We start from the raw sequence: 71639 nt of genomic DNA, 5'->3' as shown, positions 1-71639 counted from the left end.
TAAGCTATAGTGTCAAAAACCTCTATCCCAGGCCCGGCCAAAATAAGGAGATACCAAGACCCTCTAGTTTAGGCCTCACCCCACATCTCATCTATCAAGAAAGACATCCCCCTACACCACTAAGCGGTAGTTTAAGGAAACACCTAACTAAGAACAAGCAGGAGGTAACAACGAAAACACCCCCTGTAATCCCAAAAAACAAACATGTCCCCGAAGGGAACAAAGGAGAGTCAAATTCCTATCCAAGTAGCCACTGTAGTGCCTTTGCAGGTGGAGATGGTAAAATCTTACTGCAAGTAACATCAGGTGGAGAGAGCATTCCAAGCTTCAGACCAACCTCTGAGGTAGTGCACTACTGAGGCTGGAATCAGCAAGTGGACAGCCATGGGCTGGAGCTGCAGGAAAGGAGAAAAGAGACTGGAAGGACATCGTTGAAGCCAGCCATAAGTAGAAAGACTATAAGATACTAGCAGGGCAGAGGAGGATGGTAGTAAGGTACCAGCCGATCCAACTGCAAGTTGGGGAGAGAAGAGCAGGCTAGTAATCCAAACTGCTATCAGAATCGTGTTCGTGTCTGTGCTAAGCGGTCTCCAAAAACAGGAGAGTGGAGAAGTTGACCAAGACCTGCTGAGGAGATCCAAGGGAATTAATCTAAATTCTCTCCTAGGGACTGTAGTCTCAGTCATCTGCCAAAAGAAAAACCAAGAAAGCTGACCATACCAAAGCTAAGCAAACTGTACTAAGCAAGGGCACAGAATGGGCAGAATAGAATACCCAAAGGCACAACAATGGTAACAGGAGGTACTAGAGAGGGTAGACTCCAATAGTAGACACTAAAGAGGATGCTTAAAGGTAGAAGTGATGGCTAGCACCTCCAGTGGGGAGGGTGCTAGGTGGGGAAAAGTGGTGATAGTAGTCTTTGATGTAGAGCTGTTTCCGATTAGGAAGTAAATTTCAGAGATTGTGGTTGTAACGGAGATGGAGAATATATCTAATAGCTGGAAGGAACTCATATATTTATATCCCACATCAGTTTTCACAGCCACTATATCTAATGCTCATACTAACTAAATACCTCTGTACTAAACTTAGTAACTGTCAGTCTTATCTTTTGAGTACGAACACTCATAGACTCTGAGAATAACTTCTTACATGATCATCAGGTCTTGAATTAACTTCGTCTTCCTGAGTATGTCCTAGACTCCGCCAGTCGAAAGCTAATGATACCTTTGCCATATGGACATTGCCTAGATTATACTGCTCCATTGTAAACACTCTAGCTGTACCTCTGTGTTGGAGTGATCAGTTCTAATCGGCAGACACTGGTGACCAATACAGAGGCTAGACTGTGTCATCTTCCCATAGTTGGTAGGCTTAGTACTCCATCGCTTCTTTGATAAGCCCAGCGAGAAAGTCCTACACCTACATCTTATGTGATTTTAGTCCGTCTTCATCTGACTGGACTTCTAATAGCCCCTTTACTGTCAGGAATGTGGAGGAATACTCCCTTTCACTTTGTTGCTAGTTATCTCCTATCCTATCCATATTTTCGCCAAAATGTCCTGTCACCCGTAGACCATTTTCTATAAGGTCTAGCTATTAAGCATATAATCTCATGTGATGTTGACCGATTCACTGGATTCCTGATGCATGGCTTTCACAGAGGTCCCTTCTCATATATCCTGCAAACAGCATCCTGTCAGACAGACAGTAGCGATGTATTTGGTGTTCTGGTAAGGCTGCCAATTTCCTGTCCTCAGGTGCGGGGACGCAACTCTCCCCGGGGCCGGTGACGACACGCAGTCTGCACACCGGGGCCAGAGGGGGGTATTGCAACCGGATTTTGCTTCGCGAAAAATGAGGGTCTGTGCGCAACCGCGAGGAGGTCTGTGCACTGCTGTGGCATATGCCTAATAGAGAGACAAAAAATACAAAAATATAAATGAAGCTATTAAAAATGATAATAACAGGGCTTAAGCATATGGTACAATTGGGAAAAATCAATGAATACTAGCAGTAAAATACTAACTATACTCAAATAAGAATAAACATGTATTTTACTACTAAGATATAATACTTTTGATTAAAAATAACAATTAACTATAATAATATTATTAAGTTATAATGGAGAATATAAATAATATTAGACAAAAAATAGTTGTCTTGAGTTACAATAAAAGAATCAAGCCACAAAAGTAATGTTAAGCCATAAAAGTGACATTGAGCTGTCAAGTGACATTGAGCAGTAAGGCACTCGGGAGAAGTGCCTAAGGTTGTAAACAAGCGAGTAGCCTGGGTTGTGGCACAATGACTTGATATGGGAATCTTGCAAGTGTTCACGTAGATATGACAGGATGGTTTAGATTGGAAAATGCTGTTGTCTGTGACCTCTATTATGTTTCGACATGGTGTCAAAATTGTAATGCTGTTTTGTGGTGTAGTTGCTTATTACACTAGTCTAACACACTGGTGGTTCCCGGTTTGAGCCTGGATAAAATCAATTCTTTTTCCTTATTTTCCCTCCCTCTCCTTGTATCGGTCATCGCTTTTGCCCTGCACTACGAGTGCTGCCGATTAATATATTGGTCACATGAATTAAACTAGCATGTTGCAACTAGATTTTCCTCAACACTACAACTGACCATTTCCATGTTTCCATGATAGTTTTAATGAAATTCAATGAAAATAAACGCAGAATAAAAAATAAAATAAGTATAATAACACAAGGAGCAGGAAAAAAAAAGAAAAAACAGACTTCATATATGGAAGTTGTTGTTACCCTTATTTTAAATAACAAGTTCAAGCTTATTATGAAGATCCAAGCAATACTGATTGATCAAATCAATAGGTATCTTTTACCACTCTTGTAATAGTACTGTCACGAATGTGGCTTGGCACGGAAAATTTTTTCATATAACTCATGATTATGAGTCATAGGTATGTTATTGTTTTACATATATGACCGATTTGGGTCACATAATTTAGTATGTTATGATTTGTAATGTTTCACACATGACTCGAATATAAGTTATGGGATGTGCGCCTAGTGAGTATGTCTTACGAGTATGCCTTGCAGGTATGCCTTACATATATGATTTATGTTTTGCACATGACCTTACTATGAGGTCATGGGTTTTGAGTGTGTGACCACTTTGGTCACATGATTGGTTTGTTATGATTTGGTTTTGTGTATGTGACCACTTTTGGTCACATGATTATAGGCGGGAAGAACACTATATCAGGAGGTCGATACGGCTAAGGAGGATAGGTTCTTCACGCTTTGTTCTAAGTACTTTTCCTACTTCTTGCACTCCATGCCGGAAGTGAGCGCACCAATACTTTACCTTATTTCGCTCGCGATAAATACTTCATCTGCGGTTACTTGTTTGTGTTTTTCGTTTTGGGCGATCGGTTAGAAGTAGTTGTTCTCACTTAGAAGATACTTCAGTGTGAGATATCCGTGGCCTGGTCCCAGTAATCACTGAGTATAGTTTGGGCGAGGATGGCATCTTTGACAGCCTCCTCCTCCACGGATTCTCCCCCCCCTTCAAGGATGTCATCTCCTGTTTGGTTCAACTCCAACCCCTCCTCCTCGCTTGAGACAGCCCGTGCAGCCCTGTCTCTTGCGCCTGCAAGCGAGGCTGACCATGGCCTCATCCCTACGACTATACGGTCATGTGTTGCACCCAAAGGAAACTTTAATTTCTTACAGTTTCACCACTGTCACGGGTATCGGAATGCGGTGAACCCACAGTTTGATAATTTTATTCGGCAAATGGTTGCTGACGTGACCGTTGGCACGATGAAAGAAGTGGAGGTTTTGGTGAGAGGTTTCCTGATCAGGAGAGGCTATTCAGCCACGTGTGGCTTGGACAAAGACACTACCACAGGGCTCTTCATTCGGTTCAACTCAGACTGTAGCTCGGAATACTCTCCAGCCCCTGCACCTTCCCCTCCCCAAGATTTTCAGGCTATAGTCCCTGAATCCTCCGTCCCCCCCGCCAAGGACAACTCAACTACCACCGCGGTTGAGGCCAGCTCTTGGTCCATTACCCCTCCCCTCGCTAGAGCTGTCCAAAGTAAGATGTCCAGCTTCTTCCGCCAGGCCCACAATGCTGGGACCAGCTCCTCAACTCCCTCCTTCCAGGCAGGAATGTCTTCAGGCGAAAGGGCTCCTTATGAAACCCCGAAGTTCAAACTGGACGACCCTGATGATGAGGATTATAGCTCTCCTGCCTCTGGAACACGCCGCCGGACACGGTCGGCGTCTCCCACTAAGCGATCTGCTGCTCCTCTCCTTGGTCCCCAATTTTTAAGGTCTATCAATGTTGATGAGGGACGGAAAAAACAGATTGTCCCCGCTCTTCCTGGCCTACCCTTAGGCGTTCACCAGGGGCGCCTGGCCATCCCTCCGCCTGTGGTGCTCCCATCGACAATCGAGGCCACACCTCTTTCTCCGTCCCCACTGATGACTGAGGATGTCCTGCCCACCTCTGGGGTGATGGTTAGAGACACCTCTATGAGCCTAGGCAATGGACGCAACACGGAAGCGACTGGTTTGGGTGACAGCTTACACGCCCCTTCACTAGCTATGGGATCATCACCTCCGCCTATTATTAAACGATGGGTATCACCTCCCAGAGGCCAACAGGAGGGTCCCTTAGAAACTTCCAGTGGCAATTCAACCCTATTGGAAGTTCAGCTCCCAGAAACCCAACCAGAGGACGCTGACACTATAGTGGCCCAGGCGGACTCGATCATGGCAGGTGTCGGTGGGATGCTAGATGCTGGTAGGACTCCCTCTCCTGGACCCCGCTCAGGTAGTGTAATCGGGTCCATGCTGGAAGGCCTGGAGGATATCCAGTCTGGCAATACTCAACCTCTCCTCTCCTCGGAGTCCGGGTCAATTGAAGATGACACAATACAGAACGTGCGAACTTGGATGAACAGTGGCCCCACCTTTGACGATGAAGGTCCAAGGAATGGAATAAACTACTGGAGTCGAGTTCATGTCTTAGAACGGGCAGTTAAGGCACTGACTGATATTGTTGGCAGGCAAGGGGAGGAAATTGAAGCCCTTCAGGTAAAGTTGTCCCCCCGCTGCTGCCCCCCTACTGCTGCACCTCACAGTACCCCTGTTGTCTCTTCGGAGCCAGCCCTACCATCCCCTGCCCCTACGAGAAAGGAGGGTCCTACAAGGGCTCCTACTGCTAAAGCCTCTTTTACGGAGGTAGTAAGACGAATGGTATACATGTCTAAGCCCCCCGCTAGCCCACAGGAACAGGTACGTCCTGCCCAGCCCGCATCAGCAACCTCATCCCACCAGTCCAGCAGCAGCGGCAGCTCCTCCAGTAAGGGGGAGGTAGTCTTGCGCGTAGCCCGTGGAGGTAAAGGCAAGTCTGTTTGTTACTGGGAAGAGGAGGAGGGGAAGGAGGAAGAGAAAAGGAATGAACGAAGGAAACGTGACAAGCGCCTGAGTGGTGCTGCTAGAAGGAGAAGAAAGGCTGCCAGAGGATCTGGTGAAGAAAGGGAAGCAGCGACCACGGCTAAGACTCAGAGGAAGGCTGATAAACAGGAATCGGCTCCGAAGGTTGCGACATCTGTTACTACAGCGGCTCAATCCGGGCCAGCAGCCCTGGTCAGCATCAAAGTAGCTGCGGCTCAGACACGACAGGAATACCGACGGGTACCAATGGGGCCCCCAGACCCACTAAACTCAGTACCACCACCACCGCGCTCATCGCCAACCCCAAATGCCAGAGAGAGGCACATCACCATGCGCTTCGCCACTCGGAAGAAGGTTACCCTGCCAGAGGGTGTCGATATTGAGGCAATCTGAAATCAGATCAATACGACCTTTTCCAATCAGGGAAAGATTCGGAGAAATGGTCCTTATATTCACGCAGGACATGTCCAGCTGGAAATTGGGTGCATCTTCCTGACCTTGGCGGCACACTCCATGACAGAGCTAGGCAACAGGTTGGATAAGGCCAGGCTCGATCTGCTTAGGGAATTGTTACTCCCGGAGTTCGAATTCCAGAGGAACCTGGAAAAGGTGAAGATTTTTGTCTCTGGTATTCCACTTGCTGATACCAGACAGGGGTCGATTTGGAGGGTGGAAGGATGGACTGGAAGCGCGGCTTTTGATGGCATTCGTACTGACTTGGAACAATCCAATACTGGCGTAGTTACTGTGTCCAGGCCCGATATTATAGGGTTCATACACGCCATGAGGCAGGCCAATGCTACAAGTTGCGGCATCCGCTTCATGGTGGAGAATAATGAGGCCATCAAGGAAAGATTGGCAGAGGGAAAGATTTGATTACAAGGAGGTACCCGCAATGTCAGAGTGTTTGAAGAGCATCACCCCCTTAAGGGGTGTGGTAGGTGCCTGGAAACTGGCCATTTCGAAGCAACATGTGGCTGCCCCCCTCGGTGCCGATTCTGCTTCCGAGAACATTTTTCTCGAGAACATATATGCAGCAAGCTGGCTTGTTCTGGAGGAGTGGGTCAGGCCTGTGGACATACCAGGAGACAGTGTTGGTTGTGCGACCGGATGGACCACTTCACAGGATATGAGTGATGCCCAGGTATCAAATCGTCATCCCCGACTCCACCTTCCTCGCCTGCTGGACAAGGAACAGCCACACCAACAAGACCCGTGAAGGAACCTGTCAAAAAACTGGAACAGCAGGGTAAGAGGGTAGAAAGGAATAGGAGGAGAAGAAGCTGCAGCCGTGGAAGGTCCCCGACACCCAGGCTGGTCGAGATCAGCAGTGATGAGGAAGAGGAGACTCCCCACTGTAAGTCGGAAAAGGCCAAGGGTAAGGAACCGGAATGGCCTTCCCCCTCCCCGGCACATGGAATTTTAAAAACTAGGGCTGGCACCACCACCAAACCCCGAGATGAGGAAACGAGTTGGGTTGCCCAGGATCCGGATACCGGCTCCACCTATGCCTCTGGCCCTTGTGGCCCGAGTAGATCAGTCGAGGCCCCCTTTTAATGCTTATTACGACAATGGCATTAAATGTGGGGAGGAGTAGTAGGAATAGGGCGCTGGCATTTGATTTGTTTTCTTTTGTTGATTTGTTGTTTATTATTGAACTGCCTATTGATCGGGAGGTACAATATGTACCAGTAGATGTTGATGGGTGGGATTTGTTTTCGTTTGTTAAAGGGTCAGGTGTTGAGGTATTTGTTCGGTCCCACATTTGTGGGCTGTTTGAGGTGGTGAGACATGGGGAAGGCAGTACTCAGATTGGGTATTGGGAAAAAGGGGCAAGGAAGGTACTCGCTGGAGTTTACTTTCGACCTGGCTATACCAAGGACCAGTTTATCCGATGGTTGGATGAGTTAGGGGAACCTGACATTGCGTTTGGGGACTTCAACGCCAGACATCAAGACTGGGACCCCAATGCAGACCATAACAATACAGGAGGATGGTGGCTGAAGCAGTGGCTCACAGCCCCGGCCCGTGATATGATTATGGTACCGCCGACAGTGCCGACCTTTCGAGATATTTCCAGAATCAACCTTTGCCTACACCGGGCACCGTATGTCCGACATTGATACATGGACGCCGCTGGCTGTGAGCATAGTGCTCAAGCCCTTAAGCTGAAGGTGGACCTTCCTGATAACATTATGCGTCGGAGGCCAGCTTGGAAGAAAGTAGTCTGGGAAAATGTTGGGAAGCAGCTAGATACCCTTAAAGAGGTGGGAGATGAGAGGTTGTGGGAAGGGGTGAGGCATGTGGTGGACGCGCTCCCGCGGGCCTCAGTTGGCAGAGGTCAGTGTGAATGCTTGACACCGGAGTTGGAAACGATGAGGCTGGACGTGGCTCAGCTAAGGCAATACTCCAAGTGCAAGGCGGAACGGACGGAGGACAACAAGCTAGTCAGGAGTGTATACCAGGCCTGCCTATTGAGGGCCAGGTTCGAACACATCTGGACCAAGATAGCTGAGAGTCAGGACCCGGACATTTTTCAGTTAGCACGAAGATTGGAAGCCAAGTGAACACTTCCCTCCATGGACCGACCAGATAGGTCCTACACCACGACACATTCCAACATCAGCGACCTGATAGCACAACAGCTATCCCCTGGCGATCCTGCTCCCTGAAAAGACTCCATGATTGATATGGACACTGCTCAGGAAATGGAGATCGTCCTTGCTAGGTCCCCTACGAACACGGGTCAAGGCGAGGATGACATCGGATACCCTTTCATACGGTTCTGGAAGCGGAGGGATACAACAACTTTGTGATGCTTGGTTGACTACGGGCTGCATCACAATATTCCGGATTGTCATCAAGCAGAGGTAGTACTCATACCGAAGATTGACAAACCCAGATACGATGTCATCAAGTCATGGAGAATGATACACCTCCTCCTGACACCTGCAAATGTTGCAGAATGCGTGGTCCTACTGAGACTGGCCTTGTGTCTTGACCTGGGGGAGACACAGTTTGGTTCTCGCCGGAAGAGGGGAGTTCACGACACCATGGCGGTGGTCTTTGAATTCCTCCGGCATAATGAGGGCTATAAATGGCTGATTTTGTCCATGGACATTGAAGGAGGTTTTGATAACATTGATATTGACCTCCTGTCAGACTTCCTGGTTGCCCGGCGGTGTCCGACGAACCTGTGTCAGTGGGTACGAAGATGGACTTCCTGTCGGTCGATTCGTTTCCGTTTTAATGGATGCATCTCTAAGGCCTACTATGTCAGCAAAGGGGTGCCTCAGGGCTTGCCTCTCTCTCCTTTTCTCTTTGGGGCCTAGGTGGTGGATATATTCACACCGCGAATGCGTTACTCCCCTGGGGTCTGACAATTGGTGATCTCATACGTTGATGACAGGGTCATCATGATGGCCGCAGATTCCTATAACGCTGCCAGGTACCATGCAGGAGAAATTTTTGCAGACTGCGATCGTATAGCAAGGGCTAGGGGGATGGGGTTTAGTGCCCATAAGACCCAGTGAATTGGGTTTGGGGACAGGGCATGGGGAGGAATGGAATTGTTGGGAGAAATGGTTATGGCTTCTGAGGATTTGTAGGTTCTTGGGTATAGGTTTAATGTATTTCTTAACTTTTCTTCTCATGTAAAGTATTGGTTGGAAAGGGGGTTGGGTGTTAGGAGAAGGATTTCGGTGTTAGGGAGGAGGTTTGGGAGTGTTGGCGGGCTAGGGGCATGGGAGACTTACCACTTAGTGCAGGCAGCCTACCTTCTGACCGTGTATTACGGGTTTGAATTTGTAACCGACCACGGGTCATATGTGAAACAGATTCAGGTCCACATCAACGACTGCCTCCAATCGGTTTTCCGGACCCCTATGAAGCTGGCAAACAATATACTGCTGGCTGAGTTCGGAACACCACCTGTTGCCATCCAAGGAAGGTATCTGCAGCGAAGGTGCTACAGCCGATTTATCAACTACCGGTACTGTGATCAGCACCCGTGGTTCGGTGAGATATGGCTCTATTGGAAGCAGGAAGGGATGGTGGCACGGCGGCAGAACTCGGACAAGGAACTCACTTGCCGCCCCACGACTGCGATTGGGAAAGGCAAGGCGGTGATGGCTGCACACCACCGTTTACTGTATACGGATCTTTGCAAGACCTCGGATGTGGTCATATACAGGGATGGGTCCAAGTCCTCTGAAGGGGCTGGTGTGGCATGGGCAGTATTGGAGAAAGGGGTCCTGACCTGTGTCAACGGGTGCTCGGTTCCCCGGTCTTGGAGCATTGTTGAATGCGAGCTGTTTGTGGTTGTCTGTACACTTCAACATGTGCAAGGAATGGCCAAGAGGTGCCCAGTCCATGTGTTTCTGGACTGCATTCCAGCCCTCATCCTGGTAGACAATATGTTTTCGGAAGGGGATTCGGCTGAACTGTGGGAAGTTATGGCACCACTGCTTAACGCGTTTAGCCATGTCAGCATTAGCTGAGTTCTGGGACACATGGGCATCGACGGTAATGAGAGGGTAGACCAGAGAGCTAAGGGTTGCGTGGGTTGTCCATTGCACCCTCTATGCTGGGAAGGGGTTAGTTTTGGGATCGGGCATGCAGCCTTGGCCCATGAGTTGCATAAAGAAGAGTGGGGTTCCTAGTATGACAGGGAGGGACATGGGTATTATGCTCGTGAAGCTAGGACACCTCGGCATCTTCGTGGTCTTACCTACATGGATTCCTACGTGTTACTGAGAATTCACAGTGGGACGGGCTTGGTCGGACATGACAGCTGTGGAGGAAAGGATGACAGACACTACTAGACTGAGTGCCCCCGCTATGCGATAGGACGCCCGGCTGACGAGGACTTGTACAAGGATTCGGCGATATTGCGGTAGAGGTCCTGGTGGGTGAGTCACAGGTGGTTAGGACTAGGGATTCCCAGGCATGTTAAGGCGGTAGACGGGGAGTTGGTAGTGGCAGGCAACTCTTTTGACGGCACGCTGATGGTGGAAAAAAGTGGTCGGTTGGTGATGGTAGGGGATCCCACGACTTGCACCCGGTGTAAGAAGAAACACGATGGCAGTGGATGCGTACTGCCGGGACTGGTAACCATGCCAAAGAAGTGGTTCGTTTTGCCCAACCAGCAACGTTTCAACTGTCCTTGTTGTGGGACCGCGATCTCCCCGACAGCTCCGCAGAAGCGAGTCACCTTCGCTGAACACTTTGAGAAAAAGCCCCGCTGTTTACAGACATATCATGATCGGCTTTGGCATTCTCGGCACCAGCAATAGGACGAGCTGGACCTCGCGACTCGGACGTCGGTGGTTTTACAGTAGGCTAAGACAAAGGGGTTGTTAAAAGAAGAGTGCTGTTTATTTTGTGGGATGGTTCTGGCCAAGGGGTACTTGGACCTGGGACTACATTACAAGAGGACGGAAGGATGTTGGGATAGACTGTATGTTTCTTTTGTCGAGTACGTGGGACAGATTGTGCTGGAGGCAGATAGGGGTGAGGGTATGAGACGGTGGCTGGGTAGTGAGGTGGGAAGACGCATTAATCCGGGGAAGCACTAGTTGCTGCGAGCGGCCGTGAGCCCACTTAGGTAATGATTTTTGGATTTATGTCTGGGGGGAGCGATTGCAAGGCGGAATGGTCTACGGTAGTGTATTTTAGATAGTTTGTTTTTATGGGGCGTGGGGGAGACTGGTCATATGCCGGTGTCGGCGGTACTAGTATAAATAAAATTAGATTGAATTCTTAGTACTTTTCCTACTTATTACTTTAACGAATATAAAACACCTTTACGATCTTTATCTCTATTGCAACGTTATCATTATGCCAAGGAAGGTTCTTCACGAAGAAGAGTTAGAGAAAGCTTACGATAGGTGTTCCCAGTAGAAGACAAAGGTCTTGTACTATCAGTAACGTAGGCAGAGGCCTAGTGCTATCATAAGACTAAGGAAAGAAATAGAAGAAGAAGAGAAGTATTGTTCACCATTGCCAAGAACTAACTATCCAAGGAGGGATCATTACATTATAAAGCGTCACCTAGTGCAACGTCAAACGATATAAGAGGACATCCTTCAACCCAGATAGGGAAGGAGATATTGACATCGATGATCAAAACCTTAACTTTGGAGGATTTAGTGATGCCCTAGATCACGTTTCAACAGAACCCTCAAGGGCACCAAGCCTAGTAATCCCAGAGAAGGGATCACCAGTCAATAGCTCTCCTGCAGAAATCCCATGACCCGAGAGAATGTCGGGTTCAGCTGTACCTGTACTACCAGCCCCAGCCGCTCTCGCACCAGGCACTAGCATACTTGAAATGACTGAGAATCAGTTTCAGGAATTTCTGGCAGCAACACAAAATACAGGATAAGGGAATATCCAACAACTGAAAGCGAAAGTACCTGACATGTACGAAGGAGCCAAAGATAAGCTACGAATATTCCTGGCACAATGCAAAGGGTGTTTTGCCATCAACGGATATGGAGAACACAAATCTCGATTAAATCAAGATTCCCTATGTGGAATCTCTACTAAGGGGACTCGCAGGACAATGGATCATACCCTTCCAAGATGGAAGGAAGCAGAGGGAATGGATCACATACGAGGAATTTAAAGCGATACTGTTCAAACAATTCAGGAATCCCAACGCTAAGGAGACAGCAAGACGAAAGATAGAGAAACTCCAATAAGGAAAACAGACCTTCTCGGTATACTGGAACGAATGCCAACTATTGGAATATGAGGTGGAGCTTGATGCTACTACTCTCTATATCATCCTCTTAAGAAACTGCTGTGAGAGACTCCGAGAAGCATGGGGAATCTCAGACTCGCACTACACAACAGCAGAATGATTTGCAAAATAGGAGATCAATAAGGAAAGCAAACTAAACATGGTTCAAAACAACTCGGAAAATACTATAGTATACAGGGTAGCCCAATCATCCAGAAACGTAGATGAAACCTTCAAACTACCGGTAGCTCGAGGTGAAAGCAGAGCATTACCACTAGGAGAACCAATAGAGTTGGACAAATCAAGGGCAGAACTTGCTCTAAACCTGTCAAAGGAAGAATACGCTAGAAGAATAAATGGGAACCTCTGCTTGATGTGTGGAAAAGTAGGATATCGGATACAAGAATGCAGAAGCAGACGAGACAGTGGATATCAAGGGACCAGGACTGCGGGAAACAATCCCTTCCAAACTCAAAGGAGGAGCAACATTCATGAAATAATCACCGAAGATTCACCGGCGGAAAACGATGAGTCTTCTCAGTAAACGGTAGTTTGGGAGACCCAAGATGTAGAATAGGAAAACCTATCAAATTAGCGAACCACTATACAGCACTACACACGCAAAGAGAAGAAGATGGAGATTATGTGATGATTAAAACAAAGATATACAACGAAAAATACGAAGAAACAACGATATATGCAATGCTCAACTCAGGAGCGACCAAAGATTTTATCGACAAGGAAATCTGCAACAAATATGGTCTCCACACCAAGAAAGCCAAGAAAGTAAGACTAGTCTACCTAGTGGATGGAAAGCCAAGTACCATGGACCCTATAATTCATATGGTGGAAGTACCTATGGACATTGACAGTCATAGAGAAATGGTAACCTTCCAGGTAGCAAATCTCAAAAACCATTAGACAGTCCTAGGGATGCCATGGTTACAAAGACATAACTCGACAATCGACTGGAATAAGAATAAGATGACTTTCACAACCAAACTATGTGCAACACAATGTCTCAATAGTTCACCTGTGGTCTATTCAACACTGGTAAGAGAAGTGGAAGAAGAAACTTGGCACGCAAAGTTCGCTGAGATACGGCATGACAAGAGATTCCAGATACAAAAACTGGACCAACGGGCAAAAGTGCCTACCAAGGGTTCCAAAGAAGCAGCAGAACACGACCTGAATGCCAACAAAGGAATCAAGATACCTGCCAACGGACAGGTAATAATAGCAACAGGAATAGCCATCGGACTACCAGAAGGTACCTATCAGTAGATAGCACCCCGAAGTAGTTTAACAGTCAAATATCAACTCATGACTATGGCGGGTGTGATTGACGCCAACTATACAGGTGAAATCAAAGTGGTTTTGGCCAACCTGACTCAAGATGACTACAAAGTCCAGAAAGGCAATCGAATCACACAGTTGATTATCAAAAAAATCAACAAAGAGAATCTACATGAAATAGATCAACTGGAAGAAAGCACAAGGGGAGACAGGGGATTTAGAAGCACAGACCAAAACCAGCCTGATACAACAAAAAGAATTGAGATCAAAGAAATCACGGCACAAGCCTTCGGATGGTACTATTGAAGAGGAGATACAACAGGAATTCTCAAATGGACATACAAGGATAAAAAAGCAGTCCTTGTAAAAATCAACATCAGTACAGAACTAGTAATCCAAGACAAGAAATACCAAAGCAAAAAAAGAATGAAAGAATTTGTTCCAAAAGAATATTATCAGTTCACGAATCTATTCCAAGAAGAAAAAGCTATGGGGCTACCTCCCTGAAGACCCAGAATCGACTATGAAATTCAGCTGGACAAGGACAAGAAAACAGGAAAAACAAAAGAAATTCTCTACAAGAAGTTATACCCACTAGGAGAAGCGGAGCTTGAAGAACTTAGAAAGTACATCGAGTAAAACCTAAAGCGAGGATAGATCAGAGACTTCTTTGCATCAGCAGGATCTCCAATACTATTTACTAAAAAGAAAGATGGAAAAATAAGACTCTGTGTAGACTACAGAGCCCTCAATTCGATTACCAAAAAAGACCAATATCCACTACCCTTAATCGGAGAGGCACTGAATAGACTATGGTCAGCAAAATACTTCACCAAACTCGACATCAAGGATGCATACCACAATATATGCATCAAAGCAGGAGACGAATGGAAGACTACATTCGTCTCAAGATACGAGATGTTTGAATACTTGGTTATGCCTTTCGGGCTAACCAATATACCGGCTTTATTCCCAAGATGAATCAACAATGTACTTAATAAGTACCTCAACATATGTTGCATTATATACTTAGATGATGTACTCATCTACTTGGAAAACATGTAACACCATCAGAAGGATGTCAGAAATATTATGGCCATAATACAAGGATCAGGAATGAAGATCAAACCAACGAAATTCGAATTCCATAAAGAAGAAACCAAATACCTCGGATTTATCATCAATCGGAGTGGGGTCAAGGTCGACACTGTCAAAACAGCAGCAATATGGGATTGAGCCAAACCAAACAACAAAACAGATGTTCAATGCTTTATGGGATTCTGCAACTTTTATCGAAGGTTCATAGAAGGGTTTAGCAGACTTGCAAAACCACTCTATAACCTAACCAAGAAAGACAAGAAATGGGAATGGGGGGAAACAGAACAAAAGGCATACGATACCATCTAGACACATCTGACATCAGTACCAATACTAGTACACTTCGACCCAAACCAAAGAACAATGATTGAAACGGATACCTCAAAATATGTGTGTTCAGGCATACTATCGCAACAATGTGAAGACAGAAAATGGAGGCCAGTGTCTTATCAATCCAAGACAATAACCCCTGCAGAGTGCAACTACAACGTTGCAAACAAAGAACTATTAGCAATAGTTTAAGCATTAAAGGAATGGAGAAGATACCTTCTGAACAATAGCTATCCAGTCCGAGTTCTAACTGACAACAAGAATTTGGTCCTGTTCATGACTATGAAGGAATTGAACGACCACCAGATAAGGTGGATGGAATACCTCAGCAAATACAACTTCAAAATCAAATACCGACCAGGTACAGAGAGTGGGAAGCCAGATGCTCTCACAAGAATTGCAAGCGACAAACTACAAACAAAAGAAGACGAGAAGATCAAACAAAAAACAGGAATGTTATTACCGAAAACCTACTTCGAGGCAATAGAGGTTATCCAATTCACATCAAAAGACGAAAAGGAAACCGAGAAGGCAAATTAAGGAGACAAGACAATTCAGGCAATAAGAAAAGCATTTGAGGAAGGAAAAAAGGAGATGGAAGGAATCGCTCTGGGTTTATGCCAATGAAAGAATAGAAACATGTATTACGACGGAAAACAATAGATTCCGGAAGAAGAACAGATAAGAACAGACATCATATGACAATACCACGATATCCGAATGGCAGGACATGGAGGAACAGTGAAAACCACAGAATTCATCATGAGGTCATTCTATTGGCCAGGACTACATGAAGATGTCAAAAGATATGTCAAGATTTACGACGTATGCTAAAGGACAAAAATGGCTAAACACACACCATATGGATTACTGAAATCGAAGAAAGTTCCTGAATGACCATGGGAAGCAATCACTGTAGATTTCATCACAGACATACTGTTATCAGAAAGATGTGATAGCATCCTGGTCGTGGTAGATCATCTGACCAAAATGAGTCATTTCACTCCAGTCAGAAAAGATATGGACACGAGGGATTTTATACAAACATTCTTCCAAGAAGTCTTCCAACTCCACAGCCTCCCAAAGAATATCATTACCGACTAAGGAACATTGTTCACATCAGGACTGTGGAAAAAAGTAACCAGAGAAATAGGGATACAAAACAGGCTAAACACAGTATTCCACCCACAAACAGACGAACAAATGGAACTGGTAAAGGCAATACTCGAACAATAGTTACTGGCCTACATTAATTACCAACAAGATGATTAGTACAAACTATTATCAATAGCTGAATTTGCATAAAACAATGAAAAACAAGAAACAATTGGCACAACACCCTTCTTGACGAATTACGGACAACATCCACAAAGTCAGGCCACATATCATACGATTAATAGTATAATACTGGATAAGACAGATATGGGAAAACTACACAAGACATTACAATACGAAATGAGTCAAGCACAACAACAGCAAAAAGAACAATACGATAAACACCGAAGACTGGATCCGAACATACTAGCGGGAGATATGGTATGGCTAATACCACGCAATATCCATACGATACGACTATTAAAGAAATTGGACAAGAAAATCGGGCCATTCAAGATACTGGAAAGAGCGGACAGCTGAGCTTATAAACTCGATCTTCTCCACTCAATGCGAATACATAATACATCCTACATCTCTCTCCTCGAATTACACAACGACAATAAGTTTCCCTCACCAACAATTATGCCTCCTCCTCCAACTGAACTCAACGGAGAACCAGAATACGAACTCAACGAGATAGTCAATTGTCGCTTCTTCTACGGAAATCTACAATACCAAGCCAAGTGGACTGATTACTCACCAGAACACGATAAAACTTGGTACTCCGCACACAACTTCGAACATGCACAACATGACATCTCAACCTTCCACCAGCGATACCCAGGCAAGCCCGGCCCAGGTGACGATCACATTCAACTAAGATAAAGGCGAGGGAAAGGCTCCCGCGCCATTGCAACCACATGAGGGCTGGGGTAATAGCCCCCGCCAAACTACACCAACCAGTCCCAAATACTCATTCATAGGGCCAACTGACAAAGAACTCAGGGAAAGGGAAAAGCAAGCACAGTATAACGCCATGTTATGGACAGTATACTATGATGATGGATGTCCCATACACTACAGGGACAAGGAAGGCTCAGGGTTGTTCTCAAGAGAATACAAAAAGTATGGTCCGCGCCTGGATCATGCTCTAAAGTACTGGAAACAGTGCTTCATCAACACATGCAAAATGCACAGGATGAAGAAAGTCACTGTGGGATAATACACGCAGAAGGATAGAACAAAGAAAGAGTTAGAAGGAAAGGATACCACGATATGGTAGAGGGCTAGGGCCTCGAGAATGAGGCCCAGGGAGGAGGGAGCCCAAAATTCATCTACGGAAACGGAACCGAATACCAGAAAACTACATAGGCAAATCTGAGGACTCTGAGAACAACTAGGCCAAGCCGAGGCCACAATTTCGGCAAAAGATAAAATAATCGTAGAGTTGAAGCAGCTGAACGATGTCCAGTGGCGCACAATCAAGATAGCAAACCTCACTTTGGAAACGATGAGGGTAAGATGGCGGAAAGCAGATGACAGGCTCAGTAGGTTGCGGAGGTCCATGCGTTCGGCAGGACGGGAACTATTGACACCTGAGGATAAAGGCTGATAGAACTCAGGCTTAGGGGGAGAGGAGCTAATATCACGAATGTGGCCTGGCGCAGAAAAGGTTTTCACATGACTCATGATTATGAGTTATAGGTATGTTGTTGTTTTATGAATATGACCGATTTGGGTCATATGATTTAGAATGTTATGATTTGTAATGTTTCACACATGACTTGAATATGAGTCATGGGATGTGCGCCTGTCAATTATGCCTTGCAAGTATGCCTTGCAGGTATGCCTTGCACATATGATTTATGTTTTGCACATGACCTTACTATGAGGTTATGGGTTTCGAGCATGTGACCACTTTGGTCACATGATTGGTTTGTTATAATTTGGTTTTGCGCATGTGACCACTTTTGGTCACATGATTATGGGCGGGAAGAACACTATTTAAGGAGGTCGATATGGCCAAGGAGGATAGGTTCTTCACGCTTTGTTCTAAGTACTTTTCCTCGTCCTTGCCATCGCTTCGTCCTGAGCATTTCTTTCACCCTCATGATTGGCCTTGATGCCTCAGATTCAGGGGGAGATATCTGAGTTCACTCAGTTGTTCCTGGGGTCTTTGGTGTTGAGGTCTGTTAGGTGTTGCATGGCAGATAACTTGTTTGCATCTCGTTTCGTTAGGTTGGTTATCTCACGATGCTAGCACTTCGGGCACTTCATCACGGTCGCATACGAGCCCCTTTCGGTAAAATGTCTACGGCTTCCTGTCTATCGTCTACTCACAGGTTTCACGTTCGATTGGGGGGATTGAACATTGTATTTGGGCGGATCACCCGTGTCGTTCTTTGGGCCAGCTCATGTCATTTGTTGGGATTTAACGGAGTCGTTAGTTCTCACGATACAAAACGCCCTTGGGTTAGACTGATGACCTTCCCAAGTATCAACTCATCGTACCGGCTGCATCATTCCTCAGGTAGTAGGGCGGTACCCGCCCAGCCCCTCTTCATTATGTTTTCGTTTCTACGGTCAGAATCCTACAATGTTGTTTATCGCCATTCCCTTGGAGTTTTTGTCCTTGTGGCATTTATGGTGATTCAGTCAGGCGTCTCCTCCTCGCATTTGTGGGGATGGCTTTGACCCTGAAAACTCTTACCCCCTGGTGTGGTTATTGTTGCTGCCTGGGGTGGTGTGGGATGATTGGCTGCCAAGCACTCGCATTGTCTGTGCGTTTAGGTGGTTCAGTTGTGGTCTGTGGTTGGCAGCTTCACCAATTGCAAGTAGGGCCTACCTTCTGTTTGTCTGCTTCTGTTCGCTCGCCCTCCTCCTTCTTGTCGCCTCGGTTGGGGATGCCTCTTGCCTATTGTTCGGTCCGTGCCTGTTGCTGGGCCTGCGGGGCTGACTTTGGCTGGCCCTGCTTACCTTTTTTCCGACTCGGTTGCACTTCGGTTCGGCTGAGTTGGATGGCGTGGCTGGTGCTGGTGCCTTCGGGTATTGGTGCTGCCTCTTTTGTGGCTTCCAGCTTTGGCTGGTGGGCTTATCTCGGCTGTATGGAGTCGGGGGTTGTGGCTCAGTTGGCGTAGCCAAGACCAGTGGCTGCCTGATGGGGTGGGGTATAGCTGTCCTGTGGCTGTCGGATGGTTGATCTGTCTGAGGGGCTGAGAGGGCTGGATGGGCTCTGTGGCGCCTGGTGTGTGGGGCTTGGGGGGGGCTGATTGGGGGGGAGAGGCCCCTGCGAGCACTGGTCGGGCATGCATCAGGTTGGGCAATGTCTAATTAAGTGTTTCCAGCCTGATGGGGCTATTGGGTGAAGCTGCTGAGTGCTGTAAAGCTCCTCGATGACCCAGATGGTTAATGGCCACCTGTGCAGATAGTGGGTTGCGACCACCTGGTTGGACTTGTTTGGCTCTTGCATGCTGGGGTTTTGTGGGGTTTGTTTGGTTTCTTTGGTTTGGCAATGGGCATGGCTGGCAGGGGCAGGGCACCACAGGTGGGAGATAGGCCCCACTGGCCATTTAGGTCTGTCACCACCTCTATATATTTCCTTTGTTTATGATTTTGTTTTGGGAGACAGGCAGCGGGTACAGGTCCTCCTCACCATTACGCTCTTCGGAGGCACTTGGCAAAGTGGGTTCATAGGATCGATGGCCTGGTATGCGGATGCGAGAGGTGGATATGTGGGTCACCTCCTCTCTGCTATTGTGTCCCCTGTTCTTTATATTTGTTTTGGTTTTGTTGGTTTTCTATTGTGGAGGAGGTTTTGCAGGATGGTGTTTAGGCCGGGTGGTAGTGATTTTATGTTTGTTGGACAAGGAACCTGATTGGGTTGGTCTTTTGCTCGGCTTCGGCTACCCTTAGTACTGGTTGGCTTCATACCAGAGGGGCTACAGACTTGGACCGGGGTGGGCGCTGGGTTGTTTGATGGTCTTGTAATTACTTTCCGTGCAGGCATGACTCGGGAATGGCAGGTGCGTGACCGTAGACTTAGTTAGCCTAGGATTAGTGGTATACCAGTTAGCGGTATCCCTGTACCAGCGGGGGCTCGTCATATGCCAGTGTTGGTGGTACGAGTTTAAATAAAATTAGATTCACTTCTAGGTACTTTTCCTCCTTCTTTCACTCCGTGTCGAAAGTGAGCATAACCAATACTTTACCTTACTTCGCTCGCGATAAATACCTCATCACTGTTACTTGTTTGTGTTTTTCATTTCGGGCGGTTGGTTAGAAGTAGTTGTTCTCACTTAGAAAATACTTCAGTGTGAGATATCCGTGGCCTGGTCCCAGTAATCACTGAGTATAGTTTGGGTGAAGATGGCATCTTCGATAGCCTCCTCATCCACGGATTCTCCCCCCCCTTTGAGGATATCATCCCCTGTTCGGTTCGACTCCAACACCTCCTCCTCGCTTGAGACAGCCCATGTGGCCTTGTCTCTTGCCCCCACTACTGAGGCTGATGGTGGCCTTATCCCCACAACTACATGGTCATATGTCACACCCAAAGGAAACTTTAATTTCCTACAGTTTCGCCACTGTCAAGGGTGTCCGAATGTGCTAATCCTGCAGTTTGATAACTTGGTTCAGCAAATGGTCGCCGACACGACCATTGCCACGATGAAAGCGGTGGAGGTTTTGGTGAAGGGTTTCCTTATTGGGTGAGGCTGTTCAGCCACATGTGGCTTGGACTAGGACACTACCACAGGACTCTTCGTTCAGTTCAACTCCGACTATGGCTCGGAATACTCTCCAGCCCAAGCACCCTCCCCACCCAAAGACTCTCAAGCCATGGTGCCTGAATCCCCTGTACTACCGACCAAGAGTGCGACGACAGTAGAGGCAAGTTCATGGTCTACTACCCCTCTTCTCGCTAGGGCCGTCCAAAGCAAGATGCCCAGTTTCCTCCACCAGGCACCTGTACATAAGGCTTGCTCATCAACCCCTTCCTTTCTGGCTGGAATGTCATCTGGAGAAAGGGCTCTTTACGAGACCCTGAAGTTCAGATTAGATGACCCAGAGGATGAGGACTACAACTCCCCTGCTGCAGTAATGCGATGCTCTGCGCGGTCAGTGTCCCCCGCTAAACGATCCGCTGCTCCAGTTCTAGGACCACAATTTTTGAGGGCCATCAATGTTAATGATGGCCGGAAAAAACAGATCGTTCCTGCCCTGCTGGACCTGGCCCTTGACGTGCACCACGGACGCCTGGCCATTCCCCCACCTGTGAGTCTCTCTTCAAACATTGAGGATACAACACATGCCCCATCTCCGCTGGGAATCGAAGACGTCCTGCCTACCTCTGAGGTGTTGGCTCAGGACACTCCCATGGATTTGGAAGAGGGGCGCAACTCTGAAGCAACTGGACTGGGCGACAGCATCCATGCCCCCTCTCTGGCAATGGTATCGTCACCACCAGCCTTGAGTAAAGAATGGGCTTTGCCTAAAGGACAGCTGTTAAGCTCTCGGGAGGTCTCCCATGACACCCAGACACTGTTAGAGGTTCACCTTTTTGACACCCAACCTGAGGAAGCTGATGCCACTGTGGCTCATGTAGACTCAATCATGGCGGGAGTTTGCGAAATGTTGGAGGCAGGTAGGACTCCATCTCCTGGACCCCGCTTGAGTAGCATAATTGGATCCATGTTGGAAGGGCTGGAGAACATCCACTCTGGCAACACTCAGCCACTTCTCTCCTCGGAGTCCTGATCAATTAAGGACGATACAATACACGATATCTGGACCTGGATGAACACTGGCGCCGCGTTTGGTAATAAAGGACTAGAGGGCGGAGTGAATTACTGGAGCCGAGTACACCTGCTAGAATGGGCGGTGAAAGTGCTGACAGATATTGTTGGCAAGTAAGGAGAAGAGATAGAAACCCTAGGAGGTAAGTTGTCCCCCCACTACCAATCTTCTTCAGTAATGTCCGGCAATAACCCGTCTACATTGTTGGGAACTATACCACCCCATGCCCCTGTTGAGAGAACAGAGGCTGCTACAGCAGCTCCTACTACTAAAGCCTCCTTCACAGACGTAGTGAAACGAATGGCATACGTGCCCAAGCCTCCCACCGCTCAGAAGGAGTAGGTACCTTCCACCCGCCCCACATCAGCAGCCTCCTCCCATCAGTCTAGCAGTGGGAGCTCCTCTAGTGAAGGGGGGGTGACTCTATGTGTGGCTCATGGAGGAGAGGGCAAATCAGTACACTGGAAAAGAGAGGATGAGGAGGAAGTAGAAAAGGGAAAGGGTAGGAAAAGAGGTAGGCGCCTGAGCAGTGCTGCTAGAAGGAGAAGAAAGAATGCCAGTGGATCCTGTCGTGGAAAGGAGATGGCAACCCCGGCCAAGACGCAGGGGAAGAACACTGACAGACAGGAACCGGCCCCCATTGCTGAAGCACCCACTACTCTGCCAGCTCAATCAGGGCCTGCAGCCATGGCCAGCATCAGGGTGACCGCAGCCCCGATGCTGCAAGAGTACCGACCGGTCACACAGTGACCTCCCGACTCATGCAACTCGGTACCGGTGCCACCACAGTCGTCACCGACCCCAGATGCCCGCGGAAGACATATCACTATGCAATTCGCTACCCACAAACAAGTAGCCCTACCTGAAGGGTTGGGCATCGAGGCAATTCAGAACCGAATCAAAATGACCTTCTCAAACCAGGGAAAGATTCAAGGCAGTACCTCAAATATCCATGCCGGGCACGTCAGGCCTGAGATTGGTTGTATCTTTTTGACCCTGGCAGGACATTCTGTTACAGAATTAGGCAACCGGCTCGACAAGGCTAGGCTTGACCTACTTAGAGAATTGTCGCTCCCGGAGTTTGAGTTTCAGAAAAACTTGGAGAAGGTGAAGATCTTTGTTTCTGGGGTCCAGCTTGCTGACACAGGACGGGGGTCAATATGGAGAGTTGAGGGATGGACCGGAAGTCCAGCTTTTGATGGCCTCCGCACTGAACTGGAGCAATCCAATACTGGTGTAGTAACGGTGTCCAGGCTAGATATTATGGGATCCATCCACGCCATAAGGCAGGCTAATGCTACGACATGTGGTATCCGTTTTGTGGTCGAAAGAAACGAGGCCATTAGGGAGAGGTTAGCCGAGGGAAAGATTTGGTTGAGAGGAGAACCCCACAACATTCGGGTGTTTGAAGAACACAGACCCTTAAAGGTTTGTGGTAAGTGCCTAGAGACTGGCCACTTTGAGGCCACATGTGGTCGCCCACCCCGCTGTCGATTCTGTTTTGGAGTACACTTCTCCCGGGAACATATGTGCAGCAAGCTTGGATGCCCAGGAGGTGTGGGCCAAGCCTGTGGACACACTAGAAGACAATACTGGCTCTGTGACCGGATGGACCATTTCACTGAATACGAGCAGTGCCCAGGAGTCAGGTCATCACCCCCAGCTCCTTTCTTCCTCAAGTCCAGAAAAAGAGGCTGCCCCGCCAACAGAACCTGCCAAGAAATCAGAACACCAGGGAAGTCAGACGGGAAGGTCCCGGAGATGACGTCGCAGTCGTGGAAGATCCCTAACACCACTACTGGTTGAGATCAGCAGTGACGAGGAAGATGAAGAGTCCTGTCAGAAGTCGGATAATGCTAAAGGTAAGGAACCTGAACGCCCCTCCCCTTCCCCCTCGCCGGCGCGCGGGATTTTGAAAACCACTGCCACCTCCAAACCCCACCGGGAAGATACCTTTTGGACCGCCCAGGACTAGGATAGTGGTGTCCCCTACGCCTCTGGCCCTTGCTGCCCGAGTGGATCAGTTGAAGCCCTCTTTTAATGCTTATTATGACAATGGAATTAAACATGGAGAGGAGTAGTCGGAATTGGGCGCTGGTATTTGATTTGTTTTCTTTTATTGATTTGGTTTTTATTATTGAACCGCCATTTGACCTGGTGAGACTGCAGGTACCTATAGATGTTGATGGATGGGATTTATTTTCTTTTGTTAAGAGGTCGGGTATTGAGGTGTTTGTTCGGTCCCACATCTGTGTGATGTTTAAAATGGTGGGGCATGAGGAGAGCAGTGCCAGTGTTGGCTATTGGGAGAAAAAGGTGAAGAGAGTACTTGCTGGGGTTTACTTCCGACCTGGTTACACTAAGGACCAATATGTTGGCTGGTTGGACGAACTCAGGGAGCCAGACATCGTGTTTGGTGACTTCAATACCAGACACCAAGATTGGGACCCCAATGTGGACTACAACAATATAGGAGGACGGTGGCTGAAACAGTAGTTCATGGCCCCAATGCGTGATATTATCATGGTCCCACCCGACAGTACCTGCCTTTCGGGACGTGTCCAGAATTGACCTCTGCCTGCACAGAGCACCATATGTCAGGCATCGATACCAGGATACCGCTGGCTGCAAACACAGTGCTCAACCCCTGAAGTTGATGGTCGACCTTCCTGACAACATTATACGTTGGAGGCCAGCCTGGAAGAAGGCAGTGTGGGAAAAGGTTGGGAAGCAGTTGGACGCCCTGCAAGAGGTGGAAGATGGGAGATTGTGGGAAGGGGTGAAACGAGTGGTGGATGCACTCCCACGGGCCTCCATTGGCAGAGGTCAGTGTGAGTGGTAGACACCCGAGTTGGACAGAATGAGGTTGGATATGGCCTGGCTATGTCAATACTCCAAACACAAGGTAGAGCGGACGGAGGACTACAAATTGGCCCGATGTATGTACCGAGCATGCCTGCTAAGGGCTAGGTTCAAGCATATCAGGAAAAAGATAGCTGAGAGCTAAGACCCAGACGTATTTAGGTTGGCATGGAAGCTGGAAGCTAAGCGAACCCTTCCCTCTATGGCCTACTCAGATGGATCCTATACTACTACACATTCAGACATTAGTGACCTGATTGCACAATAGTTGTCTCCTGTCAACCCCACTCCCTGGAAAGATTCCGAGATCGATATGGACAGTACTCAAGAGATGGAAATTGCCCTTGCTAGGTCCCCAACGAATACAGGCCCAGGCGAGGACAATATTGGCTCTCTCTTCCTACGTTTTTGGAAACGAAGAGATACAAAGACATTGAGGTACCTGGTGGACTATGGGTTATGGCACAATATTCCAGACTGGCACAAGGCTGAGGTGGTGCTCATACCCAAGCTGGACAAACCCCGGTATGATGTCGTGAAATCGTGGAGGATGATACATCTCCTTCCAACACCAGCAAAGGTCATGGAGCGGGTGGTCCTGTTAAGAGTGGCCGCCTACCTAGATCTGGGAGAAACACAATTCGAGTCTCAACGGAATAGGGGTGTTCATGATGCCATGGCAGTGGTCTTTGAGTTCTTGCAGCATAATGAGAGCTACAAAAGACTAATCTTGTCAATGGACATTGAAGGAGGGTTTGAAAACATTGATATTGATCTCCTGTCTGACCTTTTGGTGGCTAGGAGGTGCCCCGGATACCTTTGCCAATGGATCTGTCGATGGGCTTCCTCTCAGTCGGTACAGTTTCACTTCAATGGGTGCGTCTCTAAGCCCTACTATGTCAGTAAGGGAGTACCTCAGGGCTCGCCACTTTCCCCATTCCTTTTTGGTGGGTATGTGGCAGATATATTCAGGCCACATATGCGATACTCCACCAGTGTACGTCAGCTGGTGGTCTCATATGTCGATGATGGGGTCATTATAGTAGTGGCGGAGTCCTGTAAAGCAGCCCAATACCATGCGGGAGAAATATTTGCAGACCGTGACCGCATAGCCAGGGCTAGGGGAATGGGATTCAGTGCCCTCAAAACTCAATAGATTGGGTTTGGAGATAAGGTGTGGGGGGAAATGGATTTGTTAGGAGAAATGGTATTACCCTCAAAGGACTTGCAGGTCCTCGGATATAGGTTTAATGTATTTCTTAATTTTTCCTCTCATGTAAAGTATTGGTTGGAAAGGGGTTGGGTGTTAGGAGAAGGATTTTAGCGTTGGGAGAAGATTTGGGAGTATTGGTGGGCTAGGGGCGTGGGAAACTTACCGCTTGGTGCAAGCAGCATACCTTCCAACTGTCTACTATGGACTTGAGTTTGTAACCGACCACACATCGTATGTGAAGCAGATTCAGGTCCACATTAACGACTGCCTCCGATCAGTGTTTCAAACACCTATGAGGTTGGCAAACAACATACTGTTAGCCGAGTTCGGAACGCTGCCTGTTGCTGTTCAGGGAAGGTACCTACAATGGAGATGTTATAGTCAGTTCATCAATTACCGGTACTGTGACCAGCATCCATGGTTCGGGGAAATATGACTACAGTGGAAAGAGGAAGGCATGGTGGCACATTGACAGAGTTCGGATAAAGAGCTCACCTACCGCCCGGCGGTGTCGATTGGGAAAGGCAAGGCGATGATGGCTGCACGCTACCGAGTATTATACAAAGACCTCTGTACATCTTCTGATGTGGTTACGTACACAGATGGGTTCAAGTGCTCGGAAGGGGCTAGTGTATCATGGGCGGTATTTGAAAGGGGGGCCTTGACCTGTGTTGATGTGTGCTGTAACCGGTATGGGTACTCGGTTATTGGTTTTGTTTTATGGTTTGTTTTAAGTATCGCTTTAATACTTGGTTTATTTTAAGTATCATTTGATACTTGGCTTTGTTTTATGTTTCGTTTTAAGTATCACTTTGATACTTAATTAGTTTCACCAAGTCTATCAATTGATACCTTTGATTAGTTTCGTTCATGCTAGACATGAACAGATTTGTGTATTTAAAGACCGCCTGTTTTTACGATAGAAAAGGCAGACTACGACAGACAGTATTTCAATATACTTGGTTGAATGGTTACTTCTTTGTTCCTCAGTATACCCTCGAAGCCTCCTTTAGTTCTCAGCTCTCGCCTCCTCTCCAGAAGAGCAGGCCACCTGCCAACTATTATCTCTATTACCGATAATGTGATTAGCATCTTGCGAACATGTTACAGGTGCTCGGTTCCTCCATCCTGGAGTATTGTGCAATGCAAGCTGTTTGCCGTTGTATGTGCCCTCCGGCATGCACAGGATATGGCCAAGAGATGCCAATTCATGTGTTCTTGGACTGCGTGCTGGCCCTCATCATGGTTGACAACATGTTTTCGGATGGTGACTCGGCTGAGTTGTGGGAGGTAATGGTGCCCCTATTGAATACATTCTCACACATTAGTTTCAGCTGGGTACCCGGCCACATGGGCATTGATGGCAACGAGATGGTCGACTTGAATGCCAAGGCATGTATTGGACGCTCCTTGTGCCCTCTCCTTTGGAAAGGGGTTAGCTTGGAGGTTGGCCATGCGGCCCTAGCTCTAGAGCTTCGTAAGGAGAAATGGGGGACTTTGCATGCTAGAGTAGGGCATGAATACTATGCTCAAGAACCGAAAGCACCTCGGCACCTCCGAGGCCAAACCTGGATGGATTCCTATGTTTTAATGAGGATCCGTAGTGGGACAGGAATGGTCGGCCATGATGGCTGTGATGGGAAGGATGACCGACACCACTTGACTAAGTGCCCCCGCTATACTAGAGGACAACCTGCTGATGAAGACTTGTATAAATATTCAGCAGTCCCGCAATGGAAGTACTGGTAGATGGAACATCAGTGGCTGGGCCTGGGGGACCCTCGCTATGTTAAACTGCTAGATGGGAAGCTGGTTGTGGCAGGTAATCCCTTTGATGACACACTGATGGTAGAAAGGAATGGGAGGACAGTGTTGATTGGAGACCCTACGACCTGCACCCAGTGCGAGAAGAAACACGATGGCAGTGGCTGCATTTTGCCTGGCAAGATGACACTACCAAAGAAGTGGTTCTTTTTACCCGACCAGCAACAGTGTGATTGTCCCTGTTGTGTTACCGCCATCGCCGCTACAGCCACGAAGAAATGCACCACCTACATGGAACACTTCAAAAAACGTCCCCGGTGTCTACAGACTTGTCACGATCGATTTTGATGCTCCCAGCATTTGCGGTGGGATAAGCTGAACCTGGCAACACAGACATCGGTGGTTTTGAGGTGGGCTAAGGTGAATGGGTTACTGAAGGAATCACGCTGCTCCTACTGCGGTGTGGTATTGGCAGAGGGTTACTTGGATCTTAGGTTGCATTATAAGAGGACAGACAGATGTTGGGATAGACTGTATGTTTCTTTTGTGGAGTATGTAGGCCAAATTGTATTGGGAGTGGATAGGGGTGAGTGTATGAGACGGTGGCTAAATAGCGAGGTGGGAAGACACGTTAATCCGGGGCAGCACTAGTCGCTGCGAGCGCCCATGAGCCCACTTAGGTAGTGATTTTTGGATCTATGTTTGGGGGGAGCGGTTGCGAGGCGGAGTGGTCCATGGTAGTGTATTTTAGATAGTTTGTTTTATGGAGCGCGGGGGAGACTGGTCATATGCCAGTGTTGGCGGTACTAGTATAAATAAAATTAAATTGAATTCTAAGTACTTTTCCTACTTATTACTTTAACGAATATAAAACACCTTTACGATCTTTATCTTTATTGCAACGTTATCATTACGCTAAGGAAAGTTCTTCATGAAGAGTTAGAGAAAGCTTACAATAGGAGTTCCTGATAGAAGACAAAGGTCTTGTACTATGGGTAACGTACGTAGAGGCCTAGTACTATCGTAAGACTAAGGAAAGAAACAGAAGAAGAGAAGTATTGTTCTCCGTCACCAAGAACTAACTATCCAAAGCAGGAATCATTACAAGTCTCCTCTTAACCTCATCCTTTGTAGTCTTACTCTTACAAGTAAACTCATACTCCTCAAGTAAATCTTTTAAATAGTTCTAAAGAGGTTCCATTTGGTTAAGATCCGGAGATTAAGTAGGCCAATCAACTGACCGTAACCCAAGGCTGATCTACTCCTCCTCTCCTACCTCTTTTACCATATTGTGTACAGAAGCATTATCTTCTACCATCTACATCTCCCTTCCAGTTTCCCTTTCTCCTTTCTGCATGAAAGAATCATACAGAGGACATAAAATATTCTCTCTGTATAAAATCCAATCAATTTCTTCTTTACTTGCGTCTCCTCTCTCTTTCACTAATTTCTTAAACTCTCAGGCTGGACATCACTTTTACTGTGAATACCCTGAGGGAAGAGGATCTACTTAATCCAATATTTGTATATTAGCAAATAAGTCCTTCAAAATCTCAAACTCTTCTGTTCCTTCAATAACTACACGTGCTCATCTGTGATCCTGTTTCAATCTCTTCAATTTGTTTTCCTCCACAACGATTTCTCCGTAATATTCCTTCTCTTGCTTAGTTTCTTTTTCCCAAATAAAACAAGAATCCTGATACTTGTAAGTCATACACCACCAAACTATAAGCCGTACACTAGTAGGTTAAAACTGATGCATATTGTAGTCCAATGGGTTTGAACCATAGGAGCAAGAGATATTTGAAGGCTGACGCGGTAAGCCAATCTCAACTCAAGTCTTATTGGAGTACACAAAACATCTAATTATAATATATTAGTATTAATATAATAAATTAAATATACAGTCATATCCCACTATTCCAGATGACCAAAATCAAATGAATTAGTTTGTTACAGTAAGTAATGAGGAACAATATGTCAAGTTTTGCTGTAGAAATCTTTTGAATTCACAGCATTTCATATAGAACAGTGGGAGGAATCCATATTATTGAAATTAAGGACAGGAGGATTTGACTGTAAAAAAAAAAGGATTTATTTACCTGGGATCCATAAAAGTAGCCCAGAATGCAAAGTTCATTCTACTTTCTTTATAGTACATGTTCAATGATGGTTTAGACTACGAGAGAGGAAATCAGTAAATATTGTGATGATTGTGCATCATATGTTCAATTGTAGAATGGGCTGCCTTAATGCCCAATTCTCTTGCTATCTCCGAAAAGGTTTTTTGATATTCCATAATCCCGTTATCTTACAAGACACTCTTCAGTGCAAGTGACTTCTCAGAGTCTTCACGTATCACTTTGGGCTGCCCAGGACGATCAAGGCTTTGAAGAACAGCATACAAGTCCCTGAAGTCATTCAGATCACTTGCTGGCTCCTATTTTATTATATACTTTTCGCTATTATACACTACTTTTATTTCTGTCATATACCTTAGCTTTCTGATATATACAACATACAGACTCAGGATGAACAAGAAGGCATTTCGAGATTTCAATTCAGGTTTTATTGGTAAATTAATGAAGTGTGAGGATCACACAATGCAACTCCAGTAGAATCTCTGCTGCTCCACTTGTACATCCCATGTCGAATATGTTTAGAGTTATTAAGAGAAGATATAAGCTCGTGTACCAGGTTTTCAACCAACCCTAGCTTTCAGCAACCTTGGCATGACCGTCTAATGCAAAAATATATTCGATTTACAACTCCCATTGAAACATACAGGATTCCATTTGTACTTTTTGCAAATTTCTAGAGGTTCTTAATGCTGCCTCTTCTAAGGAAGGCTCTTTTGCCTTCACTTGGGCTTTTTTCTCTACAATTTTGGCCTTCTCTGCTGCTGCCTCCCCTCATGCCTTCTCTGCCTCCTCCAATGACTGTTTTATACATTCTACATTCGCAAAAATAGTATTTGGATCTAGAATAACCTTCTGCTTCTTCTTCTTACTTTGTAATTTATTGATTTGAACACAGAAGTGCTCGTTGGTTGCATGTAAGATGCTATCTCGGATAGTAGCTTCTCTAAGCGCTTTTTGAACCTTCTGGAAAACAGTTCATTAATCTTGCCTCATTGGGCCGAACCTCTGAACAGCATAGTAGATATCTTGGAAGTGTTTGGGAGTTCTGAGAAGAGTCTCAAAGTCACTAGCATGGGACCACTTTGGTGTAGAGGGGCGGTGGGGGGCAGGAGGTTGGATGGCAGGAGGTGGGGAAGTAGGATATGCAATTTGTCCAGTAGTAACTTTATAAAGTTGAGAGGAGTTAAGGGTTTTACTGGTATTTGAAGGAAAAAGGCCAGCAGCAGACCAGCCTACTCATAGAGTCCGAGTTGTAAAGGTTTCTGCCTGGGCTTTTTGATAGACTTCAACAAATCGGGGCTTCTTTAATGGAGCAGCATTGTCAAGGTGTACGAGATCAGCTATTTCTTTGTGGTAGCGTGACTTGAGTGGTGAGAATATACCTAGGCCTAGCGGTTGTAGGATATGGCTTGAGTAGGCTGGAAGATATAAGACATCAACCCAATTCTGTCTGCAAATCCACATAAACTCCACCGTAGCATGGCTCTCATAACCATCTAAAAGCAGAAGATGGTGTGCAGTTCGGCCATCAGCGAGAGTGCAGGTAGTTTCTAGAAGAAACACTTCTTGCAGCCAGCATAATCCAATATCATTGGAGGTCTAACATTTGGAAGTAGTAGTAACAAGTCAATCTGGTATATTCTCAATTGTGAACCATGATGTCTGGATATCCTTCCTCTTAAACATCACTAAGAGACAGATATAATGACTTGAGGCATTAATTGCCTCAATGACTGATACTCACTCACAATTTTCAGGTGATTGGATGTAGGTTTGGCGCTTTCCACTCACTCCTAATACCACAGAGTTGGTACAGACTCCTAATACAATACCATGCTTGTCCATGTTCTAGATATCGCTCTGCTGGGTATTATGACGAGCCTGAAAAGTATCAAACCTCTTGTAAAAGTCTTCAATAAGCTGTGGTTGGGTACCCCGAATATGGGCCGACTCAATTGGCTTGCCAATTAAGCTTGTGATACATGGATCGCAGTTCATGAAATGGAGAACCTACTTCTTTCCAAGAGGTTTGGTGTCACCAGAATTGAGGAGGATAAGAACAGTCATTTCTCTTGTCTGGGAGTATGATGGGGAATATCCACATCCCTCCTGGTCTACAATCCAGTTACACAAATATCTTTCTCGATCTGGTAACAGGCACTATTGATAATAATGTCCAGAGCTTGTAGTTGATGCTCCCAAGTGATGACTTTGGAGTATGGTATGGGGAATACCATATTCTTTTACTGTCTTTCTCTCTGAGGTGTTATTCTCAATTGCTGCTAAGACTAGAGTGATTGATTTCTCCAGGGTATCCATGTTGTGGTGGTAATTGGCAGTATTTTCTGTACAATGTTTGATGTGAAATGTGGTTGTTGTTGTGGCCGAAAACTAGGGTTGGTCGAAAACCTGGTATGCGAGCTTAAGGCAGAACTGGGGATGTCTGGTTGTTGATCCAAGTCTAAACTACAGTAATGATAATGGTGATTTTATCGTTGCAATTATGCTACTCTAAAGGAGAATCTCATGTGATCAATATATTAATCAGTGGCACTTGTACCATGAGCCTAGCCCCATCCATGTACTCGGGTGTAAGGATATTTCGGGGCCAGTAACACAAAATCCCCCTACCCCTGTCCACACAGGTAATAACCCTTTCTATCGCTTTATGCGTACCAGAGTCTCACAGCATAGTATAGTGTTTATCCCATATACTAGTCCAGAAACTATCAGCCAATGATATGCAACAAAAAAGTATTCGTAAACGAAAAGTGGTTAGTGTTCAATACAATGAAACCACTCGAGATGAACGTGTGAAGGTCATTACCCTTTGTGATGGTGCTGGATAGAATTGGTCCAGAATAGGCAGATATTTTAATATCAGCCGACACACTTGTGAAAAGGTAAGTATATTTATTCTAGAATAGGAGTAGAGGTGATTTAATATACTGCAAATAGATTTACAAATGTGCAAAAGAAAATGGCACACCCTCTAATGCCCACCGCTCTGGTCGTCTACCAATATTTGATGAGGTTGAAAGATATCGCCTGGAAGCCTTCATAACATAGAATATGAGAACACGACGGCTAAGTTGGAATGAGTTTAGTCTAGAAATGGACTACTCATGCTATCCACGGACTATAAAAACAGTAATGGAGTCCATAGGCTATCATTATCATGTGCCTAGATGTAACGATCCCCTTTCAGAGAGTTAGTTCTTGGCAACGGGGAACGATACTTACCTCTTCTTTCTCTTTCTTTCCTTGTCTTACGATAGCTCTAGGCCTCTGCCTATGTTACCGATAGTACAAGACCTTTGTCTTCTATCGGAAACACCTATCGTAAGCTTTCTCTAACTTGTCTTCGTAACGAGTACTTCTTGGCATAATGATAAGGTTGCAATAAGGATAAAGATCGTAAAGGTGTTTTATATTCGTTAAAGTAATATGTAGGAAAAGTACTTAGAACAAAGCGTGAAGAACCTATCTTCCTCGGCCGTATCGGCCTCCTTATGTAGTGTTCTTCCCGCCTTTAATCATGTGACCTAAAGTGGTCACATGTGCAAAACCAAATCAAAACAAACTAGTCATGTGACCAAAGTGATCACATGCTCAAAACCCATGACCTTATAGTGAGGTCATGTGCAAAACTCATAAACCAATCATAACGCAATAAACAAGTCATATGACTCGACTGAGTCATATGCACGAAACCCATGACATCATAATGAGGTCATGTGCGAAACATAAATCATATGTGCAAGGCTTGCCTGTAAGGCATACTCGTAAGGCATACTCGTCAGGCGCATGTCCCATTACTCATACTTGAGCCATGTGCGAAAGCATCACAAATCCCACACATAACTAATCATACAACCCGAATAGGTCATATGCGTGAAACAATAACATACCTGTGACTCATAACCATGTGTAACGTGAAAACCCTTTCCTTACTAAGTCACGTTCGTGACACTAGAAGGAAATTCGCTATTAGACCTGCAAATAGACCTATTCGTATTACCTGGTATCAGGAGTGTTTAGACTAGGGATATGAAGATTGACTTCACGTTTTGTGGACAGATGAGTCCACCTTTTCAACTGCTGGCTTCAGGAATAGGCCCTGGGTGACACAGAAGCTGGAGGAGGAGTTTCACGAAGATTGTATCGATGAAACATTCGAGTCCGGACATGTAACACAAATGGTCTGGGGAGGTTTTTATGGTACCATGAGATGTAAATTGGTCTTTATTCCCCCAAAAGTGAAAGTTGATTCTGCCCTTTATGTTCAAAATGTGATGTATCCTCACCTAATACCCTTCTGGCATAATTGCTGTGAAAACTACGGATGGGTAACCGTGGTGGAGGATGGGGTGCCAGGTCATAAGCATTTCACTACGCAGTATCGGGATAGGAATGGGACTGAGACTATGAAGTAGCCGGTGCAGTCGCCTGATCACAATTTGATTGAGGCCTTATGGCTCACTATGGAGAATGAGCTGGGAGAAACCTGGGGCTGAATCGGCGATCTTCATACATTGGAAACTGTACTCAACGCGATTTGGTATGCAATTCCCAATGATAGGCTTGAGAGTCTCATCAGGAGTATACCTGAGTGTTTACAAGTTGTAATAGATGCTGAAGGAGGGCCCACAAGATATTGATTCATGTAGATTAGTTCTTATGAATGGTGGGGGTTTTTTTTTTATATTATACTATAATAGACGTATTCATTGGATATCACTCACAGTATATCCCTTTCTGGAAGTAGCACTCACTTTTTGCCGATCCCAAAACATCCTCATCTGCTATCACTCGAACTTCCTAATCTGGCTTGGTCTCCATAGAAATGCCGCATGTTCTTTTGGAAGTGGTCCCGATTTTTTTCAACCCCCTAGTACACCATTTCTTCCATAACTCCTGCTCCTCCCGGACGCAGCGCCATGTGTGGTTCCACAAGCCCAAAGCCTAGATGCCACTTTCTAGTCAAAATCCGATCCGATGTCGAAAATTGTGCGCGCATCTACGACGGTTGGCGCCAGAGACTTCCATACCCACCCCCCTCCCAAAGAACACCGCCGTCTCTCGCTGTCCTCCTTGTTTCTCCCTCTTCTCTCCCACATCGCAAAGTTACCGGTGTATAACTCGCCAAGTGCACCAACAACCTACTCGTACGAGCTCTGCCATGCGCTCGCAGTCGCTCCACCAACCTCAATGATGGAACCATCCCTTCGATATCGGCACTAGTGCTTTGATGCCAAGGACTTATTGTGGTTGACATGGAGACATCAACTGTGCGACTGGTCCACTATACTCTCTGGGGGTTAGTGTTCCTAACGGGGCAGTCCGCCCGTCCTGAGCCAGGACCTGGACGGACGACATTTTGTCGTCCTGTCCGGTCATTTTGTCAACATGCCCGAAAAGCAAGAATGAAGGACCATTGCCCGGCAGTCCCCGCCAACAATGTCTCACCCTGCAGAGGTTAGTTTCCTTTCCTAGTATTGAGTGGACCAGGATGATTATAATAGCGGTAGAGTTTAGAATATATATTAGAAAACAATAGAACTACCGTGTTATGTAATCAGCACTTCCCTGATAATTCTACCATGAGACAAGTTTACTCCCCTATTTATCTTCTACTGTTATCCTTCACTATATCGCCACTTATTTGGTGAACTGATAATTATTTTAAGAGGGAGTGAGGATATAGCGTGGATAGGATTTATTTGATAGTACCTGGCAATCACCCACCGTCCGCCACCGTCCCCCACCGTCCCCCGCTCTCCCCGGAGGTCCCATGCAGTCACCCGCCGTTCCCTACCTGAAGTTGTCTTAGATCGTGGGGCTCGTTGTCCTTGCTAATGACGGCCGTCTTGGAGGTTCAAAGACGAGGACGGACTACATTTTGCGGTCCGGTCTCGTCCGGAGGTCTTGGCAGCCCCCCCGCCGGGTCCTACGGGGGCCCTGGACGGCTGAGAACACTGCCCAATTCTACAAAGCCAAAGAAGTCCATTATGATATTCAACTATTAAGATCAAGGAAAAGAAAGTACAGAGAGAAACCGTGAAGAAATATCTACAGCCGTAATGTCTCAAACTATCCTGTGCTGCTCGTTATCGGGGAAGAGATTTTCCACTGCCGGAGGCTATGGTGAGTGTTTCGCTGCCCTTGCCGCGGGAGATCGTAGCCACCGATGTATCCATACTTAAGGCAGGTGTGCGTGCCTCTGCCGGGTGGTACCTGCTGTAAGGTGGCTACTATCTCGTTCCTGTGCTCAGGCAGGCTGCATTCCCTCGTTGGAGTAGGTTCTGGGGTGCTTGGAAGCAGCTAGACAACGAGATCTACTCCTCCAGTGAGTACTCAATATATACCTTGTAGGCATCCGATCTCCACCGGCCAAGTGTTTGAATCTCGGTTTCGGGAATGCCGACTTCGGCAGCCCATGTGACTGCCCCTCTCCTGAAGCTATGCCCGTTCCACAACCCATCCCAGACCTCAGGCTGCCCCTCTTGCCAGCTCTTGTGGCCTGTTCACAACATATTCTCGGGTAAAGGGGAGCTGTTTGTGTTTCCTGATACAAAATAATGGTGATAGTGGTGGCCTGTGAGTGTCAGTTGCGAGGAATCATTTCATGGCTTGCACTGGACATCCATTATCGTGGCTTGCTGCGATTGTGATCTTGATACCTTTTCTAAAGGGGTCCGTTTTCGACGAGGGTAGTGTAAGTTCCATGTGAGTTCCATCTTCGCTTATGCGAATACTGTTCTTTGTTAAAAACCATTTTGTGAATGTAGGGCCTATTTCCCTCTCTACACCCTTATAGGTAAATTCGCCAACTCGGAGGAACCCGATGAAGGCCAATGTGAAAGCGGCTTGTAGTACTGAGTTCTTGTAGTTACGTGCCCCAAGGTGGGAGAGGGTTTGAAGAAGGTATGGGTGAGTGAGTGGAGTACGGGTACGACGGAGGCTCATTATGGTCTCGCTTGATTCCCTATATTGTTCGCTCTAGTCGGGGGTCTGTGAATGCGCTACATTCGATTCCGAGGTCTAGCTGGTAGGACTTGATCCCTGCTAGATAGAGCTTCATGGTTTTCACTTTGACCATCCCTGCCCAAGAGCACAGCCATTCTATCAGCCATATAGCTTTTGCCGGGAAGCATCCACCATTTTGGTGGCGGAAGTTGGAAAGGGTACAAAAGAGGGTAAAGTGGGAGCGGGGGGTGTCGTAGTTGTTTCTTGTCGAAGGTGCTAGTCCCCTCCATAGGTAGTGAGTGGCTATTGGCGAGAGCCCAGTTTGCTGTATGTGAGAAACCCACGACTCCGGAGGTCACATATGGGGTGAATTAACTGTGGCGCAAGGTCAGCTATCTTTTCATAATTAAACCGTGAGAGCGCGTCTGCTAATGCGTTCTCTTGAGTCGGGATCCATCTTGTTTCTAAGTCTAGGTCATGTTCAGCTGCAAGAAGGAGGTACCTCCGCAATACGATCATGGAGGCTCCTCTTATAGTTCGGTTCTCGACACCGTGTGCGACTGCTCGGTTGTCGGTATGTATCACCACCTTCTTGCCCGTCCAGTTCTTCCCCCAATAGACCAATGCCTGCTCCACAGCCCTCATCTCCTGCGCATTGATGTGCTCCTTGGTCCTCACGAGATGCCTGGGTAGATGCATAGAGAAAGCAGGGCCTGGCAGCGGCTTTGTCTCACCCATATTGATGAAAAAACCACCGAGTCCTTTTTTACTTGCGGCATCTGTCCAGGTGCGAACCACATTCCTATCACTGGTGCAGATCCCTCTTGCTACGTAATCCCCCTCGTACATTTCCATGTCCGCAATAGTTCATAAGAAGCAAGTAAGGAACAACAACCTTCGATCAGAACCTCAGTACCAAACCATAATATCGCAACAATAGTTCCAATAGCTGCTGCGGTTAACCCTTTTTGCAGTTAGGTAGATAATTTGCAAAAATTGAGAAGCCCTATATATACACCCCACTCACTGGCGGCCTACGTTCCAGATATGAAAATATGGTTACATTGCGAGGGCAAAACCGCCTCCTACTCATATTTGCACCACCAGCTGCATCATTCCCCTCCTATCTCTACACATCCTAATCGTTTCTTCGAGCATCTCCGCGGTTCCCTTCCCCGCCATTGCCTTCCCCCGGAGCCCCCTTTCCTCCCCCTCCCTATGCGCCCTAACCATTTCGAGATGACTCTCCCTAACGTCCCACTTCCTCTGAAGCCCTGTGGCATTCTTTGCTTCCTTCGCCGGCTTCTTCGTCTTCAGGAAGGTGGCCGTCCCATCCTTGACAATAGCCTCACCCCATCACCGTGGGAGTCATTGATTGCGACAAAGTTTGACATAGTCTTCCTGCTGCTGCAGCCAATCTTTGTGTTTCGGATTGTGCGGGCTTTCGATCCCAGCACCCAGAAATCACCCCCCCCGCTCTTCCTTACGTCTCTGTACTCCAATTTTCTGAGGCTCTTGGGAACAACCCAGGGTTTGATGGAGCCCGTTGCATAAGTCGAGTATACTGTGTGAGTTGCGTTTGATAAGTAGGAATATGACACGCGGAAGGGTCTAACTGCAATTGCAGAGTTGTTGCATTGTGTACGGGCTCTGAATTGGCGTGTCAGGTTCGCCGTTGAAGGGGGTTATGCCGAAGTCATCCATTGTTGGGTTAATCTTGTTCTTCGTGTCGGCGCCGTGGCCGATGCCACAGCGGAAGGCGATATATGAGTGCTCGAGATCGTCATGGGTTTTTTTAGTTGGATGACTAATCCATGAGGCTCTCCAGATAGCCGGGGCACTCATAGCGCTGCGAGAAGCGGCGGTAGTCTTTGCTGTTGGGGCTGTCTGTGGGGCCAAGGGGAGAACATGGGACATCGTTCTTGGTTCGTGCGCGGGGCGATTACAACGCGGGGCTCCTTTCCGATAGGGGGGCTGGCAAAGCCACCGCCATTCTTGGCCGGGGGGATTGAACAGCTTTGCCAACGTCGTTGATGCAGTCCTCTAGGATGGTGGAGCGGGTATAGGTAACGGCCTCGAAGCCAATTGGCATGCCTATTTCGATGATCGAAAGGACCCCGCCGTTCGGATTTAGGTGCGGCCAGAGTTGTTCAATGGTTTGGCAGTGGAAAAACGACTTCCTAATCAGGAGGATTCTGTTTGTGGCAATGATCAGATCGTAGAGTTTTCTCGGCTAAGCCTTATTCTCTACCGGAGCGCCCAGCATGTAGGGTAGGTTTTTGAAATAGATATCCGACACTCGAGGAATAAACAGAGTCTCGTCCAAGACCCTCGACGATAGCTGCCAGCAATCCACTCCTATCCCTCGCCGCTGGCAGAGCCTTTCCACCCAGGCCAGATAGCAGCTTCCCTGTTCTCGCCAGAAGCTCATCCTTCCTTCTCTCCTCTTCCGCTTCGACAATACTCTGCCAAGCAGGTACCCAAGCGCCCCTACCCCTGACATCCTTAACACCCTGCTCCCCCCCATCCCGGCCGAGCACCCAATCGCCGCCCAAACGTTTCCCCAGCTCGGTCAACGGACTCAAGGATTGCCCATACAGCCCCGGCATCAATGCAATGAAAAAAACACGTCGGCATCGGTACCCGACATTGGAATGTTAGTCGGGCTCAAAGGGAATAGTCAGATTGCGCTTATTACGCTTCTTCGAGTAAATGGGCGAGAATTGGAAGTGTGGACGGTGGAGAGTTCTATGGGTCGAGTTCACTATATGTGAGGTGATGGCCTCCGCCATCAGAGACTCTGTCCGGTCCCTTACCGATGGCAGAGGTCGGATGTGAGAGGCCACTACCTCGTGAACCGACCGACTTCAGTCAGTGGGTTCCAAAAGAGACGAGGAGAACCGCCGGTATGGAGGTCCTCATTTCTTCCTTCTTCACCCACCCCTACCCCTTTGGGATACACAGTCTGCTGGGCAGCCCGTGTTACACATAAACCCAAAGTTAGTCTGTGAATCTAGATTCGCCAAATTGTGGGCGATCCAGTTCATGAAGTTCGCGTAGTCTATTTCGCTGTGCAGGAAAAGACAAAACCCTAGGTGAATCCGGTATGATTCCCAGTTGATCCGCCGTCATTCCTAGATATTGTCATTCAGACTATCCAAGTTGTGCCGCAGCGATGTTTATATTATGTTGTAGTACGACATCTCTGGGAGTTTATGCATTTAAGTGAGCAGTTCATTCCACCTAGTAAGTCAAGCAAGTTACTTCTATCATTCATTCCCATACACTTCCCCCCATTCTACCGCGATTCAAAACAGTCATGCGAAATCAAATATCGGGTAATATATGGTGAAAATGTTCTCCCAAACCTCGGTGCTGAGTACATCGCGAATTATGAGATGAAGGGGGAATCGCAATCCGTAGCTTTTATAAAAATGCCCAAACTACCTTGCCTGGGACTCCCTAATACTAAAATAAAGAGAAAGCAATTCTCAGATATCGTCTTCCTTGGTTTGTTCTTAGTGAATGGGCAGGCGGGCAGTGGGGCAAGCTCGTTAAACTGGTAGCCGGTATTCTAATGAACTGTATTCACTCAAAAAAAAAAGCCTAGGTTGCTCGTCCATTTGCCGCGATGTCTCCCCAACCCAAACTACTCTTATCCCTGCAAAAACTGTACTTTACCGGCGAAAAACTTGGCTTCAACCTGTAGTAAGTTAAGATCTACGGTATCATACCGAACCTCATCAACCCAACCCAACCCAACCACACCACACCAACCTCATCCGCACTACATCCACCACTAAGATGCCCAATGACCCACAAACCCCCTCCTGAAACCCTCTACGCCCGACGCAAAACCCGCACCGCTGCCGCTAACACAACCTCACTCAACACAACTGCAACTGCAACCTCCGCCTCCGCCTCAACCTCAACCTCCACAAGCCCCCTCTCCTCCCCCGACACGGCAAGCCTCGCCAACACCAGCACCATTCACCCCCCTCAACCCAATACCACCCCCACCGCTTCCTCTTCCTCCTCCTCCTCCTCCTCATCCACCACAAAATCCCGCCGCCGTGGCCGCTCCCTCCGCACAAACCTCCTCCTCCGCCCACACCACACCTCGCCAATCCCGTCACCCCCCTCCCCGATAACCATCCCCCCCAGCGCTACCCACGACGGGGACAACGGTGGCGACAATGATGGCAGCGGAAACGTAGCAATGAGCGGAGGAGGAGGGAGGCGAAGCCGAACCAGCAGCTTCATCCTCCTCCCCCGCCAGCAGGAGATCGAATCCGCAGCCGACACTGCTTACTACGGGTTCGTTGTTCTGGGGGCTACGTGGATTGTATTTGTCGTGGGCATGGGCAGTGCGTTGGGGATTTGGGAGTGGGCTTGGGATGTTCCGGACGTATGTTATTCGTTTCGCCGCTTCGCAGCAGGGCGGGGGAGGAAGGTCTGGTGGGCTGTTGGGCTAACGCGGTTATGTGCGCTAGTCTCCATTTCTGAAAATCGCGAACGAATCCGATGACGATAAGGAGGTGCTCATCCCCGGGTATTACCCCGCGCTGGTGATACTTACTTGCGTTATGGCGTGGGTGTGGGTTGTTGTTGCGTGGATGGGGATGAAGTATTTCAAGCATGCGAAGATTCAGGGGGGTGGAGATGATGGATGAGCGGTTGGCGGAGGTGGGGGTATGATGAAGGGGGGGGGGGATAATGTTTAATTTTCTTTCCTGGATAGACGGGGGGGAGGGTAACTGAGCAGGTTTTTTCCAAGAGCGAGACAAGAGAAATCTACCATTCCGATAGTTCACTATAACACCCATCATGGAATCAAATCCAGCCGGTCATATTCTGCGCAAGCAGGCAAGACCGTTTATCATTCTCCCACTTCCAATCCCGGGCACAACTGCCTCCACTATCACAAAGAATCACTCCCCACAGCCAAGATTTAATTCACCAAAATCATAAATTCAGTCGGATATCGTTTCATCTCATCTCATCTTCCGAAAGCAAACAGTACAAAACAAAAACCCCTAAAACTCCATTTGCCATTCCTAAAAAACCGAATATAAAATATAAAAATCAAATATTGAAAGAAAAAAATACCCCCATATTTTTTTTCCTCCCATCACACCATCGATACATACATACATTCTCTCTCTCCCTCTCCGTCTCCGTCTCCGGGCATATGTATAATAGAACAGAACGGAATATCGAGTGTGATTGTATAGTATATGGTATGGTATAGCATCAGGGAATGGGAAAGGTAAGGGGTAGAGGGTAGAGGGTGCGTAAGTGGGCGGGTAGGAGGGGAAAGGGTGGAAGGTTATGCGTGGGGAAGGGCAAGAGGGGGAAGGAAAGGAGTACAGGACGGAAGGAAGGCGAAAAGCCAAGAACAGGGAGGGAGATGCAAGGGGGAAAGGCGATAGGGCAAGAACAACGATGAAATGAAAAAACAAAGGGTCTTCCCGCATAAACAGGTCGTTAACAAAGGTTTTTTTATAATTGTTTTTCCGTCTTTTTTTTCAGACTTTTCGTTGAGGTTTTTTTTTAGGTCTGTTTTTTTCCTTTTTTCTGATTTTGTATGATTTCCATCTCTTTTTTTTTTTTTTTTGTTCCTCCGGATATGACCCTTTGATGTCCGCCTTGCGCTTGCCCTCCCCAAGTATCCCTCTCTTGCTCCTTCTCTTTCCTTCCCCCCCCAAACACCCCTCATCCCCACCCTTGCCTCCAAGAACCTCTCTCCAATCCCTCTGGTCTTCGTTGTCTCCCTCTGGTAGAGGAGGAGGAAGCCGTCGTTCCGGTCGATCCGATCGACAAAAGGCTAAGAAATCCCCTGACAATTGAAGGAAGATGAAAAACAAAAAAAGCCCCAGAATTGAAGGTGAGAAGAAAAAAAGCTGCAAGGAAAATATATAAAAGATAAAACATAATATGGACAGGAATATCAAATCAATACAGAATAAACGCTCATTCAACTACAAAATCCTATTCACCCGATACATGAAACAAAGGAAATTCCTATTGTCCTTACAGAGAAACATTCGAAAACGTACAATGCCATAAGATGGGTTAAAATCACAAATAAGCAAGAAAAAATGGAACCCAGAAGGTAATCAAAAACACCGTGCCCCGGAGAAAGAAAATCAAAAACGAGGGGGAAAGGAAACTAAAAATCTCAGGATGAAGACGAAATACCTATGCCCCAGACCGAATACATGATATGAAAAATCCAAACCCAAGTACAAGGAAGGTTAAGGAATGCTCGACATCGACACTCGTTATATACGTGAGAAACAGGGAAATGAAGACTTGTAAGGAAATATGTGTAACCCCCTGAACCTTTAAACCGCTTGCTCCGTGCCATTTATGTGAGCGAACAAACAAAACTTTTCTAGATGACTCGAGGGCGAAAAGGTGGTAGTCTGACGTGCTGAACTTCGTTTCATCTTACACCATCACAGACGGGCATGGCAAACAAGGAGGATCTAGTGGGTGAGGCCGCCATTCTTGACGCGTGCTTCCATGTGCTCGGATTGTGCGCGAAGAGCTTGGGCCATAAGGCGCGTGGCTGGAAAAAGGTTAGATTATCTATTTGGCAACCATAAGCAGAGGGGAAAACATACCAGGCCAGATGACAACCTTGTCAAGCAAGTACGCGCTCACATTGAGTACCTTGGATCCCAGACCAGAGTCGGCTCTTAGGATATTATTCCCTTGACTATTCGGATTGTTATTCCAATCCATAGACATTTTCATCTCAGCGTTTCTCAACATCTCCATAACCTTGGCAAGTAACTTTCGGTCCTCATGTTCAAGCATCACCAATCCCTCAAGGCTTGCCATGTTGCACTCGTCACTCCCAAGAACACCCATATAAGGGTTAACACGTTCCTGCACAGTAGCAATCCACTCGGCAAGTACCTGGGCACAGTCAAATGTGCACAGCGCTGATTGGATGGGAAGCTCTCGGCAAGCGGTAGTCAAGGAGGACGAAGCGCCGAGGGTATCAGACATAGCAAGAGAATCGGCAGCGTAAAAGGCAGCTTTGCGAAGATGTCTTTCCCTCTTGGCAGAGGCACTTGAAGAGTCAATGTTCATGCCACTGCTGCTTGTGGAGTATCGAGGGGCAACTCCAGGTTCGATCTTAATCGGCCGTAGGCTGGGTGATGGGGACTGGGAAGCAGGAGATGACGCGGGCGAAATTGCACCAGAGAAGGACGAATCGGAATGCGCCGAGATAGAAGAAGCGCTCGATGGAGAGTTGTTCTGAGCATTCTCCCATCCTCTTGCAATCTCTTCGGCCATAGCTTCGTAGTCCCTAGCCCAAAAGAATTCTTTGGCTCTGCCAAGATCAACAAACAAACGGATGTAAGCGAGGTCAAGCAGAGGAATACAATCCGCTGACAGGGGGCCCATCGCGTACGGATTGGGTCTCTCAATGCTATGATGGGGGCTGCTATACCAGGCGGCTTGCCATGCCTTGAGAGCAGGCTCGATGTGAGCGTGCATTGTCTCAGCCTCAGATGACGTCCAATGGCGAGAGTTGTGTCTTTGTCTCGTTTCCCAAATATAGACATGGAGTGCGCAAATCAAGACGAGGCATCCAAACGTGCTTGGAATAATCCCGGAGGGTGGATACGGGGGAACACCGCCCTGCTGACCATTGGTAAAATTTTGGAATTGGCCTGGGGAACCATATGTCTGCTGACCGGCAGATAAGAGCCCGGTAAGAGCGCTTGTGAAATTGACCGAGTTTTGTGATGCCAAGGCTAGACCACCACGGGATTTCCATACCGCAGCGGTCCCAGCCGACCAAAGCTCCTCGTCGCACGGCAAGTCGCAGCGGATCTCGTTATTCATGAGGGCAGGAGACAAGTTGTGTGCCGCAACAAGCAAGCTTGACAAAAAGTGAACGGCGTATAAAGTCCGTTTCCGCTCCTCAGCAATGACCCAGCTCGTCCACTCTACGTTCTCATCAGGCTCCATCTTGATGTTAATTCCGCCCCAACCATCGCTGCCCACACTGCCACCATAGGATTCTAAGTCACCCATATGAATGTCTCCGTCCTCTTGCTTGAAAGTTTGTGTAGTGGATACATGAGGCTGTCTAGTCAACCCAGCAGTCCTGGCCAAACTAACCAATGCTGCACAGTGAGTGACAGCGGTTTCACAAGCACTCTTCTCTCCACACTGCAATCCGTAAATGACGTTCAAGAGCATAGCCTGTACAAGCCAAACGGGAGTATTGGTCCCACTATCACCGCCGCCTCCACTATTAGTATTGAGACCGCTAAGAGCAGCAGTGACATCAGCCTTTCTACGATCTTCAAGGAAAATTTGAATTGTCTTCTTGGATAACTCGAAGATATCTCGGGCGATGTTTTGCTCGAATTCGTAGAGGGCGCCGATTGCAGCAATGGATAAAACGAGGCATCCACCACCCCCGATAACCCCGTTGCTACGCTGACCGCCCTTGACACTATTCGTGAATGCCGGGGAGTTGAAATTGAGGGTCGGGATATGGAGGAACGGAAGATGTGGATGGAAATATTTGATGTAGGCCCCGACGTATCGCTGGAGATCAGCAGTGCCGGGCAGGCCGGTAGCCTTCCCGACAAATGGGGGAAAACTGGTAGTTCCTGGTGCTGGCTGTGTAGATGTTGAATACCGTCGTTGATGAGCACGGGGAGGCTGATAAGTCTGAGTGCCCTGGCCGTTGAGAATACTAGGTGCCTGCGCGAGCGTTGCCAGCAATGCTGCTCGAGTAGCATCCGTCACGGATTCCGCAGAGAGTGAGGTCATGGATGACCCACCGTTGCTATGCAAGGAAGTGGCCGAAGATGTACGATTGTCAGCGTTATACTGGTGATTGTTGTTGAATGGTGGGAAGTGGTGGCTCATGGTGGAGGGTGAGATCGAGAGCGGTGGACCGGAGTAGTAATTCTCATGGGACGATTGCTGAGCCAAAAGAGTTTTGGGGGAGATGGTTCCCGGTGGCGGTGGCGTTTCATGATGAAAATTCGATCCCGAGAAATCATTTGGAGAATTAAAATTGATGGCATTTCCGGAACCCGTACCCATACCCATCTGACTGCCCCATCCTTGATTCTCATTCAGAATAACCTCACTGATTCCACTGGCCGATGTAGTGCTGAAAGCACTGGGTGATGACTGGTCAACAGGATCCATAAGACTTCCACCACCAAGTGGATTCATCCATTCGTAATCATCTTCATCTTCGATATAGTACGAAGAATCAAGGCCAGGGAATGGGGGCCCGAACGGTGAAGTTGGCGTCCCAATCGGTTGCTGAAGGGGTGACATATTGAAGTGCAACGCCGCCGGATTGACAGTTCCTCCAAACAACAAACCATCAAGCTCATATTCGGAAGGAAGCATGGAGGCAGAACGAGGCATCATCCCACCCAGATCCAAAGATGACAGCGATGTATCAATTTTGGGCACCGCGTGCCTAGGTTCCTCATGAGCCCAGGCACCCCACGGTCGGGTATTCTTCGGAAAGACATACCTGGTTTCTTCATGATTCAAAGAACCTACGCCGGTGCCGCCCATATTACCTTGAGCACTGCCACTACTTCTTCCACGGCTCACATTCGCATTGGCAGCTGCAAGCATCCCAAGAGTTGAGGCGTCTACGTGGGCAATGGTATTCGCCCTAGGCCTAGCCCTCATGGCGGAAGCCCCACCATCACCGTGACTGACTGGGCCAGTGGCAGTAGTAGAAACTGAGTTCTTCCGGACCCTCCCAGGATTAGTGGATGTTACGGAGCTCGTGCTTTCTCTCCGACCGCTGGCTCTTGGACGACTGCTGGGAGTGGTCGTCATATGCAATTTCTGCTGGTGTCTGAGAAGTAAGTCCCTGCGGGCAAAACAGCGCGTGCATTCTGGGCACTCAAATGGCTTTTCCTTCGTGTGGGAGCGCTCATGGCGCTTGAGGTGTTCCAGACGTGCGAATGAACGTGAACAAGTTGCACAGACATGAGGTCTGGGTTTGTCCGTCTTCGGTGGGGGTGGTGGGGGCGGCTGAGTTTTGTTCCCTAATAAAAAAGGATAAAAGCAAAGTGGTCAGCAAAGACGGCACAGTGCACATCCAATGAATGATAAGGAATCATATGGCACAGATGTAGACAGGCGAAGCCATACCACTATTCACTCCAGCATAAGAGGACGACATCGGAGGAGAGTTCGGGCTGGTTGTCGATTGAAGCACGGTGTTATCCGCTGCCATGCTCAAGAAAAGGGCTCCGATAAAAGTCCAAGCGAGGCTGATAAATCAGACCAGGCTTGCGAGAAAGAATGTGGTCAGATTGACGAGACGCTGGGGAATCTAGGATAGTAGACGGAAAGCGACCCGATCCACAGAGAAACGCAATTTAACGACCTAGTAAGCCTCCCGGAACTCGAGCCCAGATATTGGAGAGGTATATTTGAAATGAGGGGGATTTGTTTCCTTCAGAAACTCTCAAGGCTGATTGGCAGATGGGTAGAATGAGACTCCAGCTGTAAGTAAAACAATATCCCGTTTCCTGATCGCCGGCAGAAGCCTGAACTCACTAAGAAGCAGGAGCTCTCTCGAGAAAGCGCGGCCAGGTCGAAGGAATTCTGGAAAAATTGGGATGGATCGAAACTGGATTTGGGTCGGTCTCAAGTCGTCGATACGAAGCACGGTGCTCTCATCAACACCAAGGCTATCAGTGGGCGCCTGTTCTACATGTTAGCATTGTTGCTCGGTTGTTAGAAGTTCACCAAGTCATAAGCTCAGAGTGAGGGGAAGGGGGAGGGAAGAAAAAATTTCACACCGTGTTTCCAGACGTAAATGTTGAAGAGAACCCGCAAAGTACAAACTATAACTCACAATCGTTAATAGGAAGTGATTTTCTTTCCCCCTCCAAAACAATTATAGTAAAGAAAGGAAGAAAGCTTGTGTTTTCTTTTTTCCTCCAGAGCAAGCAAGGCTAAGGGATTAGAAGGAGGTACCCACAAGCCAAGGCAGCAGTGAACAGTAGATGGGCTAGTGATTCACCGCAAGAAAAATAAAGACGAAGCTAATCCACTGAATACCACGCCGATGGGGGAGAGGTATAACCAGAGATGAACACAGAAGGGGAAAACTCCTTTTCTTTCCCTCTTTCGAGTCCGATGAATGAACAGGGAGCACAGCCAGAAGTGGCCAACGAGTTTGCGTCACCGGAGTTTGTCAATCTGGTTCCCCGAAAGTTTTCCTGTCTGCTCTTTACCCAGTTGTCCCGCCGAGTCCGAAAGGGCAGAACAGAAACCGATGAGGCGACGAATTGAGACGACAACACTCGCCTGAAAAGAAGACTTTGAACGGTTGAACAGGTGAAGGCGAGGCCCCGATGTTTATTGCTTTCTGGAGCGCTTGGTCCGGGACGGGTCAAGAGCAGAAAAAGAAAAGGTAATTGAGGGTCGAGGGAATTGAAGGAAGGGGGGGGGGGGGTGACAGTGGTGGATGTGTGGTGGAAGGGTGGGCTGGTGGTGCGTTGCGTTGTTGGACGGGGTTTGGTAGATGCGTGGGTGACTCGACAACTGACAGTTTTGGTCCGAGTGTGAGTGTGTGACTTGACAAGCAAACACAAGAAGGGACTGAGCTGGTTGACTTCAATTGTAGGCCAACCTGAAGTGTTCCTCTAGAAATAGTACCTTAGGAGAGAAGGGGGGATAAGACGAAAAGGTGGAGAGGGGAGGCGACAGGTTTGAGGTTTGGGGGCCGGAAATGACCAAAGAGATAGACGGACAGACGGACGAGCAGACACTTCAACCCGGAGACCGCAAGTAGAGAGAGAGAGAGCTAGGTTGTGAAGCCAGTTTATGTGTGTGAGTGAGCGAGTGCGTTAGAGCTGGTATCATAGGCTGGCTAGCCAGGCGTAACAAGCGATTTGAAAGCAAGATTTCTAGGACACACGGAGAAGAAATTAATTACCAAAATTAATTCGTTACTCCTTCTATTTCCTACAAATCCACAAGTATCATGCCCATAAGAAAGCTAGTAAACTGTTAAATCAGGTTAATAATCCCACTCTTATACGAGGACATCTCCGGGCACGGTACAAGTACTGTACTCGAGTACTTGCAGTCTAAGTCTAATAATGCCACAGGCAATCGCCGAAGAGTTTTTTTTTCCCTCGCACTTTCTTGTCTGGTCATTCTCTCTACTAATTGGTAAACCCATCACGCTCTATGGTACAGTACGATACCGCCTCTTCAAACAACCCCCCCCCCCCGTGCTCCCCCGACTTCCGAGTGCATCAATTATGCAGTTAAAACACCAAGCCTTCGTTCAGAGGAAGGAGCCTTCTCCCTCTCTTCTCAAACGCTCCTTCTAGTTTTGTAGGATTGATTTGCAAGCTGCATTTCTCCATTATTATTATTTTTTCCGTAGTTACCTAGCTTTTTCGTTTCGTTACAATATTACCCATTTCTCCCTTCTCACCCGTCCCACACCTAGACAGTCGTCGCCTTGGACAGCCATGGGCTGTCCTGAATGTATGATAGGTTTTCCGGATGGCTGGCTGGCTGGCTGGCCCTGCCCAGTAGCTTTCAGTCAACTCAGTTAGTCAGTCTGGTTTTGGTTTTTGAACATGCCCGACTGACGACTGGTTAATCCAACTCGCAGGGCCGTGATACGATGCATGAACTTTTTTTTTTTTTCCCATTAATTTTTGTATTTCCGGGTTGTTATTTTCACACGTTATTATTTTTAACTTTTTGACCCATGATTAACGCCCGGACCAATCAGTAGGAGGGCGCGAGTGAGAAAATAGAAAAGAAAAGAAAGAAAGAAAAAACAGAGCCATAATAGGAAGAGGAACAGTTTTAAGGTGGTGCAATATGAGAAAAAGAAATGCTGGATGGGCAAAAGGGCAATACCGGTACAAGTACGAGTACTCGAGGACCGCACTCGGGCACAAAAAAAAAAAAACGCCACCCTTCCTCGACCGGAGCTAAATTGCTACGTCGGAATAGTAATTTCAAGCCGAAGGAAACAGCCGCCCCCTCTGATAAAAGTATTTCTTGCACCTTGTCTTAAATGTCGGTGGCCTCGTCTCGCCCTTTCTCTCGGCGACAACGAGCAGGGTACAGTACTGGTATCGTACTCTGTGCTCTCGGCCTATGTCGCGGCTGTCCACAGCCCAGGGCAGTACACGCCCCGTGGTTCGTCAACGCTCAATTGGCTTGCATGCAGCAACTGTGGGTCGCAGACTCGCGGTCGCGGTCTGTCGCTCTTCGATGGTCAAATTCAGTCAGGGTGTCTGAGGAGAAAGAAAAAAAAAAAAAAAAAAAAAAATGAGAGGGATGAGAGGGAAAAGCAAAAGGGCTGGGGAAAGAATCATTTTATCCCATTTTTATTATATATTTCCCTTTCAATTCCCTTTTCAATTTCCATCTGTCTAAAATGGGCAGGGATCCGGAGCGGAGATATGTGACAGGACGGGGCAGGTCTGATATTCAGCAATCGCATTGGCCGAGGCTGGATGTACCGGTATGGTACCAGACGCCGTATCTGTGGGTGTGATGTATGATATGCTCAGGAACGGAAGTGTGTACAAGACGCTAGTTGTGGGAAGACGCTAGGAAAGGCTGGTACATAAAGCTCGATGATTCTGGTACGATATACTTTCAATTGCTGAATGGATGGATAAGGTAGCTGATGTGCGAGCAGAGGCTCTATCCGCGGCATTGCACCCTTTGGGCTTTCTCGCACTCTTACTCACTCGCTCACCCGTGAATTGTGCCTATGCTGATGCCTGTGCACCCGTAGAGTACATACAGCACTTGCACCAGTAATCGCATCGCAACCCTGGCTCCGGTCGCAGAGTTCATCGTCGCGGGTTGGTTCGCCTACAGATACGAATCACCGGTGGTGCATTGTACTTGTAGGGGGGCAGTCGGAAAGCTCTCGAGGTAAGGAGTGAGGTACATACATGGTGGGGGTTGTGAAAGATAGTCATCCAGCAACATCATCACTAAATTTACCATCAACCTCACCTCACTCGGACTGGTCCCCTCAGCCCAAAATTAGAAAGAAGATGAAGAAGAAGAAGAAGAAAAGGGTATCTACGCACGCAAGTTGTATTTCGTTCATTCCTACGCACACACATACATATCGTACCGTACCGAACCGTATCGTACATACATATCCTACGGGTGATTGTATGATATTGCACAGCGACTAATCGATGGCCAGAACAGCAGTATTATCCGTGAGATAACCGTCTCAAGATAGAGTAGGATCCAACGATCCAATAAATATGGAGGCATATTGACTTTGCATCGAGGTTGAAAATGAGAGTGAGGGTGACAGAGGGATGTGGGAAGCATGAGGACGGATAGAGAGATAGACGCAGCGGAGGAGGGATTCGAAGAAGCGCTACCAGCACAGTACAGTACTACCTCCTGTGGCATATTCTTCCACCACGATACATATGTAGAGAGAGAAGTAGAGTACATCCAAGGCTCTTCCTTTTCACCCACTAATCGAGGCTAGCCACAAGCAAGGCATGCACAGAAAGGCTCCCACCCAAACCGCAAGGGTAATGTGCAAGCGATGTCAGCGCCTGCTCATTGGGACTGAGACTATGGACATCCTGCCAAGCAATACGGATACTCACGAACGTCCGGAATGCACAACCCGACAGATTTGGTATGGTGTGATTGAGGATAGCATAATTTCTTTTCCGAATTCTCTCTCTTCCTCTGTCTCTTTGCTCCCCCCCCCGACCCGACCCACCTCTCTATCACAGAAAGCTTGCTTTGCTTGTTTGCTTACCTGCCTCCAACTTCCTGTCCACGGTATCTGACCACTCTGTTAAGATTTTCTCCACCTCGTTCTCTTTAGAGCGCGCGTCTCAATGTCTGATAATATATCATTTTTTTCCCCCTTCTTCAGATGTTGCCGCCTTTCCGTTTCACCTGATGCGCGTATGTCTCGCAGTAGATTGCCGGTACTCGTACTATGATATGATAAACCTTTTGTCCCTTCTCCCCCCCCCCAACGAATGAAGGGAAAGGTTTCTGATCTATTCGATCCTACCGAGTGCAAACAACGCCATACACCTCATGTACGGTACAAGTACGAGTACCATCTTATCCACCTTGCAGAACTGTAAACTAAACCTTTCTATGCCAAACTGCATCGCGCTCAGCCTAGGTTGCCCAGCCCTTTTGTCTCAGCCTTCTTGAAAATCAAGCTTCCTCCAGCAAGAATGGAAATTGGGGAAGGAGGGGGAAAACAAAAAAAAAAAAAAGGGAACAGAAACAATGTTGTAAAGAAGGCCTTCGGTGATCGAGCCCGGGAGGTTAGAAGGGGTGACTGAATCGGACTCTGAAAATTCTGGTCCGGTGGTTCTTTAATGTCTTAGTAAGCAAGAATAGTGTGAAATAGCGCCCAGAAGAGAGGAAAGAAGATTTCCAGCCCGAGCGATAATCCTCTCCGCTTTATCAGCAGGTAAATATGAACCTAGCATGCCCCACATCCCTCCCTGGAGAACACTGGAAGTAGCTGAAATATCGCGTGTGGAGAGCTCTTCTCGCTCATTGAAGCTGCAGTTGGTTCATTCGTCCGAGCTTTCCTGCATAAAAGAATTCAACTCCGCCTCCTCAATCCTGGATCCTGATCGCCTTTACCTTACCGTAAGAGCGCAGCGCATGCCAGTACGGTGGAGCTCGCTTTTCATTTTATTTTTACCCAACGCCAGGCATTGAAATTTGCTACTGTTCGGCCTCCCGATATATCTTTCTATGAATCTGTGATGTGTGATACCGGTATTTTACGGTACAGTACAGTACTGTACGTGTCAACCGAGCATGGCAGTCACTTTTTATCCGCCCTATTAACACTGGGCCCGTTCGTTTGCGATTGCAAATAGAGTATTGTGTGGTGAAGCTCATCTATCCAATTCCTCAACCCCATACGAGCGCTATTCAACCTTCAATCTATCTTTCGTCTCTGATGAGAGGTCGAGAGCGCAGTTAGGCAGCAGCGGTAGCGTCGGCATGGGGTGTGCCGGCAGGCCATCACACAAGTACCAGTACCGGTATGGCACTCGAGCAGATAATCCCAATCATCTTACCAATGATGTCTACCAAACTAAGACATGGAAAAAAAGGAAAGAGTTCATCTCATCAATTCCAATTCCGCAGGTGAACTCTCCCCCGAGACTTACCTATCCTCCCATCTGGCATCACCAGACATTAGCTCCTACCAAACTAAAGCAACTGCCGGTATCGACCCAGACAAACGCCACCCTCCAATTCTTCCAAGTTAACCCGCGAAAATATACTGCTCGTCGCATCTCTCGTTTCGATTAACTGGCAGGCAGACAAAGGCAAGCAAGCATCTCGCAGGAGCCTGAGGAGAGAGGAGGAAGGAAGGAAGCAAAAAAAGATCAAAAACCATAGTAACAAGGGTGGAGAAAGAGCTCCCCCACCACCACCCTTCGATTGCCCGCATGACCCCAGATTTTCTCTCGAATCCATCTCAAACGAGTTCCCTACCGGACTAAAGCTAATTGGACCGAAAGATCGAAAGTGCGTCAGCACGCCACGTGCCCGAAACGACTGTGGCCGTCTGGTACTTGTAGGTAGTGCTTTGGGCTTCGCTTCGGTCGCAGGAGGAAAAAAAAGAAAAATTTGGGAAGCACAGAAAGTGTTCTACAATTCACACACTCACGTTGTGTCCCGCACCGTGATGGTCCACTTTGTGGTGGTGGTGGCGGTCCACTGCAACAGCTGTACGAGTACTCGTACTCGAGTACGGTGCTCGAGTAACTTGGTATTTCCACTGTCTGGGTGGTGGCCATTTTTTGCGGAGCGAGCGACCTGTCGACTTTTTTTTCTTATTTTCGGGGAAGAGGTGGGTGAATGAGTGAAACAAAAGGAAGGGGGGAGGGAGAGGGTATCCTTCCGGTACGTTTATGTGGTTGTGGTGCGGCTTCTCACCCTCTCTCCTATGTCAAGGGGAGTGGAGAGTACGGTACCCGTAGACTACTCGTACTCGAGTACCGATAGGGTACGAGTACAGTACAGTACTCGAGTAAAGAAAGACCTCAGCGATCTCCAAGACCGAGCTTGTCCGCGGATGAAAGTTCAAATCAACTTTTGCCAGCCAGCGAGCCCACCCCCTTCCAGCTGCTCGCATCAGGATAAACTCCTTCCCCCCGACCTGCTAGTTGGTCTATGATATGATACAGCGCCGCAGTCTAGCCTCTCTAACGTCGCACAATCGCACAATTCAATCACATATATAGCACCGTCCGTACCGTATAATAGGTACTCGAGTACGGTACTGGTACTGTACTTGTAGGTATGGTGGACGATGACCGACCCTACCGCCCGCTTTCCCCCCCCCCCGAAAATAAAAGTGGACAAAACACTGTAAAACCCAAGCACACCGTGGTTCAACCTTAGGCTTAAGCATCCGTTCGTCCTTTTCCCAATTAATGGATTGATTGATCCGTTGATCGATCCATCCATCTCTCTCTCTCCCCATTCCTCCATCTACTCCATCATCATATAGTCACACACCCCGCTACCCCGGATCTCGATAATCCGGATACCGGTACTTCGCTATCCCATCTAAGCCTCTGTGAACCCCAAATTTCTCGAGGTCAAAGCCTGATCTGGTGCCCAGGTCAGATTCTTTTTGGTATCATAGTCCGGGAGGGCGGAATGTGATTCCAACCTGCTTACCGTAGCGAGATGCCAATTACGCTTTTTCCCATGGCATGGCGTGGCATGCCTGCTACCTGTATATCAAAGGGGCACATGACTTCTCCCTCTCCTTCTTCCCCTACCTCTGTTTCCCCCTACCGGTATGTCTCCATCCATCCACCCCCGTACCAGTAGAGTACCGTACTCGAGTACCACAGGTAAGAGAGAAAGCAGAAAAAAAAAAAGAAAAAAAGAAAGAAAAAAAAACGACAGAACAGCGAAGCCAGCCACTATTTCGACCGACAGACCGACCAACCGACCGGCTGAAATTGGTGGTACAAGTACAGGGCTTGGTTAGTGCTGTGTCGTGCATGTGCGGTACTGTACTAGTACTCGAGTAGGAGTGCTCGTACCGGTCGCTGGCAAGAAGTGCCCCGAGGTAGGGGTCATGAATTTGTATGATATGGGCACTCAATTACGCACTGGTTTTGTGAATCGCACTGTCCTCGGGTTACCGGTACCAGTACTTCTTGCCTCCCATATGATACGAGTGCGATATCATACCCCGGGGCAGGGCATTCTGGAGCTCGGAGGGTTATCGAGCATAATTACTGGTATGGTATTTCATTTCACTTGGGTTAAATTTTGATTCTTTGAACTTGTCGCTACAAACGTCGCCGGTGGTACTTGAATACAGTACCAAGGTTTAAGTCGGGGGGGGGAGCTTTGTTCGGCATGGCACAGCACAGGATTGGCCCAGGGATGGATGACTTCCGTATCGCGCAGTTGGATCGCTAGCTCGGTAAAAGGGTATGGATGTTTCTTTTTCTTTTTTCTTTTTTCTTCTTTCTCTTTTGCACAACCACACAAAGCCATAATCGACGGTACGGTATTCGGGACTCGTACTGTGCTGCAGTATTGTGGCCGTTTCCTGCAGCGTACCGGTTCGGTGCGGTTTTTCAGGTATGATGGATACGATGTGTCCTTTCCTTTTCTCTCATTCTTCTCCGTTTCTTCTTCCTTCGTGGGGGTGGTGTACCCTACAGCACGTACGAGTATGGATATTTCATTTTTCATTTTTTGCGCATGTGCACGTGTGGCTGGTGGGGACAGAGGGACCGGCGGACCTGCCCGTAAATTATTCCTCCTGCTCCTGCTCCTGCTACTGTTCCTGCTCTCGGCCTGTCGGTCTGTCCGCAATATATCTTATTGGGGATGATCCTTTTTTATTCCTCTCTCGCGGTGTCGGATGGGCTCTGCGGCAGACGCGATACAGGCGTACTAGTACCGGTAGTGTGATGGCTAGGATAAAGTCAGGTAAGGTCAGGTAAAAAGTGAAGTGAAGTGAAGTGCGGCTGGGTTTCCGATTAGATAGCGGATGTCGTCGGCCGAGTGTGGAAATTTACAGATAAGGATGGTCGATACGAGGGATACCGGTAGTGTCTGCCACTGTCTGGTACTTTGTCTACTCGAGTAAAGTGCTCGTACCGGTACGAAGTACCCAGTTATCAAAATGTGTGTCTGATTACCTGTTGCGATGGTTCCCGAAGGTCGAAAGGGGTGGTGGGGGATGGGAAGACCCGTTGGCAAGGGCCCTATCCGACGCTTTTCCACTTCTGGAGGGTTCGTGACGTCGAGGGTTTCGTTTCGTTTCGTTTGGTGGGGGTGAGACCTTTGGTTTCTTACCGCTACATTACTATCCTATTTGAGCTTCGCTGCTCGAGTAGCGTAGTCTAGATTTATCCGTAATGTAGTCTAGAGATCCGCCCTGCGCGGAAGGGTAAAATCCGTGCACTGTATGCACGAGTTATGTTAGATGGACAGTTATACATACATATTATCATACCTACATACCTTCATATACCAAACGCTGGGAAAGAGGTAGGTACGGTACTGACTGTGCTGTGCTGCGTAGTTTATCTATTTTATCTGTTTTTATCTATTCATCTATTCATCTAATTATTTATGATAAAGTAGATAAATATCCGAAACCTTTTTGATCCCCGGGTCAAGTCTTAATCTTAACCTTTGCATAGACTTTTTTCTTTTCTTCTTTTTTCTTTTCTTCTTTTTTTTTTGTTGTTCATTTTTGATCTGATAAATCAATAGCGACGACGATGACCGGCGGGCGGCCAAAGAGGAACGAAGCGTAAAGCTTATCATTGACCGCAGGGTAAAATGGATTATTATTGTTATTATTTCAAATACCGGTATGATACCGGCAATTCGATTTAAGAGTGGGAGAAAGGGAAAAAGGAAAGAAGAAGAAAAAAAGAAGGTTGGAAAGTTCCGATGGATTGTGAAGATGTACTGTACACACACACACACCCTCTATTATCGTGCCGTACGACACACCGGTATAAAATCTCTTTCACTTTCTCCCTCTCCCTCTCCTCTCTCCCTGGCCTCCCCGGCCGGACAATCAAGGGCTTTGTCTCGTCCCGTCCCGTCCCGTCCCGTCTCGTCATCGTACTGAACGTATCGGCGGCAAAAGGAAAAGGAAAAAGGAAAGGGAGAGGGAGAGGGAAAGGGAGAGAGGGAGAAGGAGGGAGAAAATCACGCAGTAGTTCTTTGGTGTTTGTTTCCGGGAGGAGGGAGGGACGTGGTACTTCCTCCCTCCCCCCCCCCCTCCCTCCATTCTTTCGTCCCATCTCATTACCGGTACCTTCCAGTACTCGTATCGTACTATCATAGTACGGCAATTATGTCGACTTCCCGTCCGGTCAAGATTCCTGTCCGATCCTGTCCTGCGTTGTCCATGGATGGGTATGTATGATGGCATGGATTGATTTAGCTGGTTGGGTGCCAAAAGTTGAATTGACCTACTGGGGTTTTCTTTTTCTTCATTTTTTTCTGAGAGAGAGAGAGAAGAAAAGTAAAAAAAGATGCCGAAATGTCTTATATGCGCTGTAGATCTACCGGTATTTATCATCTCTTTCATGAGTGAGGAGGAGGATGGGTATATGATGTTTGTTGATCGTGGCGTCTCTTTCTTTTTCTTTTTCCTCTTTCTCTTTCTTTTCTTCTTCCCCCTCTCTTTTCCTATCATCTCTCTCTTCCTCTCTCTCCCTCTCTCCCCCTCTCTATCTCTCTTTTTCCCGCGCGGATCGACTGAGTTACCGGTATATGCGGTAAGAATGTAGTCTATGTACCGTACGCACTCAGGAGAAACTTTCTATCATCTATGTCCATCCATATGATATTGAAGTGCAATTTCTTTGTCCACCCTTTTCGCACAGATGCTCAGGCTGAATTTGCAATCGAACCTTTTCGCCCCCCCCCGGTATTTGCGGGCGTGCCGGTGGACCATCGTATCATATCACATACATCATTGCCAGCAGCCAAGGTCGTTCCTTCCTTCCTTCTCGAATGGAGCAGGGGAAAGGGATGCGACGGTTGCGACGGACGGGTGAGCGAGCGATAGGTGCTCGTATATGGATAACGAATGGGAACGGTTTTCACTCCGGGCTACCGGTACTAGGGTTTCGGTGGTAGAACTAGCCCACGAACGGTAAAAAGAAGAAAGAAAAAAAAAGTACTCATGTTGCTTGCCCGAGATTGAAGTCGTCACCGCCGGAGGTGGAGGAGGAGGAAAAATTTCCACCCTAACCCGGCGATATGAATTATGGTAACGGGGTGGAGGGGGTCGCTGCAGCTGGGTTGGTCGAGGTGTAAGGCTCCGCAGTTTATCCGAACCTTTCTTTCTCTTGTTCTTCGGAACCATTGCACGGGGTTATGATATAGCGGTATGTTATGATACTTGCATGTTGGTGGGTGGATCGACGTTGCTTTTGGTCTGGACTTATCGCGTTGTTGTGCTAATTATTGGTGCAGGCACCGTGCCTGATGGGGAGAGTCGGATCATGACATTCTTGACTTTGAGGTACGCTGCTGACTACAGCAGTCTACCCACCGTCATAGGATGGATAGACTCAAACCGAGTTTGCTTATATCGGCACGTATTATACATTTCATACTCTCTCGAGTACTTTGCCCAGCACAGCAACATATGTACGAGTACGAGTACTCGTACAGCGACCCAGGATAGCGGAACCATTATGATATATATACAAGGACGGATTAAACACCACAAAGCACACATCCGTGAAACACTGCTGTATCCATCCGACCGACCAATCCATCCATCCACCCAGAAATTTCACAACCCCCTCAGCCATACCATAGCGTACTGTGGTCGTATTCACACATTCACACAAATACCTAACAATAGGAAAACCCGAACTCTCCCATTCGCACTGCACTGTACTACTCGTACACATATACGAGTTACCGTACACTACCGGTGCTCACTCGCGCACACGAAACCTCACCTCTTTTTTCTTTCTTTCTTTTCTTTTCCTTTCTTCTTCCGCCCAATCCAATAGCCAACCATATCCGTCACGGTTGTTTTATATCACATTTTTTTCCCTCCCTTTCTTCTCTTCCCCCTATGCACTTGCCCTTTCCTATTTGCCTTCACTGCATTTTACCGGAAAAAAAGGACAGGGAAGCTGCGTTCGCGTTGCCCTTCTTTTCCACCTTTGCCTTTTTTACCTTTTGCCTTTGCCATTATTATGCCTTTGCCAGTCGAGTGGGTGAGTGGAGTGATTGAGGGATGTTATCATAAACTGTACGAGCACGGCCGCGGGAACCGCCCTGCATGTACAGTGACTTGCTGCAAGTTCTAGGTTTCTGTTTTTCTTTTTTTCTTTTTTTTTTCTTTCCCCTCTGTGGGTGGTGGTATGAGTTGCAGGGGAAAAGGGATTGTATTGGCTGCTCATTATATATATATATCATGGAGCTTTTTGTATCGTACGGTAACGGTATTCTCTTCGGTGCGAGGTTTTGGAATGGATTGGAGGCATTACCCAAGTGCAAGGTGTGGTGGTCGTGGTCGTCGTCGTTTGTGGTGGTGGGAGGAGGGGTCCAGGCACAGTATCATACTCACTTATACCCTCACCGCCGCCACCGCCGCCGCCCGTAGGCAACTCAGAGGTAGTCTAGCCTAGTAGGTACAGTGGTCTACGTAGGAGCTTGTGGGAAGGGGGGGGGGGGTTCCTGCCACAGTATTACAGTAACTTACGGGATTGCCGGGAAGGAAAAAAAAATTTCAGAAAATGTGATATGTCAGAGAGAAAGTTAAGTTTGAGAAATCTATCTATGACGTAGATATCAGGCGAGACCGGAGGAGCGCAATAAATGTCTTTTCTTCCTTTTTATTATTATTATTATTATTTAAGAAAATAAATAAGTTAACCCTCCCAAAAAGGGAAGGCTTACCGGTAACTGCACAACCGTTCGTTTCGTGCTGCGTGCGTGTGCACGGATGGATGGCGAGCTGTTTGGGGTTGAGAATTCCATTTTTCTTTTCTTTCCCATTGTTGTGTTGTTCTTCCATGGTATCTCACTGTAAAGTACCGCTACAGCATAGTACTCGTTGTTTGTCCTGGCGGAATCCTAGTTTTACCGTTAACCCATGATACGAGTAGTCTACCTGTAGACTACCGTAGGTGACTTGTAGGTTGTTTTCTAATAATATGGTCAACCACCCCACCCCCTTCCTATCTGTCTGTCTGTCTGTCTGTCTGTTCTGAAGAGAAAGAAAAAAATTTCGGACGCTGTTTGTACCGGCTACTGAGCGCGAGTGAGTGAGTTGCCATGAATGATACTATAGTAACCCAGACCTCGACGCCCCTACGGTCAGTCCTGAAACTTCCTGAAACCACGATACCACAAAACTTGAGCCTTGCATTTCGTCCGTTTTCTCGCTCTCACGCGCTTATCGGGTTCCGGGGCGATTACTGTTATGATACTCGTACTTCGTATGTATGTATGTATGTATGTATGTATGTATGTATGTATGTATGTATGTATGTATGTATGTATGTATGTATGTATGTATGTATGTATGTATGTATGTATGTATGCCTTGGCAAGAATGCCCCTGCAAGCAAGCGGAATATTTGGTGATGGCTCACTAGTAGAATTTTTTATTTTTTTTTATTTTTAGTTATCGGCTAGAACAGACTTTCTTGGTAAAGATGTGTGAGTTACCGTTTACTGTAATGAACTTTCTCTCTCTCTCTCTCTCTCGGGAGCCTGCTTGATCACCTAAAAGGTTTTTATAAAATTTAAATCATAACCTTGTGCCTTGTTTGCCCTACCGGTACAAGTACCGTACTCTGCCCGCTTCTCGCTTTTGCCTGACTCTATCGATAGATAGATAGTCTAGATAGGGCTCGGATCCGTTGGTTATCGGACCCTGAACCCCACCATGAACCCCTCCATTTGCCCCTCATTGCCCCTCCATCATGGAAAAAAAAAAATCGAGTTTTTTTTTTTTTTTTTTTTTTTTCTTGTTCACAAACCCCCCCTCCCTCCCTTTCCTTCTAGGTACCATGGTCGATCAGAAATATCATTGTTATTATGATACTCCTTATTTTTGAGCCTCAATGATGGTAATAATAAATCTATCATAATATTATATATCTCTTCCCGATCTCTGTTTTCTCTCTCTCTCTCTCTCTCTCTCTCTCTCTCTTCTTCCCCTTCTCGATCGATCTTTCTCCCAATCCTTACTCTCATCATGCTTCCCCATCGCTTTTTACTCCCTGTCACGTCGGGAAAGTGGAATAATAATGGGGATCTCCGGTAAAAGCCGTTGGAGGTTGGAAACCTTAATTTGGAAAAGGGAGAGAAAGAGAGAGACCATCCTGGCAGTGAGTTTTTATCATACCTCGGGGGAAACTGGTAGACGCGGTAGGTGAATTATATACAATTGGACGAACGGTTAGCTCGAAATGGCTCTCGTCCCGTTCACCCTTTCTAGAAACCTCATGAGAGTCAGAGTGATATAGTTGTCGTGGAATGACTCGAGCACCGTAGGCGAAGAAGACATCACAAGAAAAAAAAAAAAAAAAAAAAAAGAAAGGCACAAGATAAGTCGACTGATGGACGCGATTCGGCTCTCGAACGAGTACTCGTTATAATAAAAACCTTGTCGCGATGATGGGTTTCGTTTCGCTTGGCGAGAACAGCGATGGGGAATATCATACTGGAAAGAATTCCACTACTCATGTGACTGCATTAGAGACGCTCCTGTTTTTTTTTTTCCTTCTCTTTTCAACCTACGGTAGTGACATGGACAGTTATGTCATGATATGATAGGAAGAAGGAACAGGATGAACACCGACCGCTAAACGCACAAATCCGTTTGATCATGCAGAGCGAAAAAAGCAAGTTAAGCAAACAACGGCAAGGAGATCCGTAAATTTACTTGTACTCGTATTGTACGAGTAGAATGGAAAATCAAGAGTTTGTCGAAGTAGCACACACAACTGGAAAAAAGCATAGGAAATAGTACTATACCCCCTATCATCATATCACTACCGGTACCAATTTTCCCAACCACGACAAATATCGTGAGGTATACCCACCCATCCATCCCTTGAACAATTTACCAAGAGCATACGAGGAGCAAAGAAAGAATAGGAGTTTCCGATACCAAAGCATCATATTCTCACCTTCTCGAAAACCTACATCATACCCGTATCATACACGCACAGTACTGTACTGCACTGTACAAGGTTATATTACATAAACAACTTATCGGCCATATAACCCTCGATTGGAGGATTGGCGAGAGGGCTATACGATGGATGAGCTGCAAATCGTTTTATCGTACCGTAGCTTACATACATTTTTTTATGATGGTTTTTATTTTTTGCTGCGTTGTCAGTACTCGAGTAGTATTATTATATCGAGGCATCTTCGCACAAAGGGGAAGAAGGGAGGAAGGGATATGGAAAAAAAGGTCGGTCGGTCAATCGATGGTGGTAAACTTTTTTCTTTTTTCTTTTTTTTTCTTTTTTTTCTTTCCAAAATTTAAGAAGATATGCCATCCCCCCCCCAATTCACTACTCGAGTAGACTACTGCACTTTGTCTACCATGTCCATCACCCCGACAAGTTACCGTAGGTAAATGTATAAAGTACTCGTATGTACGTTTCTCACATTTTCACTCTCCATATTCATTGTCATTATCACTCTCAATCCCTCTCGGCCTATATATGATTCCTCCCCCTAATATTCCTTGCCTATCCTTCATATCGGATGAAAGCCCCCCCCCCATCGACGCGAGGGATGAACAATCATAGAAGAAAAAAAGGCTTGATATTTCTCCCTTCTAGCTAGAATCCATTCGACAAGTCTCATCAAGTGATGGAAACCCTAACTCGACTCTACTCAACTCAACTCACCAGCAATCGATTCACTTCCTTCTCCTTCCCCTTCATTCCCCGCGCTAGTGTATCAGTTACAGTCACAGTTATGCGCATCGTACCGGTAGCGTGGGAGGGAAAGTCGGTTTTTCGTCATCATCACCACCTACGGGAAATGTACGTCACAATACATACATTCCCACCTGCCTACATACATAGCGTACTTTACATGCGTGCATACATATACACACATAACATATAATACTTGCCCGAGATTTCGGAAACCGCCCTTCTTCCTCTACTATACCACGATACTCTATCTATCATAGCCTTATCCCCCCCCTTCATGAATTGTACAGCGCACGAAGGAGGGGTGATGATGATGATGATGATGATGGTGGTGGGTGGTTGTCCAAGCAAACTTTTTTTTTGTTTTATCTTAACCCATCCACAGTACCGGTATGCTCGCACATGATGGCTTACCACGAAATAAGTAATAGAAACCACAATGCGAGTGATGCAGTATCAAAAAAAAAAAAAAAAAAAAAGTAAAGCCAAAAACCGAACCGAACCGAGTTAAACTTGGGCACGCGCGTGCTCGCTGGGGCCCGTTTCGGAGAAAGGGTTTTCCGGAGGGAAGGAGGGAAGGAAGAAGTAAGTTGTTTTTTATTTATTTCCTTTTTTCCCTTTAATTCTTTCCCTTTTTTGGAGGGAATGGCGTGCGCTGAGTGAGAAGTGGGTTTGTAATGGTGGTGGTGATGGTGGTGGTGGTTAGCGGCAGGCGATGTTCGCAGGCAAAGTACGAGTAGAGTCCCTACGTACGCTACCATAGTAAAGGTGGACTTTGTGAGAAATGATATCGACTTGGAGGGGAAGGAAGGGAAGGAAGGGAAGGAAGGGAAGGAAGGAGATTCATGAGGGTTTCGTTGTCGCTGTTGTTCGTTGCGCTGGGAAGGCATCATAGGCGACTTGGGTATGTATCATAGTGGTGGTGGCCATGGCCGTGGTGCCCTGCTCGAGTACTCAGATGCTGCGTGTTATCGTGAGGTCTCTGGACAAGCGGGCGGGCAGGTAGGGAGGGAGGGAGGCAGGTAGGCTCTGGTTATGATAGGATGGATAGGATAGGATACCGGTACGCTAGGGTAGGGTTGTGGACCCCTTCGCCTTCAGCATGGCGTTTTTTTTTTTTTTTTTTTTTTGTGATATGTTACCCCGTGTGTATGATACTGTAAATAAATATCTGTGCTTTGGAAAGCAACACTAAACCGCACATACCGTACGTACCGCTGAAGAAAGGAAAAGAAAAGAAAGAGTGCAAGTACTAGTACTCGTAGATTATTGCGGTGCGATGAGAAGGAGAGAAAAAAAGAAAACACTCTGCACTCGAGCACCGGTATCATAGCTTAACTCGCAATTGTTACCCTCCCTAGGAGAAAGATCTGCAGAAAGTGTTTCAGTTTGCGTTTAAGTTAGCGTTCCTACAGCCGCGCGCTCTCGCTGTAAATATGATGGCTATTGGGAGAGATCGAGAGTTGGAGGCTAGGCACTGTACCGGCACTGTGAGGGAAAAAAAGGGTTCCTGAGATTTTGGATGGGTGGACGGATGGGTGGCTGGATGGAATGACCTGATGAGAGGGAAGTGGAGTGGTATTTTTTTAATACTTTTAGCCTCGGTGGCCAGGGAAAAGGTGTATGATATTAAACCGTTTTTTGGTAGGGGTTTACAGTACTATTGCTCAGTGACTTGAACGTCCTGCACAGTGCGGTAGACAGGCCGATAAGTTAATAGACTACATGCCACTTGTACTCGTACTCGAGTACTCGAGTACGAGTACAGTGGAGAAGATCATGAGGAAGGAGAATCCCTGACTGAGAAGGATTGGGGGGGGGGGCAGGAAACTTTCATTCTCTTTTGGATGAGTTTGTAATTGAACTGGACTAGGACTTGATGCACCCAAGCACATCGATGATCAGACGGGCGCGCCATCTTAAAAAAAAAAAAAAAATCCGCAGGAAGGGGAGAAGAGATGGAGGGAGAAAAGATTTGGGAGGATTCTATCTATCCATCTCTCAAGAGAAGAAGCAGAGGGGAAATAATAATAATGACTTCAGTGAGATATTTCGACAGGACTCGAAGAGGTGACGCACAGCAGTCACCGTTCCGGAGTGTGGGAAAAAGAAAAGAATACTCTCAGGAGCCCTAAACCTACAAACCCGTCTTTTTTTTTCCTTTTTTTCAAACGTCACAACTGACCCACTTACAGTTGGACATGCCCAATCACTCGGTTTTCGACCTATGTCCTTGATTAGTAGTTCTGCTGAACTTTTCTCAAATATCACGGGAACTTCATCCGAAGGCTCCCAGTCCCGGTGTGAATGCCCGTCGAGGTCCGGGATTGGAGGAAAAACCCGGTCCCATGGATCACTTCAGGCTAGGAGGAAAGAAAAACCAGAAACCAACTTAAAACTGAAATCCTGCTGCAGCTACCTACGAGCGATTCACCACTAACTGCCCCCTCCAACCCTCGAATCACAGGACCTCCCGGGGCCCGTTCAAGCGAGAGGTATGTAGCAGCAGTCCGATACGCGTTTCGTACGGAATGGGACACAAATACCATATCACAAGACCGCACTCGTGACCCTCCTTCTTGCGAGTGAGAGGTAAGGCAAGGTTGGCAGGGTCTGGTTTTCAATGCGCATTGATATCTGAGCTGACCTTGGGCTGTATCGGTGATTGGAGGAATTGGGCGAAAAGGAGGGAGGGGGAGCAGATAGACGGACAGGCAACCAGGCAGGCAGATAACGCTCGGCCGGTCGATCGCGTGTTCGCCAATTTTGGTACTGGCGGGATCGGGGGGCGAGTGAGGGTCTGTGAAGTTGCGAAGGGTTGGGTTTTTTTTCGGGGAGGGGGGAATGTAGTGTGCTTGGTGGATATACGTCGCCATTGGCACGGGAGGAGGTGAGAGGCTGGTATACTGAGGTGAACTGAGCTGGACTGAAAGTGACTGTCGTCGCTCAAGTAATCCAAGTTCAAGCCCTTCGATCGATTCAAATTGAAATTCGTCCCGCCATGCGTGGCCTTGTGTGTGCTATAGGTACATTTAGACCAGCGCAGTCATTGCCCCGCGGTACCCGCGTTTATTTTAATTGCTTCCTCTCAAGTTAGCACCCCAAGACGGCAATAGAAGCGGGAGGGGTAGCAATACGTACTCAAACCCGTTCTTAAGCTGTTTTTTTTGTTTTTTTTTAATGTTTATTTGTAGTAATCGATTTGTAATCCTCCGCGATGCAAGTAGTGTACCGCGGTTTTGTTTGGGATGGAGTTAACGCCCGAAAGTGCTTCCTGTGCATGTACAGTGCTGTACATACAGTACGGGTGCGAGGCAGTCAAAAGTTAAATTTCCATACTGGACCCACAATGCCTGAAACGAGCGGAACGGACCGGGCGAAACATCGGACAGATGGGGCAAGTGGGAGGACCATATAATATATGGGAAACACTCCCTTCGTTTCTGGGCCCAGGGCAGTTGAGCTTAGGGACCGCTCTTGTTTGCTGGCTCAGTTATTTTCGGATTTCCTAATCCTGTTTCTGACGTTAATTTTGTTGTAGTATTGAGTTTACTTACAATACCTTTCTCTTTCTCTTACTCCAATGTTTCTTCCTGCATGCTATGCTTTTTTCCTTCTTAAGGGTTAAGCGTGGGGGGCCAAAGACCGGCGATGCCAGTACTTGAAAGGTATCCCTTTCGCGCGCGGAATCCGGAAGCCCCGTTCCCTCCGGCCCAGACAGAGTGAATGAGAAAAAAGTACAAGAAAATGTCTTCATGATCACTTAAATTCCTATAACTTCTCAATCGGCCCATCGCCTCCTTCGCTGTCAAAAACGGGAACCGGGGGCGTCAGTGGTGGGGCGTTGCGGAGGGGGGGGGAACCTCAGATGTACCGTACTGGTACAGTACAGTATGGTACCATATTCGGGTGATGCAAGGATTTCCCCATGGGGAAATAGATATGATGCTTTCCGGTTGTCAGTTGTACCCTACTCGAGTACTGTGCTTTGGACGGGCGGTCCAATAGTACCGTAAACTGTCAAAGAGTAACATTTGTGGGGCCTTCGACGTCTAACCCCCCCACGCTTGTCAATTCTCGAGTGATGGATCGTGAGGATCCTGGGGATGTTCCTCTCCCTTTTCTTCTCCCTTGCTTAACTCCCTGGTATGCTGTTACCTTATTCGCAATTTGTCTGCTTCTGATGTTGGCGCTGCGGCTGCATTGCTCGAGTAGGGGAAGAAAAAAAAGAATGTATATTTAAAACAGAAGAGAAGGTTATGTGTGGGAAGATCGGAATCGCCAGAAATATTTTTAGGCCCTGTTTGGCATATAAAACGCCATTTTTCCTTGAAAACCCAACTTTCGAATCCCTTTGACTAGGGAGCACAAAAATTCCATATACAGGTAGCAGCTACCTTACCGACCGTTGTAATGGAAACAAAAATCGATCAGGAGGCCCTGTAGCTGTACTGTACATCGAGCTATAGCCAAAAAAGTGCAATGTTAAAAATATAGAAATATTTCATTTGCAACAACAGTGCTGTAAAAGTCTGAAAAACACTATTTCTCTGGCCTCCCAAATGGGGCCTTATCTTTATCTTTATCTTTGTCTTCTTTCTCCCCAATTTCCTGTATGGCCTGAGCTGATGTGCAGCGCTTATTGTAACTTTCCTTATACGAGTTCGGGATGGGCACCACAAAATACCGCAGCCGATTGCTGGTCTCGTTCCTGATTTTTCTTTTTCTTTTTCTCTTTTTTCTTTTTTTTCTTGCCTTCGTTGCTTTTTTACTCTCTTGCGTCCTCTTCTTTCTTTTTTCATCTTTTTCACTATTTTTTCTCTCTTCTTGTTTTCAGCGATTTCGGACTATCATGACCAAATGCTATCAAGTGATTGTCCTTATGAGTATGGATTGGACAATTGCACCGTTATGGGGGTTGATAATCTCTTGCAGGTGCTTTCCTAGCTCGTTTGTCCGTCGATCTAGCTAGCCTGCCGCGGATGCTGACTTGGGGTTAGCGATTCTGCTCGACTACTGTTTCTTGGGCATCTCCTCTTGTGGGAGAAGGGGAAGGGAAAACAAAAAGATATCATGATCCACGATACCGGTATTCCTCAACTTCTGGCTGGGGCGTATCTTGAAATTTCGCGTTGCACAATGTTTGGGCCCTTGGGTAGGCAAGGGTTCAACATCGCTTGACCTATGGAGATCCGGGGTTGCCGAAAATCCAGCACTACCACCTGGCCTCCCACATCGGGGAATGGGAAGGGCAGGATTGGGGGGTACCGTACGGGTACGAGTACCGTACAGTATCCCTCCGTCCATCTTCTTTCATTGCGCAAGAGCCTAGGGCGCCAAATTATTGCACAAGTACTGTACTGTACAGCAGCGGTAGTTACAGCAGCGGAAAAAGGCCAAGAGAAAAAAAGCCGGGGAACTGGGGTATGTGCTCCGCTGCTGCTGCTGCTGCTGCCGCCGCCGCTGTATGCCCAGATATGTCGGGAGAGGGCCGTCCTGTCAGTCCGTCAGTCTAGGTTCTCTTCGCTTCCTTATTTTTTATTTATTTCTCTCCCCTTGACAGTGCAGTACCGGTACTGTACGGACACAGTAACGAGATGAAGGGGTGATAACTTTCCCTTCCCTTCCAATCGGATAGATAAATCACAATTTGAGAACTAACAATTAATAGTACAAGAGAGCCTAGACCACGTTCTGCTCGGTTCACGTCAGCAGTCCAATCTGTTGTATTATTTATTTTTTCCTTTCTGCGGCATTACCTTTCTGCTGAGGGCATCGAGGGGTTGAGTGGTACCATCGGGGCTTGGATTCTCCTGGAGTGTTCTCCGATTACTTAATCGGAGTCTTCGATCGTGAAGAAAAGACGAACCCTGGTCTTGTTCCATGATACTGTGGGGGAGGATGTAGATGTAGGCAGGTGAAAACTGATTGATTCATCCACTACCGATAATATTGAGGTCATATTGAAGTCTAGTACTGGTGGTACGGCAGAATTTGGATAGGTAGTTAGGTAAGTTCTATCCGATCTCATATGGTGAAGGTGAAAAGTTGAGTGTGCCCACCGGTAGTAACGCATTAGTGGAGCCAGTGAATCAGTCAGTAAAAGTGCAACGGGCGCTCTCACAGGGCACCCCAGACCAAACCAGTGGTGTAAAAGGAGCACCCATGAAAGGCTGACAACTCCGCTGAGATAGGTATTGTTACCGTACGGAAGGAGAAAGAAAGAGAAAAGAGGAAGAGAAAAAAACTTGAAACAACCAATAGGACCTCGTGAGCATGCGAGAGCTGTGCGAGTATTTTTGTCCATAAAACGCATAAATCGGCTCCTGCGCTAGGATCAGCTCTATTCCAACGTCAATCTTCATTTTAACTTGCCCGGTGCTACTAGCTCCGCCTTTCCCAGCCTCTCGTAGCGGAGTGCAGTAAGAGTTACAGTATGATATGCAAGTAGCCACATCCATCACACGAAAAAGATGGACACCCTTGGAAAGATAGAAGGGAGTAAAAAAACTCTTCTGTGAACTACATGCGCCCAAGTTTGCTATTTTGCAGCGCTTTTTAATAAAGAGTCACAATTTGAATTTGTACTTTGGTCTTCCCCATTGCACTGTTGCAATTCGAATTTCCCCCTACAATACCGCAAGTATACCCTCGATGGGATGGATGGATTGATGGGCAGACGGGTGGATGAGCGGATGGATGAATGGCTGGGTAAGGTACAGTACGATATGGGGTTGTGCGAGATGTGAGTCGTACAGGTGATGGATACCCGTGCGTTAGTTACTATAGGCCGTGAGCTGGGTGTAGTGAAAAAGGAGGAAGGCGAGATGCAGAGGGATCAGAGGAGGAAGGGGAAGAGGAAAAAGAGAGAAACACAATTCTCGTTCTCCTCATTTGGAGCGTCAGCCATGTATTCAGTGTGCTGTGCCATAGCTGAGGTCTAAAGCTCAAACATACTCGTACATTAACCTGGGGGATCTACACCTGGGACAAGCCTTTGCCCCCCGTTTGTATTACCTTCCGCATCCCCTCACTAGCCTCACCAGACCTGACACGTATCCATGCCCTTTTCACTTTGGTTTGCTATGTTTTCACTCCGATTTGAACTGCGAAATTGCTCCGAGGTCGGGCGCTGATGGCGTCCATGTGGATATGGGGAACCAGTAGCCACAAGATTGTTAAGGTTGAGGCCAACGACGTATCATTTGTTTCACCATCATTATATCCCTCCTCCTCCCCCCTCTGCTCAGGTCCGGAGCTGTTAGGTTCTATATCGTTGACTGACTCACTTACTGACTTGGCTACCTGCATATCATGGCATCGGAATCGGCAGCGAAAAAAGAGTGGTACGACAATGTCGTGTTAGTATACTGTATGATACTCGCAACGGTTTGCTCACACCCTAGGGTCACAAAAACAACCCAGTATCCCTCCGGCATCGCCATGAATCCTGCGAGGCGGATATCACAAACCCCAGGACGTCCCGATACTTTCTGCGCATTCCACATCTAACCCCTGGACCTGCGCTACTGCTCTCGCATGCACATACCCTAACGCGTACAAAAAGAGCATCCAAGAAACTGAACAATCGGGCTGGAGTCAGTCATAGGCACAATGTCAGATCCAGTTCTCTTTTGTGACTGACCTGTTCAGACCAAGCTCCGATCATCTGATGATCATGCGGACCTCCGAGAGAGCAAAATCCATCAATCGCCAGCACATGGCTCGTTCCATAGGGAATTCCTACCAACGTATCGACCTACCGCCACCGTGCGTTCGCGTTCGCCACTGACTCTATTCCAAAAGCGAGAGGATATAGAGTGTTAGAGACGATATTTGGTAATGGAAGACCTAGTGGCCTCAAAATGCCCTGGAGTCTCGGAGCCAAGGTTCGGCAAATTATGGTAGAAGTAGAAGTAGATCCTCGGGCACGGCTCCGGGCGGAGGTGGGGGAGATTGTACATAGATTCAATATCGTACTTCTGGGAGATTCGACATCTATCGTTATCCCTCTCTCACACAGCGGTAAACAAGATCACCTACCTACCCATCTACCCACCTAGCATATCCGCCATTCACCCGAAGCAAAACTCCGGCGCAGAAGCGAAGGTGGGGGAAAAGAGCACCCGATCATGGAAGGTTCCACGACGTGAATCGAGGCCAAACAGGATGGGAATCCCCCATCTTTCAATCATCTGGTCACAATATCTCACTCGTGTAATAGGTTCGGCGCTATCGCCGTAGTGTCGGGGAGACGAGGCATATTTCCCGAGAGGCAAAATTCGTGACCGGGTATAAAGAGATGTGCGTAGGTGTCGTATGTATGCGTGCGGTATACGCGGGAGTGAGGAATGATTTATTCTGTTTTCGCAGCCCTAGGGTAGGAGGACCGGACACCAATTGTATCATGGGGTCGTTGTCGTGTTTAATGGAATGTTATGTAACGTGACAGCCTCGTGAGAGTGCGTTGGGTGGAGTATTTTGGGGGGAATGTGGGTTGGACGGAGGGAAATCTTGAGAGCCTTGCTCTGGCTTTTGATGGGTCGTGACTTAGAAGTTAAGTTATGATGGTTAAGTCAGGATAGGGTTACAGAAATGTTTGGCGGGATGGTTGATATTGCTATATTGGTTTTGCCTCAGCGGGGTGGATTTCGGAGGGCTTTTACAAGTGATGCTGGCCTTGTGGACAGATATATGGTGGGCCGGGAGCAGCGTTTATTTTTATCCTGGAGCTCGGGGTTCATTGCATTTGCAAAACTATAATTCTGGTGTAGAGAATTCGGTCACGATGTGATCTCTAAAGTGATATTTAGGCTGGTTCGGTTTCAAAAATGCTTCTGCAACTCGCTCTATAGCTACTCGTGGTATCTTCACAGGTCAGGTATCATATTATAAGCTTATG

General features: G+C 47.3%; 5 protein-coding genes; 2 read left to right on the top strand and 3 right to left on the bottom strand.

The window, feature by feature from the left end:
• The first annotated feature begins 40516 nt into the window (after positions 1-40516).
• Positions 40517-41545, top strand: GSTUM_00010182001 (uncharacterized protein). XM_002841120.2 has 2 exons: positions 40517-41160; positions 41246-41545. The coding sequence occupies exons 1-2, from the start codon at positions 40972-40974 to the stop codon at positions 41423-41425; spliced, it is 369 nt and encodes a 122-aa protein (XP_002841166.1). The 5' UTR covers positions 40517-40971; the 3' UTR covers positions 41426-41545.
• A 157-nt stretch (positions 41546-41702) lies between these two features.
• On the bottom strand, positions 41703-42686 carry GSTUM_00010181001 (uncharacterized protein; the record flags this gene model as incomplete). XM_002841119.2 has 1 exon in its annotated part: positions 41703-42686. One exon carries the CDS (start codon positions 42684-42686, stop codon positions 42468-42470), a length of 219 nt encoding a protein of 72 aa, XP_002841165.1. The 3' UTR covers positions 41703-42467.
• A 30-nt stretch (positions 42687-42716) lies between these two features.
• Positions 42717-43772, bottom strand: GSTUM_00010180001 (uncharacterized protein; the record flags this gene model as incomplete). XM_002841118.2 has 2 exons in its annotated part: positions 42717-43326; positions 43382-43772. 2 exons carry the CDS (start codon positions 43770-43772, stop codon positions 43244-43246), a joined length of 474 nt encoding a protein of 157 aa, XP_002841164.1. The 3' UTR covers positions 42717-43243.
• Positions 43773-43848: 76 nt separating this feature from the next.
• On the top strand, positions 43849-44028 carry GSTUM_00010179001 (uncharacterized protein; the record flags this gene model as incomplete). Its single annotated transcript, XM_002841117.1, has 2 exons — positions 43849-43921; positions 43943-44028. The coding sequence occupies 2 exons, from the start codon at positions 43849-43851 to the stop codon at positions 44026-44028; spliced, it is 159 nt and encodes a 52-aa protein (XP_002841163.1).
• Positions 44029-44074: 46 nt separating this feature from the next.
• Positions 44075-48454, bottom strand: GSTUM_00010178001 (uncharacterized protein). XM_002841116.2 has 5 exons: positions 47761-48454; positions 47579-47623; positions 46923-47481; positions 44406-46816; positions 44075-44370 (listed from the first exon to the last, which is right to left on the bottom strand). Exons 3-5 carry the CDS (start codon positions 47005-47007, stop codon positions 44278-44280), a joined length of 2589 nt encoding a protein of 862 aa, XP_002841162.1. The 5' UTR covers positions 47008-47481; positions 47579-47623; positions 47761-48454; the 3' UTR covers positions 44075-44277.
• Positions 48455-71639: the final 23185 nt, after the last annotated feature.

The sequence above is a fragment of the Tuber melanosporum genome, assembly GCF_000151645.1.
Source record: "Tuber melanosporum whole genome shotgun sequence assembly, scaffold_67, strain Mel28".
Classification (NCBI taxonomy): domain Eukaryota; kingdom Fungi; phylum Ascomycota; class Pezizomycetes; order Pezizales; family Tuberaceae; genus Tuber; species Tuber melanosporum.
The sequence above is the reverse complement of the archived record's forward strand: the minus strand, read 5'-3'. Positions and strand labels throughout refer to the sequence as shown.

Excerpts from the sequence above, each read along its gene's own strand:
- GSTUM_00010182001 (XM_002841120.2), top strand. The coding sequence starts at position 40,972 with ATGAGCGGAGGAGGAGGGAGGCGAAGCCGAACCAGCAGCTTCATCCTC. Across the intron at positions 41,161-41,245 it reads GGGCTTGGGATGTTCCGGAC|TCTCCATTTCTGAAAATCGC; the intron begins GTATGTTATTCG and ends TATGTGCGCTAG.
- GSTUM_00010178001 (XM_002841116.2), bottom strand. The coding sequence starts at position 47,007 with ATGGCAGCGGATAACACCGTGCTTCAATCGACAACCAGCCCGAACTCT. Across the intron at positions 46,817-46,922 it reads TTATGCTGGAGTGAATAGTG|GGAACAAAACTCAGCCGCCC; the intron begins GTATGGCTTCGC and ends CTTTTTTATTAG. Across the intron at positions 44,371-44,405 it reads CCAATGGTCAGCAGGGCGGT|CACGTTTGGATGCCTCGTCT; the intron begins GTTCCCCCGTAT and ends GATTATTCCAAG.